The sequence below is a fragment of the Helianthus annuus genome, chromosome 10 (genome assembly GCF_002127325.2).
Source record: "Helianthus annuus cultivar XRQ/B chromosome 10, HanXRQr2.0-SUNRISE, whole genome shotgun sequence".
Classification (NCBI taxonomy): domain Eukaryota; kingdom Viridiplantae; phylum Streptophyta; class Magnoliopsida; order Asterales; family Asteraceae; genus Helianthus; species Helianthus annuus.
The window spans coordinates 7,697,665-7,769,753 of record NC_035442.2 but is presented as its reverse complement, the minus strand read 5'-3'; the positions used below and the strand labels follow the sequence as shown (position 1 = coordinate 7,769,753).

The 72,089-nt window shown below is 37.9% G+C and overlaps 2 protein-coding genes and 2 long non-coding RNA genes across 4 annotated transcripts; all 4 read right to left on the bottom strand.

The window, feature by feature from the left end:
- Nucleotides 1-9,880: 9,880 nt before the first annotated feature.
- LOC110883922 (desumoylating isopeptidase 1) lies at nt 9,881-14,550 on the bottom strand. The gene is made up of 5 exons (XM_022131583.2): nt 14,433-14,550; nt 11,924-12,014; nt 11,698-11,795; nt 11,058-11,374; nt 9,881-10,523 (listed from the first exon to the last, which is right to left on the bottom strand). The coding sequence occupies exons 2-5, from the start codon at nt 11,930-11,932 to the stop codon at nt 10,132-10,134; spliced, it is 816 nt and encodes a 271-aa protein (XP_021987275.1). The 5' UTR covers nt 11,933-12,014; nt 14,433-14,550; the 3' UTR covers nt 9,881-10,131.
- A 5,973-nt stretch (nt 14,551-20,523) lies between these two features.
- LOC118483357 lies at nt 20,524-22,565 on the bottom strand. The gene is made up of 3 exons (XR_004870515.1): nt 22,428-22,565; nt 21,845-21,911; nt 20,524-20,743 (listed from the first exon to the last, which is right to left on the bottom strand). It is a non-coding gene; the product is annotated as an uncharacterized LOC118483357 (long non-coding RNA).
- Nucleotides 22,566-35,930: 13,365 nt separating this feature from the next.
- On the bottom strand, nt 35,931-37,975 carry LOC118483356. Its single transcript, XR_004870514.1, has 3 exons — nt 37,838-37,975; nt 37,256-37,322; nt 35,931-36,150 (listed from the first exon to the last, which is right to left on the bottom strand). It is a non-coding gene; the product is annotated as an uncharacterized LOC118483356 (long non-coding RNA).
- A 23,460-nt stretch (nt 37,976-61,435) lies between these two features.
- LOC110880668 lies at nt 61,436-62,344 on the bottom strand. The gene is made up of 2 exons (XM_022129145.1): nt 61,844-62,344; nt 61,436-61,788 (listed from the first exon to the last, which is right to left on the bottom strand). The coding sequence occupies exons 1-2, from the start codon at nt 61,940-61,942 to the stop codon at nt 61,558-61,560; spliced, it is 330 nt and encodes a 109-aa protein (XP_021984837.1). The 5' UTR covers nt 61,943-62,344; the 3' UTR covers nt 61,436-61,557.
- Nucleotides 62,345-72,089: the final 9,745 nt, after the last annotated feature.

Here is a 72,089-nt window from a genome sequence, read left to right as displayed (position 1 = left end):
GAAAACGCAGAGCCATGTAATCAATCATCATTAACCTTCTTCAAATAGTGCCCCCTGTTGTAGTTCCACACCCCTAGACCCCGCCTTTTACGCTTCCTCATGTTCACCTTCTTGACCATCTTAGTTGCCCCATGCCCACGAGCCTACCCAAACCTCTGCCCCATGCCCCGTCTAACGCCCCTTCATGATGGTGTTCACACCGCACGACCTACCGAGATGGCATGGTTAATACCCTCAACCAAGCCCATGACACATAGCCTAATTTGTGATTTGTCTAATAAATCGTCCCTGATTATCATCACATGATATTTATATATCACAGATGGTGTGTGTTTCATGTGTGACTTCTTGGATACCTTGAATCAACTATTTTATAGTTATTGAACATTATTAACCATGGACTTATTAATTGAAATGTCATGTGTCATGTAATTTGATTCAAGGGATTCTTATTACTCCTTAGGCAAAGTTTTTGGTAGACAATAAAAAGAGCCAACATGTTTAATATGTGGCCTTGATATATATAATTATTATTTTTTGAAAGCCATGATCATCAATAATATTACTTTTGTTTGTTGGAAAAATATCGGCTTTTTGGGGTTATTGATAATCAATAGAGGCTGGGATAAAACTGGATTGTGTTTATTTTGCTTTTCAAAAGTAGTATTTCGACTATTTAGTTGCCTTAAAATACAAGAGATCTACTTTCAGGTTGGCAAGAAAAAAAATACAAAAAGGCGAAATACAAAAAGAAATAAAAGTCGAGGGATTAAACATGTATATCACCAAATTTAAAGTAGAGGGACTAAACATGTATATAAGCAAAGTTAACTAATAGACAAAGTTGCAATGCACGCCCTTTATGTTTACATTAAATTGCACAGCGTGTCCTTCATATTTAAAAGTTTAAGTGCATGTCCTTTACATTTATTTATTTTTTTTTGTTGCAGTGCATGTCCTTTACCACAAACCCAATTTGTTTTTTTAGTTAACTTAATCACATGCTTAGCACATGATAGGCAAAATCGTCAATTTAATCCCCTAACCTGTATACGGACTCTTTCTAACCCCATATGCTACATCGACGATCTATATGAACTTCTATAAGCGTTCTCTCAATTAATGTACGTATGTTGTATGTTGTAAGAAAATGTATACTAAATGGATATATAACAAACTTATGGAATGCATGTTTTGAAAGCATTTTTTTCGTACAGGCTCTATTAGGCATAATCATGTTGGAATTGCAAACAAAAACATTCACTTGGTCTGCAAACAAAAGAAATTGACCTGGTTATAAACCTCTAGATCAAACAAAGCGACCAAATAGATTCACCAAATAAACCTTTAAAATCACCAAATAGACTAACCAAACAAACAACAAATATTTTTCTAGCAATAAATGGACCAAATCAAACCATAGTAAAAACATTCTTATAAATATCAAACCTGTCAATATCCAACCAATCAACCAAGCTTATCACACCATTCTCGTACGTACGACCTGACAATGAGGTAAAATAGCCACCATAATTCAAATTTATGGAAAATAGGGTTGGGTACGTGGTTGCATTAAAAAATCTGATCTGAAGTTAGATGTAATCGTTTACAAAAACATAATGTAACCTGGGTACATCGCCTCGTTAAAAATTCGAATGTAACTTCATTCGATACCATATACGAATTCGATGCATTAAAAATTATCAGTACCGTATAAAATCATCGTTGCATTAAAAATCGATGCTATATACCTAACGATAGCATTTTCTATATAATCGATATCATATACTAAAAACCAGTGCATTAACAAATCAAATCAAACGTAAATTTGCATCATAATCAAAATCTAATTTAATATCATTGAAATCTAATTTGATACCATCTACTAATCGATATCATAAACATCATCATCATTGAACGTAACGTAGGTATGTTGTTGCGTTAAAAATTCAGAGCTGAAATTAGAAAGTTTGAAACGTATCATATACTAATTTGATATCATAATCATCATCTTATGTTCATATGTTGATTTGCTGGAAGTTTTAAGGAGCTTGAGAGGTAAGTTGGTTAGGAAACAATCACACGAGAGAAGAGAAAGAGTCAGTAATACAAAACCGATACAAGCTAGGGGATTAAAATGACTATTGTGTCAATTATGTGCTAGGCAAGTGATTAACTTAAGTAAGAAAACTAACAGGGTTTGTGGTAAAGGACGTACACTGCAACAAAACATAGATGTTAAAGGACGTGAACTGAAACTTTTAAACATAAAGGACGTGCAATGTAATTTAATGTAAAAGTAAAGGACATGTACATCAATTTTGTCTAACTAATAAGAAGAAAAAATATTAAAGTAGATGGACTAAACATGTCAGAGTAAAATGACTAAAAATGTATCTTAACAAATTTAAGGGTGTAAACTAAAAGACCATAAAAAGTAAGTTGCCATATGTCAGCCTATGATTGGCTAGAATGAATAGTAAGTGAGAGAGGGTTGCCATTACTATATATATAGTAACTTTTCAGAAACATGTTACAAACCGACAAAAGTACGTGTAACAACTTTTTGTTTTTTCACTTTTCTACGTGTAACAACTTTTTGCTTTTTCACTTGTGTGTTACACTATTTTTTTTCTATAAAAACATGTAACGTGTTTTTTACATGCTTTACACATTGAAAACTCGTAAATTTAAAGTTCGAAAATACTACACTTCGTAAAACCTACAAGATTTGCCGTTGAAAACCAAAAAAAAGTTTGGCTTGTGATGTTACATCTACGTAAACGGCGAAAAAGGTGTAACATATTAACTTTCTCTCTTTTGACAAAAGTTGTTACATGTTAAAATTCTGAAAAAAGTTGTAACACCTGGCAACATGTGGTCTATCCATTGAGTGTTTTGAACTCAAATGGTTAATACACACACTATAGGTCTTAGAGAAAACTTCAATTAAAACACGAAGATTGTAAGGGGTTGTATGAGAACGTCATTATTGTATTTCTGAGTCTAAATTATTGCATGTTTATATATAATAGTGAAGGTATCATTTCAACTAGGGGTGGGCAAATTAATCGCCATAACCGATAACCAAACCACAACTGACATAACCGAACTGACTTTAACCGATAACCAACATAACCAATGGTTATGGTTATGAAGCCTTGCTTAACCGACCAATCGGTGATGGTTACCATTACAACACTTTGGTTAACCGATATAACTGAAACCGAACTGAACTGTAAATGTTAAGTCTATAATTCTATATAATGAATTTATGTAGAGGTTTTTTGCTAATATAATATATGTTAGTAACAAAATAATATTGATGTATATGCCGTTTACTTTGATGAAGAATTAAGGTATTATCATCGGACGAATCTTATGTATAACATTGTGTACATAATTATTATATTAGAAGGGAACCCACAACGATAGTTTAACCAAAAAGTGGAGTCTTGATTGTCTTATAATAAAAAGGCCCAAGTTATGTCCAGCATAGTTTTAGCTAAGGTTTTTTGGTTAATAACTGAAAGCGAACCATAACCGAAGTTCGGTTATTGTTAACGGTAAAAACTGAACCAAACCGACCCATGCACACCCCGAATTTCAACAATCATTTTCACATTTTCTTAAGAGTTTGTTATTGTCATATTCATGCATTTTGACAGGAAAATTACTTGAGCCATGCATACTCTTTAGCATACTAGTCCTTGTTATTGCCATATTCATGCATTTTGACAGAAAAATTACTTGATGCATATTCAATAGCATGTTGGTTCATGCATACCAGGTCATGGAAACCATTTAAGTGTGGTGCTATAGGATTTTTAACGTCAGCGTGTGAATCAATGTTTAATCGTCAACATGAATGCTTCGTCAAATCGCCAGCAGTGTGTCTTATCACAAGATTGCATTTAACGAAGTGTTTACACCGACTCCATAACATAAAAGGACTTGACGAAAAGAGCCTAAGCTAACACACATGGTTAGCTTATACAGAAATCAACTTACTAAACAAGCTAAGAAAGCCAATGTATGGTCAATTTGTACAAGCTTCATGAGTAATCATGACTACCTCTGAAGCCTCGTCATTCGTTTGTGTCTACGATTTAGATTGGCTTATCATGGTGTGCATTTCACACTGCGTGACATGTATTAAAGCCAAACCTAACTAGAAGATCTATTGATTGATCTTAGTTGCATAGAATAACCATCGACGCTAAAATCATTAAACATACAACCCCTCGAAAACATGTACTTCGTGTTATGATGGGCAGCGATCTATGAACATATTTGATATTCATATTTCATATGATTAGGCATATCTTTTTCCATAAAAACTCATTTTCTAGCACACTTTTGGTGTACAAAAGTCTAGCTTTAGGTGAATAATAAACAACTAATTACTTATACAATGTCATGATTTGTACTCCCAACAAAGTTGGTTTATATCATCATGCAAAGTAATGTTACAAATCTATAATTTTAACTAAAACATTTTTAGCATTTAATTAATCAGTTGGGTGTAATAAAAGATAACTTAAAATCTATAATTTTAACTAAAATAACTTAAAATTTTAAATATTTAACCCGTAAAAGATCACAAATCATAAATAAAAGAAAAATTAGTTTTTGAAGGTTGCATAATTACTTTTTAAATGTTAACATATGTGGCCAATAAACTACAACACATGTATTACCAAAAGAAATGGTCGAATCGCCGGATATAGATCTTAGCTCATCGCCCATGAGCCGCCCACAAGCACTTAATCTATGGCTTATAGCTCATCGCCCACAAGCACTTAATCTGTGTAGCTCTTTTATCTAAACGAGTCATACACGGGTTAAAAAGTTATAGATAGGTTGATTATGTTTTTATTAAAACTGAGACTAATTAGGTAAAACGTCGTAACAGGCATGATATGTTTATTAAATAGGTCAAACCAAATAATAAACGCAATTAAGATTCAAATCGTGTTTGCACCCAATCTAAACATTAGACAGAAACGATATCAAGGATCGACAAAACAATGACTAAGGATGTTCCAACACAACACACATTAAGAGATGAAGTGTGTTAAACAATCACACCAACATCCGTTCTGCAACCTGTGTATGTCGAATAATTTTTTGAATAAATTTATTCATCTTTCATCACATACAAGTTGTCGTTCTTGAATAGGACGGTCCAATGAAAGATATAAAGAAAAAATAGAGCACAAAACCTGTTCAGCTTTGTGCAGCATTAGTTCACACAGTTCACTCTCAACCTAGTGTTCACTCTAGAACCCTACCCATTATATATACATATATATATATATATATATATATATAGAGAGAGAGAGAGAGAGAGAGAAAGTGTATTGTACAATCTACGTTAACGTACGCTGGGAAATATAACATGCGTGATTAGTTGTATAACATGCGTGATTAGTGCGTGATTTCTGATTTTGTTCATGCGTGATTATGGGTTTCAAAATGCGTGATTATGGTTTTCAACATGCGTGATTAGGGTTTTTGAGTTTTATAATGTGCGTAATTTCCCAGCGTACACATTGTACGTCAACCAACCCCTATATATATACACACACATAGAGTAACTTTTACAGACTGACAAAAGTACGTGTAACAACTTTTTGTTTTTTCACTTTTCTACATGTAACAACTTTTTGCTTTTTCACTTGTGTGTTACACTAGTTTTTTTTTCTATAAAAACATGTAACGTGTTTTTTACATGTTTCACACATTGAAAACTCGTAAATTTAAAGTTCGAAAATATTACACTTCGTAAAACCTACAAAATTTGCTGTTAAAAACAAAAAAAAAAGTTTAGCATGTGATGTTACATCTACGTAAACAGCGAAAGAGGTGTAACATATTAACTTTCCCTCTTTTGACAAAAGTTGTTACATGTTAGAATTCTGAAAAAGGTTGTAACACGTGGCAACATGTGGTCCATCCATTGAGTGTTTTGAACTCAAATGGGTTTTTTCTCTATAATCTTCCTATATATACACGCACACACTGTATGTCTTAGGGAAAACTTCAATTAAAACATGAAGATTGTAAGGGATTGTATGAGAACGTCATTATTGTATTTCTGAGTCTAAATTATTGCATGTTATATATAATAGTGAAGGTATTTCAACTATGGGTGGGCAAATTAACCGCCATAACCAATAACCAAATCACAACTGACATAACCGAACTGACTTTAACAGATAACCAACATAACCAATGGTTATGGTTATGAAGCCTTGCTTAACCGACCAATTGGTGATGGTTACGATTACAGCGCTCTGGTTAACCGATATAACTAAAATCGAACTAAAGTGTAAATGTTAAGTCTATAATTCTATATAATGGATTTAAGTTTTACAATAACCATGTAGAGGTTTTTTGCTAATATAAAATATGTTAGTAACAAAATAATATTGATGTATGTGCCCTTTACTTTGATGAAGAATTGAGGTATTATCATCGTATGAATCATATGTATAACATTGTGTACATAAATATTATTTTATTAAGACAGAACCCGCAACGATAGTTTAACCAAAAAGTGTAGTCTTGGTTGTATAATAATAAAAGGCCCAAGTTATCAGTGGCGGAGCCAGAAATTTTTTCTTATGGTGTCTTTTTTTTATGGATACTCCGGTTTATAGTAACACGGAGTCGAACTTTTTAGATCAGTTCGGATCTAGTCGGGTCAAATCACATAATAAAAGCAAATATTACAGTAAAAGTACAATGTCATTGAACAAAACACATAATAAAGTTACAAAATCATTTCAAATATATATAAAAAAAATGCATTTAATAGTTGCTCTATACGCATTTTCATGTTTTGAAAACGATTCATAATGTTTTCAATGGCAACTTGCAAATAAAAACCTCTTTTTCATTATAACAAACAAGTGCATGCATCATTCAAATTATCATCAAACATCATGTTAGGTTAAACAATTGAAACAAAACCAATTAGATATGGGGATATAATGCTTACTGGATTAGAAAAAATAAAAATTAAGCATGGACCTTTAATGATTTAAAGTATACTAATTAAATTCAAGTAACCGGGCTTAATTTTCGAAATATAAATTTGTTTGTTATGTAATTCTTTTAGAAGAAAACAAAACAATGGTGTCGCTCGTAAAAAAACAATGGTGTCGCTCGAATTTTTCCTATTATACGTTGTATTTCCTACACAAAATTCAATGGTGTCGGACAACACCTTTGTTCAAAGTGTGGCTCCGCCACTGCAAGTTATGTCCAACATAGTTTTAGTTAAAGTTTTTGGTTAATAACCGAAATTAACCGAAAGCGAACCATAACCTTATGGTTATGGTTAAGAAATCCATAACCAAAGTTATGGCTATGGTTAATGGTAAAAACCGAACCAAACCGACCCATGCACACTCCGAATTTCAACAATCAGTTTCACGCTTTCGTAAGAGTTTGTTATTGTCATATTCATGCATTTTGACAGGAAAATTACTCGAGCCATGCACACTCTTTAGCATACTGGTCCTTGTTATTGTCATATTCATGCATTTTGACACAAAAAATACTTAAGAGTCACGCATACTCAATAGCATGTTGGTTCATGCATTGGTCATGGAAACCATTTAGTTGGGAGTGTGGTTCTTTTTTTTTTTTCTTTTTTTTTTTCAAAAGGCGATTTATTAGAAACATTACTCAAGCAAGTTGCTCAAATGGTACAGTACAGTAAAGGAAAAAATATGAAAGGTACATGCATAGCTAAGTTAAAAACAATGCAGCCAAACACAAAAAGTGCAGCAATATTTGTCACCATGCCACCTTAAAATTGCACCAGGTCTTCCATTCCAGCTGCAGTTTCTTTGCTCTCGAGTTAATCCAAATGAATGATAGTGCCTTGATCTCTCCTATTAACTTTCGTATTTGTTTGGGCCTGCTGTTAAAAATCAAATCATTGCGCGTCCTCCATAACGACCAACACACGGTTGCTATAATCGTGTAAAGCGCCTTCTTTTTATTATCCAAAAGCTGCAGATTTTGCGCGAATTCAAGAAGTTCCACCACGCTAAGTAGGTACCTAGGTAGGGGTATTTTAGTCCATAATGATATCGCCACCCATATCTGTTGCGCATATTGACACGTCACAAGTAGGTGGTCTGCAGATTCCTGTACCAGATTTTGCATAGAACACATAACACTGTTGGTAATGTAACATTTCGTCTTGCAAGCGCCTCCCTTGTTGGTATTCGGTTTAGAACGACCCGCCACATAAAGCAGTTGACTTTCTTTGGGATCCAACTTAACATTTTAACGCCTTAGTTTCTGGAATCACTTGCATTTTGTCCAACTCGTCTCGCACGTCTCCCACCTGATATAATGCAGCTGCGTCGCCCGTATACCACAGCCATACATCGGAGTTTGTCCCAATATTTTGACTGTCTAGCAGCCGTAAACAGTCACTCCATTCCGAAATTACCCCTGGATCTCCTAAACTGTTTGTGCTGCCCCAGACCCAAGCAATGTTACCGTTTATGAGGTTATATCTTTGTTGCACGCTGGAGTGTTTATCCGACTCCAAAGCAAAGAGATTAGGGAACCGTGCCCGTAGAGTGATATCCCCAATCCACTTATCCAGCCAAAAATAAGTGTTATTACCAATGCCCATCTTCAGTTTCAGCTTGTTTTGAACATCAATTTGTTGATTGCCCGATGCCCGCCCCATGTGTACTATGTTTTTCCATACTCCGCCTATTGAGCTCTTGAGTGGTATAGAAGATACTCCCCGTTTTCATTCGTGTATAGCCTTAATGACTTGTGCCCAAATCGCCATCAACGTGTCTTATCATCAACTTTGGATGGTTAGCGTGGATGATCATTCTTTGTTCGAAAAAGGTAGAGTGTTAAGTTTTGATTCGTCTAAAATGATTAATTGCATAAGACACCTTAGTGAAAACTCCTAAGCCAACCAAAGCCTAAGGTGACCAACATATAGTTGGCTTTCACAAAAGATTGCATTTAACTAAGTGTTTACACCAACTCCATAACATAAAAGGACTTGACGAAAAGAGCATAAGCTAACCAGTGGCGGACCCAGGAATTATTTGTTGGGGTGCATTTCACACATGGTTAGCTTATACAAAGATTGACTTACTAAACAAGCTAAGATAGCCAATGTATGGTTAATATCTACAAGCTTCATGAGTAATCATGACTAACCTCTGAAGCCTCGTCATTCGTTTGTGTCTACGATTTAGATTGGCCTATCATAGAGTGCATTTCGCACTGCGTGACATGTATTAAAGCCTAATCTAAACTAGATGATCTATTGATCTTAGTTACATAGAATAACCATTGACGCTAAAATCATTAAACATACAACCCCTCGAAAACATGTACATCGTGTTATGATGGGCAGCGATCTATGAACATATTTGATATTCATATTTCATATGATTAGGCACATCTTTTTCCATAAAAACTCATTTTCTAGGATACTTGGTGTACAAAAGTTATGCAATTACTTTTAAGATGTTAACATATGTGGCCAATATAAACAACACATGTATTACCAAAAGAAATGGTCGAATCGCCAGATATAGATCCTAGCTCATCGCCCACAAGCACTTAATCTATAGCCTATAGCTCATCGCCCACAAGCACTTGATGTGTGTAGCGCTTTTATCTAAACGAGTCATACATGGGTTAAAAAGTTATAGATAGGTTGATTATGTTTTTATTCAAACTGATACTATTTAATTAAGACGTCGTAACAGGCATGATATGTTTTTATTAAATAGGTCAAACCAAATAACAAACGCGATTAAGACTCAAATCGTGTTTGCACGAAATCTCAAGTCGTGCTAGAATCAACTCCCATAGCTAACAAACTTGAAACATTAAACAGAAACGATATCAAGGATCCACAAAACAATGACTATGGATTTTCCAACACAACACACATTAAGAGATGAAGTGTGTTAAACAATCACACACCAACATCCGTTCTGCAACCTGTGTATGTCGAATAATTTTTTGAATAAATTTATTCATCTTTCATCACATACAAGTAATCGTTCTTAAATAGGACGGTCCAATGAAAGATCTACAGAAAAAATAGAGCACAAAACCTGTTCAGCTTTGTGCAGCATTCATGTGTCCGTATTTCTGCATCACCTTCTTCGTCGCCAGCGCTGCAGCCTCGCTGGCACGAAGGGTACCACTCGCCATAATGGCAGCAAACTCTTTTCCAATCTCTTCTTGCACTTTGTTCCTTGCATCTCCAAGAGGATCAACCACCGGTTTCTCTTGTGATGTTCCAGCTGGCACAACTGCAGGTGGGACCACGTCTTCGGTTTTTGACTTCGCATCACCACTGGTCGCACTAGCATTCGCCTTGCTTCCTGATGACGTGTCAACCTTCTTTGATACTTGAGGAGTTGAAATAACCGAAGATGGCCTAAACTGTGGAGCTTGTGGGACCGCACCTGCCCGTAATGTGGTCTCCAGATTCTGTATCATAGGCACTGCAACACATAGCAAATGGGTCGAACCGTGTTATGTTTTATCTAGGGGCGGCAATTCTTGACATGACCCGAAACCCGACACGAAAAAAAAAAGGGTTTGGGTCAACTAACGCCACCCGTTTAAAAAAACAGGTCAGGTTTGGGTTGACCCGTATTATAAACATGTCGGGTTCGGGTTGACCCGTTAACCCGTTTAACTATTTAGAAAAAAAAAAACTTCTATATTTTTGTTTTGTATTTTCCGTTTCTATTTTACATGGTTAGTCATAATAATGTTAGTTTTGACACATTATATCATTTACTTGTATGACTCATTGACTCGTCTAAAAATACGGGTCAAACAGGTCAGGTTCAGGTTGACCCGAATTTACATGTGTGCGGGTTAGGGTTGAGATCTTTGACCCGGATAATAATATGGGTCGGGTTCGGGTTGAACATTTCAACCCACCAACCCGCCAACCCATTAACCCGACATGATCGACACCCCTAGTTTTATCTGTAATGGGTCAAAACAGGCGCATATAAGAAACTTACTTATAAGGGCACCCATTGGGCTGCTCATGACTTCATTAGGGAGGTTGAGGATGTGATCAGGTATGGAGGCACCCACCAAAAACTGTGCGACCTCGTTGCTAAAATTATTGCAGTTGTGAGACATTAAACTGTAGGTTTCTTGCGTGTAGCGTGGGCTTATCTCCTGTAAATACATCTCAAACATATCTTTTGGGACATGTGTGACACCAAGATCAATCACTCGGAGTGGGGTTCCGTATGGTGCTGTTCCAGCTGGAATTTGTTGGATACCATTCCCGAAATAGTATTCGGTGCCGTATACCACCACACCCGTGTGCCTGTTTTGATTACACACACCAGGAGAAAATTTTAGAAATATTTTATATGTATATTATATCCAAATAAGCTGTTTTATATGTATGCTTAACCAAAAAAAAAAAAAAAAAAAAAAAAAAAAAAAAACCTAAAATCCTGCTATTTTATACCTATAAAATCCAGCTATTTATACTAAAGCAGAAAAAAAAAACTAGAAAAAGCTAAAATTCCGCTATTTGCCAGCTATGGAGGCGCCAAAATCAATAGGACACATGAGTGCTACGTTACGCTATTCGCTATAGCGCTCACTTCGAGCGCTATTAATAACTACGGTCATGAGCGTTACCATATAGCTTCAATAGCCTTCCCCAGGAAGGACATGGAGAGCTGGCGAGCAAGGCCTCCGCTTAAATCATACGCATGCAAGGTCACCTTGTAGCCCTCCTGTTGATAGAATTTTAAAGTGGTTATTTAATATCCTAAATTATAAAACTAGACGCAAACAGACAAAAGTGCGATACAAATGAAAGCTGTGAATTCATAAATATTCTCTTTAAAAGAGTTGTTTGTACCTCAGCCATCGTGCAAATTTAAAAACGGAAGTTGTGGATGCTAAAAGTTTCTTCTGTGCAAGGTCTTCACTAAAATTATTGATAGCGAGCTCTGTTAGACAAAAGAGGAATGCATTAAGAAAACAAAAGACAACGATTAAAAAAATAACTAAAAATTATGGTTCAAGAGCTTGGTTTTAAAATGCGCGCATAAAGCGTGATGCGCCCGATGCACTAATGAGAGCGCATCGCAACAGCTGATGCGATGCGTTTACGTGATGCGAGAATATTGCGCGCATTTCGCATAATACGCTCTGATGCACGCAACATTGTTTCTTATGCTTTTTTTCTAGATTTTATGAACTGTGTTCGGTTTTTTCCATAATTAACATCTTAGTATGCTTGATTTGAAACAAAAAACACAACTCTTATCTTCTAATTACGTCAGTTGTTTTACTTTAAGTATGTTTTTATAAGTTTTTATGTATAAATAATTTTTAACTATTTTTTTTTATAAAGAACACATCACATACGTGATGCGCTCGCATCACGCATCAGATTTTTGGACTAAACGCATCAGAGTGCATCACGCAATTTAAAACCAAGTTCAAGCGATGCGAATCATACAGACATATAAGACTATTCAAGCGTTAACAATTCTATGCGACTAGTTACCCTTATTAAAGCTACAGCTGCTCTAATTATGTCCTGTAAGATACCATTGTAATCCCACAAATTTTTATACGTTGAATACATGGAAACTTTTAAGTTCATGCCTTTTTTTTCTTATATGCAAACCCGGTATGAAACTTTTACTAGCATTATAAAACAATGCACTAAAAACCTTTTCGCACCAAAGGTAAAGGTATCTTCAAAGAAAAAACATGAAAACTCGAACATGTATGAGTTCAATTAAATTCCAGGACGTGCGGGCACACACGAGTTCAATTAAATTCCAGTTCAGAAACTCGTTCAATTAAATTCCTAAACTTTTGCTACTAACTATTAGTTTTTGTTAAATATACATGTAAAATAGCATATATACAAGGGTATTTTGATGTAATATATATATAAAAATTTTCAAAAATCTTTTTCTAGTATAATCGCTATTTATAAAATAGCCGTCGCTATTTGTCGCTATTCGAGTATTCGCTACGTAGCCTATAGGTGCCTTGTCGCTATTTGTCACTATTCATTATCGAAAACTATGATGGTAACTATAGTTTTTTTCTGTTTCAATTTTCAACATGTATGCGACTATACCGAATCATGCAAAATGTAAGTCCATGTTCCAAACGCACCCACTCGTCTTCTTAATGCTAAAACATCTCAAGAGAAGATCTCAAAGTGATGCTAGTCTAAAAAGAAATCACATTCTTAACCGCGTATCACTCCTGGTCTCCGAATTTAACAGAAACTAAAAGAGCATATAAAGCTATAGAAGACTTTGACTACATGCAAATCGATATGAAAGAGACCCAAAAAATATCCACATATCACCAGATTATGTGTCGAATACTTCACAAATCAGTTGCAACAGAATCATAGATCTTAAAAACGGATCAAAATTCCAAGATATGTCAAACAAATGAGTACATGAAACTATTCTACAGAAACAAATATGTTAACAAATCTATCACTTATCTTAAAAGGGGACTCTGAAACTAATTTGATACTTCACAAAAAAAAAAAAAAAAAAAAAAAAAAAAAAAAAAAAAAACTCAAAAACTTGCAAATATTACGCACATCGTTGTCAATAGCTACGCGGACGATAGCAACAACCATGGGCGGACCTAGCCTTTGGCCAGGGTGGGCGGCCGCACCCCTTGAAAAAAAAATTAGTGTATATTTTAGGCAAAAAACCCGACCGCACCCTTTGAAAATATGGTTGAACACCTTATCCGCACCGCAGCAAATAATTTTTGGGTCCGCCACTGGCGACAACCTACCTATACGCTACGTAGCTATACCCTATTTCACATTTAGGGATACACTAGAATAAAATTTTAGAAATATTATATATATATATATATATATATATATATATATATATATTTTACCAAAAAAAAAAAATAAAAGAAAATTGAAAAAAATTACAAAAATTTCGCTATGATTCACACATAGATCAAATAAATCAGGTGACAGTTACAAAAACAGTAAACTCAAAAATCACACGTTACAAAATAACCAACAGACAACTGTAAACCCTAACGAATACTGAAATTACACATAAAATTTATAACATAACAGTTGCAATTGAAACACGAATCAAGATGACTGATCAAATTCCAATAATATAAGTAAAAATTTGACAACAAGCATACAACAATCGAACGTATATCACAAAACTTGAGGGAAAAGTAACTAGAGATCCTAAATAATTTGGAGCATAAGTAGTAAGATCAATTTATAGACTAAACGTACAGATTTGAAGGCGTTACAGAGAAATCGAGATTAAACATACAATAATCGAATGTAAATTATGATAATTAATATAAGAGAGAAAGATATATGGTGGTGTTGTTCATACCAGAGATTCTGGAGTCAAAGAAGAGGAAACCGTTTGAGCGAATTAAAAACCCACCCTGAGGATGACTTTTTATAGTTGGCCGGTGGATCTATCACATTCTAGAATCTACCAAATACACCTTCAAATTTAATATTGAGGGTAAATTAGGGCCGGATCTATTCACACACCCATTTGGTCTATTCACACACTCAAACGCCCTGCTATAGCCAAAGCGGGACGCTTTGGATTAAAGTCAACAGATAAAAGCTGAGCACGTCACTTCCTGTCCGGCGACCTCGTACCGAAACGGCCCGCTTTGGCCAAAGCGAGACGTTTTGGTCTGACATTTTATATTTGGGGGAAAAAGTAGGGTTTAGTGAAAAAAAGGGTTGTTGGTTTTTTGTTTAATTGTATTTGATTGTGTTTTTTTATTGAAAGGGAGTAGAATTTTTTTGTTTTTTTTATAAGATATATTTAATTTAAAGTTGATTTAAAGTTATTTTATTTTTACAAAAACATATATATGTTAGTGTTATTAATTTATCAAGTAATAAGTTACTTTTTTTATTTTATTTTTTGTCAATTTATATCATATCTTTGACTAATTTATATTGTTATGTTCTTTTAGTTTTCATGATGAAACCGGAGCTGTTATCTCGGTTCTTCAGTACTTTCATGATAAATACAATGTTCATATTCGTTATCCAGTGCAGAAAAATGTGGTTTCTGTGTCGGTTATTCAGATCTCAATTCGGTTATCTTTCAAAACTGCAATACTCAAATGTACAGAAAATCCCGAATAAGTTTAATAGATATCATCGGAAGCAAATCCTGTTGAACAACAATGTCCTGTTAATGACATGCTTGGTAACAAAGAGGAACACTTTCTTCTTTTGTTTTTCGATCTTTGTTAGTTGTTAATATTTTATTTTTTTCTACTTTTAGAAAGATCTGAGAGAGAAAGTTGTAGTCAAATTACAGTTAGTCTTAAATGGTACAAAATATAGAAAGTTGTTTTTCGATCCTGTTAATTTGGATACAACTTCAGGTCACGAAGATGACTCTGCAGTAGTTGATCATGACGACTGTAATAAAACGAAAGGGATTTCGAGCAGTTGGTCGATGACAAAGGAAGGCTGGTGAAGGTTAGCTGACACTCGCCATTCTCTTGCACCTTCTGCAGACATGCATCTCTGAGCAGTCACCGAGAGTGAAAAGACGCTCGTGAAGGTTAGCTGACGCTCCATGGGCTATGAGGCAGTCGCGATCCAAATCGATCGTTGTTAAGCCAAAGCCGGTTGAGGATTACGAGTGTTCTAGACTCGTTCAAGGCATGCTTGTTTGTGCAATTTACAGAAATAAGGATGAAGCTCTGTATTTTGATGCCGCGGGGAAACATGAAAGAAGACCACCTCACGAAACGAGGTTTCATAATCATGGGAAACGAAGAAATTTGATATTGGAAGGTATCAAAGATTTGGATATAACTTCAGGTCACGAAGATCACTCTACAGTAATTGATCATGACGACTATAATAAAACGAAAGGGATTTCGAGCAGTTGGTCGATGACAAAATGAATTAAATGAATCAATAGAGTATGATACAACTACCACAAATTAGGAACCACATATTCGTGTGTAAAAGCTCGGAAAGATGACTGAATAGAGATCTGAATATCCCCTTGGTAGTTGTTACAACATGACACATGATAAAAGCGCTTCTTTAGACAATTTGGGACTATGTTCCATTTTGTGGTTCGTGAAGGGGTAGGGATAATGTTTTATGGGTGGTGAGTTGTGGTTGATTTATAGGAGGAGGTTATGAAATGAATATATGTTTATGCGAATTTAAAGGACTTGCAAGGAATGCTACCATCTATGTGGGCTTTCCATCCATATATTCCGTCCAACATATGACACATGATAAAAGCGCTTCTCAAGACAATCTGAGATTATGTTCCATTTTATTACGGTCGTCGTGATCAACTACTGCAGAGTGATCTTCGTGACTTGAAGTTGTACCCAAATCTTTGATATCTTCCATGTAAAAGCTTGGAAAGATGACCGAATAGAGATCTGAATATCCCCTTTGTAGTTGTTACCACATGACACCTGATAAAAGCGCTTATTTAGACAATCTGGGACTATGTTCCGCATCGAAGACTAGTGGGATTGAATGTTTTTTTTTTTTAATATATTTCATCTTGGACTATCTAATCTAATACTTGAAAATGGATATGATCGTGTCAAGATCTTTATCTATCATGTCATCGACCAACTACTTGAACTCCATTCCGTTTCTAGGGTTCGCATTCGACAGAAGACACCAACTTCCAAAAATCAAGGTCGAAACGCCCCGCTGTGGCCAAAGCGGGGCGTTTAGGGTTCAAACATTCCACCGTACAGAATATAACATCGCATCAAGTCGCATCAAGTCTCATCGCCCAGTGTCGGGAAAAAAACCCTAAACGCCCGCTTTGGCCAAAGCGGGGCAGTTCAACTGACATCGTACACCATCACATCACCATTTGTCTAGAAAACAGGCCAAAACGCCCAGCTTTGCCCAAAGCGGGGCGCTTCGAAAAGGGGTGGAAATAAGGTTTGGGTGTGTGAATAGCATGATCCTAAATTAGTTTTTGAATATTTGTGTTTTAGTGGTTTTAATTATTTGACTTCAAAATTAAAAAGTTAACGCTCCGAGTCTCTAACCGCTTATTTTATAACGTTTTGAGTCCCTGTGTTTTAGTGTTTTTAACCACTTTAGTCCAAAATAGTCTTTAACCGCTCATTTTATAACGTTTTGAGTCCCTGTGTTTTAGTGTTTTTAACCACTTGAGTCCAAAATAGTCTTTAACCGCTCGTTTTATAACGTTTTGAGTCCCTGTGTTTTAGTGTTTTTAACCACTTGAGTCCAAAATAAAATTTATAAGTGTTGTAAATTGGACTCAAAACGTTATAAAATGAGTGGTTAGAGACTCATGGCGTTAAACTTTTTTATTTTGGACTCAAGTGGTTAAAACTACTAAAACACAGAGACTTAAAAAATAGAGTAAATTACAAGTTTTGTCCTTTATGTTTACGTCAAATTGCAGGCGCTGTCCTTTTTTTCAAAAGTTTACAGGCGGTGTCCTTAACCTTCCAAAATCTTGCACGTTATGTCCTTTAGGCCAAACTCAGTTAGATTTTTTGGTTAAATCTAGTCATGTGCAAGGCACATGAGGGTACTATTGTAATTTCATCATTCAAGGGGCTATTGTGTAAGTAATATATACATTGGGACTATTTTGTAAAAATAGAAAATATATTAAATTACAAACCATTGACCGCTCTCTCTCTCTCTTAACTTTCTCTCCCCTTTTCTTCTCTCTCTAACAGAATTGCACTCTCTCTCTCTCTCTAAAAAACTACTGCACTCACTTTCTTTCTCTCTCTAAGAATCTATGTACGACGGTGAGTGGTGGATTGTGGTGGGGTGCGATGGTGGGTTTAGCAGTGGTGGGAGGTTACGGTGGTGGGTGCGATGGTGATGATGGGTGGCGGTGGTGGGAGGTGTACGGTGGTGGGTTTTGGATGGTGAAGGTGGATGTGATGGTGGGTTGTGGTATGTGGATGCTGAAGGTGGGTTTTGGATGGTGAAGGTGTGTTTGTGGTGGTGGAGGTGGTTTTAGGGGCGGTTGCAGGTTGTAAGTTATAGTGATGATTCATTTTAATTTTTTGGGGGTTTTGACTTTTGAGGATTATTAGTTCTTTGCTATTGCTTATCACTGCCTAAACGAAAGTCGAAATCAACATCGATGAATCATATAGTCAAAGAACTACAAAGCATGGAATGTCAAGTTGTAAGTTATAATTTAATGAAATTAATTAGGTTGACTGTTTGTATTGATCATATCTTGTTAATTTAATTTCAGCCCACTCACAAAATTTGTACTATTTGATGGTAGGGTTTTTGGGGATCGAGGGCAGGTGGATCTCCATGTTATATGAAGCTTTTGGGGGTTCTGAGGATTATTAGCTTTGAGGTTTTTGGTTTTTTTAGTGGATTTAGAGTTGGTGGTTGTAGATGATGAAGGGTGGTGGTGGTAGTGGTAGTGGTAGTGATAGTGGTGACGGTGACGGTGACGGTGACGGTGAAGGGTGGTGGTGGTGGAGGTGGAGGTGGAGGTGGAGGATGGTGGTTGCTAATTTCATCAGAAATATATATATATATATATGGTTGTAAAAATAATATTTTAAATTATTTTGTTTTGTTTTTACATAATAACCCCTTGATATAATTTATCTTACATAATAGTCCTTGGGAGTAGAAATTACAATAGTACCCTCATGTGCCTTGCACATGACTAGATTTAACCAAAAAATCTAACTGTGTTTGTTCTAAAGGACATAACGTGCAAGATTTTGAAAGGTTAAGGACACCGCCTGTAAACTTTTGAAAAAAAGGACAGCGCCTGTAATTTGATGTAAACATAAAGGACAAAACTTGTAATTTACTCTAAAAAATAATTTACTCAAATCTTTATTTATTTAACTTGATCTATCTATCCTTCTATCCTGGTATGGATTCGATACACATTTTTTTTCTTTTTGGTTAAACTGGTCACCGGTTTGGTTTTACGGTCGGTTTTTGTACTTAACTTTCGGTCGGTTTTTGTACTTAACTTTCAGTCGGTTTCATTAATTTTGAGACGTAGAGAACGGTTTGATTTACGGTCATGGGTGGAGGTTAATGGAGGCCCAGGGTGCCACGGACCCCATCAATTTTTTGTTCGTAGTGTTTTGTTTATTGAAATTTTTTGAGAAAAAATTGTAGTATAAAATATTGAATTTTTAAGAGTCCGGCCCCCACCGATTTGGATTTGAGGATCCGACCCTTATCAAGTTTTCGTTCAAATTCCGTCACTATTTATTCTTCATACGAAAAGACAATCTTGTATAAACAGACCAGGCCATATTAATTTATTGTATTAGTTTTTATATAAATATCTCATACTTTAATATATATTGTTAGACATAATTAAGGTTTAAATTGTTTTAGTTCTAATTAAGTTAGACTACATCAAAAGTGGGCTAAGCCCATTTTCACGTATTAAAATCAGTAAGCTGACCCATTTTATAGTTCAAATATTTTTAATTATTGGGTTGGGAGAGCTTGTTATATATATAATGTACGAAAATAATGAGGATGGGAGGTGGGCTCGGTTTAGGCTTGAGATAACATAAGGACCACATACAACTATTATGTGTGCACATGGTGGCCGGCCCAAGTTTCTAAGTTTTTGCTTGGGCTTTACATAACCCATGCATTAATGCATAAGGGGTATTGGTTTGGGCCGAGTACGCGTCTGCAACAACAAGGGGGGTGCGAGTGTAGAAGGGTGTGCGGCCCCCTATGCATTGTGTGGCTAAGTGTGTGAAGCACCAACGTCCAATAATCCGTAACGTTAATATAAAACCAATCACCTCATTTACTTAAACATTTCACATCCCATACACGTAAGTTACATCAAATCACCCAGCATGCAAGGGAACCAGTACAACAAAGGACTCTCGAAATTACGGTTTGTCACAATATGTGTGTGTGTGGGGGGGGGGTGGTTCTAGAGTGACCCTAGTGTATTTATGAACTGAGTGAACAAATCCTAACCATTGATTTACATCATCAAATCGTGGCCATTGATTTACACTTGTGTATTCATAATCAAGGGCTAGGATTAATTCACTAGTGTTCACAATCAAGGGGGTTATTCACTAATGAACCTAACCCTATATATATATTATATATATATAGGATCCGGATCAAGAGAGAACCAAGACGAGTTGCGAGAACCGTAAGAACCATTTTAGACCAATAAGATGATGCCACATCATTTGATCATGTGTACAATATGCAAGGGTAATATGGTAAATTAACATCCTTTGTTTCTCTCTCTTTTGTCAGACTTTCTATCACCTCAGACTTTTTATTACCTCCTTTCTTCTTTTTTAAAGCTCTCTTTCTCTCACATATACCCAGCACACACAAATTCAAATCCCCTCATCTATCTCTCTCAATACCGTAACACCCATCCAAATTTCTTAAATATAATAACAGTTTAAAAACATTTTAAGTAAAAACATACTTAGATAGCATAGATTCCGTACATGGAATTCATAAGTAGCAAAAGTTTAGACAACTTGGTACTAAGTTAAAACGTTCGAAAACTAATTGTTAATTGTTTACATTCCCAAAATATAATCCATTAAGTGATAAACTGATGCGGAAGCTTGTAGGTAGTGTTCGGTTCCTCAAAAGTTAGCTCGATCATCTCTCGGTTAGTGCCAACATCACCTAAGGTTAAAAACCACAATAAACATTAGTTTTATTGAAGCTACAATGAGTATAACCAAGTTCTAAAGGTCAAACACACAAGAAAAAAAAAAATTCGGACTGAAGGCGTCGCGTGACGCGAAGGGGCTTGGCGTCACGCCAAGCCCTGTTTTTCACAGAATGTTGTTTGTTGCTGGTGCTGTACATTCCCAGCTCCAAGTATTTTCATTCCAAACTTCAATTTGCCATAACTTTTGATCCGTACGTCCGTTTTTAGTGATTCTTTTTCCTACACGTCCGTATTTAAATTACCGACGTGTCTACTATGATCATTGTGTCAAAAATAGAGTGTACGGGCTGGAAGTCTATAAACACCTAATGTATTTATTTGACCCATATAGTTTTTGCACTAATTTAATCACTAACAATTTCTATGACCTCAACGCGCATTTACCCAACATCCGGGGCTTACGATCACCGGAGTTTCATTACCAAATCTATGGTTTCACGCTCTTGTGATTCATTATCACCAATTGCTATTCAAAACACACTTTTACTACATACTAATCAATTATACAACCCGTTTGGCTCATTTATGGAATCCTCCATTTCTAATGACTACCAAACATTCTCAATTCAAGTTTTCGACTCGTTTAGCTATTAGTGATCTACATCACTTTTACTAACGCTATCATTTCTAATAAACACAATTTCAATACCCACAATTATTCAAATAACATAATGTAACGGGGTCACGGTTACATACTTGCATAATTCACCGTCATTGATTTCTAACCATAATTACCCATTCCCGGGCTTGTCCATCTTAGCGTATCACTTCCATTCCATGGTTTACGCTTTTATAATTCACAATCGTCAAATGACATTCAAGTCACTTCTAAACTACCTTTTTAAATCCTTGTTTGACCCGTTTGGTTGTCTAATGGAATTCACCATCTTAGTGACAAACCAAACATACTTTAACAAATCTTTTGACCCGTTTTGATTAACTAGTGAACTTCATCACTTCTACAATAGACTACAATCTTTCATATTGCTAATTTTAAGATATTAACTACAATAAAAATCAAAGTATAATGTAACGAAACCAAGGTTACGTACCTTCAAAGCACACCCTTCAAACACGCGTCACCACCGGCTTGTCCACTTGACGTTCCGGTTTCCTTTCCTATAGAGTTCAACCACAAACCGTTTAGAACTCTCTTTTTTTTTTAACATATAACGCATTAGTTCGCCATAATTTACAATTATGCGTTTTAATTCCAATTTCAGTTTTAAGCCTTCTTTTAGGCATTTTTACAAACACCTTAAGGGCATGATTTCACACAACTCATAAACAAGCTCATAACTTGTCATTTAGCCAAGATTAACATCAATTAAGCAAATTCACATCAATTTTAACATCAATAATTCTGAATTCACTTCATAGAACTCAATTTACACTAGAATAACAATCATAATCCTAGTGTTTAACATGTTTCTACAAAACCCACTTAACACCTTCAATGGTGATTATGAATCTCACATGTAATGAGCAAAATTTCAATATGTAATTTACTAGGGTTTATTCCTAAACTCAACATCATTCCAAATTCATCCAAACAACATTCATGCAACATGAATTTCGAATTTTCTTGTGTTAAATCAGAAATTTAGATGGAAATTTTCTATGAAATTTACATACCTCATGACCCCTTTTCAGAGGAGATCACTATTTTATGCTTGGATTTTGATTTGGATCCGAATTTGGTCTTCAATTTGAGCAATTTAGATGAACTAGGGTTTGATGGGGGTTTCTTGGTCGCCCCCTGTGTTTTGTACGACCAACACACACACTTAAAGTGTGTGTTTGGTATTTTTATTTTGTTTTAATAATTAAAGTTTTACACTTGACAACTTTGGTCCCCCATCTATTATTAAGTTAGATTTTTTCCATGTTTTCAACCAAGTTTCTTGTTTTAACTAGACTTATGTCTAACTAGGTTATTTATTCCTAATTAGTTTATTTTTGTTTATTTTATACTTTATAATTTCAATATAAAGTTTTATATTTTAGGGGTGTTACAAGTCCACCCCCCTTAAAAGGGTTTCGTCCCCAAAACCTTCTTTAAGTAGTCCTTTGATTTGGACCTAACCATCTCAGTTTCGTTCGTTTTTTTTTGGCGTTCTTTCTTTTCCGGCATAAGGTTTTTATTGGACCGTAACCTTTTTATCATTTATTTCCTATCTTTGTCGCCTATTTGACCGGGTTGTCTTTTGGCCATCCGGTCACTGAGTCCATCAGCATACTTACTTCACGCTAGTTTTACATTGACAAACGCTCTACATAAGTCACAACATTATTTTAACTATAACTTGTTTTATCGCCTAAATTGATTGCTCACCATTTTACCTCATACCTCGTTATTCGGGTATACTATATTGCCGTCGTCGGCCCTTTACGTGTTTATAATTTCATATCTAGTAACTTATATTACAACGTGGTTGTATTCTGTATCACTTTTGTGTCCGTGATCACATTACGTCATGTTTAGGTTTACGTCAGCTTTTCATTATTATGAATCTTCTTTCAAATGTATCATCTTACACCTATCGGTGTTAAGACCTATATCCTTTATTATTAACAAATTCTTAATTTCTTTCCTAATATTCATATTTGTTAAACGTTGTTCCTCACTAAAACTGAATTTTAGTTTAACGTTTATCTCTTTAACTCACATCAATTACTCATATCCAGGAATTGAGGACAGGAATTTATTCTTTTTAGCTATTATACTACACATGGAATCGTAACCAGTCCCCATGTTTTACCTCAAGTGACCCGTAGGTTCTTTTGCTTAGTCTCGTAGGTTACTTCTTTAGTCTTTCACCCATTTTGGGTTTATTTCTTTCCACTGCTAATACGAGGTTCATTTAGCCCTTTTTACACTTACTTGTTTATAATCTCAAAGGTTATGATGATCCCGTAGATTATCTTTTGTTTGTGTCATTCCGTATTCTTAAAAATACATTTTTGGTGTCAAGGCACCCTTTTTACGCCTAAAATTCTTTCTTTTTTTTTTTTGAATTTTATCGATTTGTCCGTAGTCTAAGGCTACACCCGTTTTCTTTTAGGATCAGTCTTCCGACTCCATGACTTCCTACGTCATTTACGCGCCGATTTGTTTTCCACTCACCGTTATCCGGTTCACACATTTATTTATTTACAACCCGTCACCTGGGTTCTTTTATCTTAATGTTTTAACGCTCCCGTTGTCTGGTTTGTATTTTCCCCTTTTTATACACTTTCACGACCTATCGCATAAGTTTATTAATATTTTGTGCTCCCATTAAATGTCACACCCCCAAAATCCCACACGCGGAGTACCACCACTTGGGAGCGTGACATGACCAGGATCAAGCCACCAATCATATTGAACATGTAATTAAGTAATAAAAAGCAATACGAAAGGTGTTTATCAAAACCAACATAAGTAAGTGTAGCGGAAGCATTTATGTAAAACCCAACGTAAGTATAATTGTTTGAAACGTAATAAGTGTTTATCAATCCGTTGCCCACAACGACCTGCTCCTCTTTGTGCAAGCTCCCATAAAGTACCTAAGGTCCTGCAAGGCATGCAGCAAATAATCAACAAACTAGTTGAGCGAGTTCACAGAAGGTAAATACGTATTAGTAAGTTCATGAGTATCAAGTGGCTCTACTGGCCAGTATAGTTTTCTATTGGTGGGGGCTTCCCATGTTATTAATCCACTAGACTATGCGTAACCATAAGTGTTCTTCACAACCGAGAACAGTAATACGTACAAGTTTACGCAGGATTTACGTAAGTATCCTTCTCAACCGAGGATAGGGTACGTGGGGGTTTACGTAGGTTTTACGTAAGTGCCTGACACAACCGAGGCAGTAGTGAATATCCGTTCACGCAGGTTTTACGTGAGTATCCTTCACAACCGAGGATAGCGAGTAGCATATGTGTACATAGGTTTTATGTACGTGTCCTGCACAACCGAGGACGATGGTATGGTAGTCTAGTAATGGTGTCCGAATGAATCTATTCAACCTTAATAATCCAACCCAATTCCCAACCCGGGAATCCCATGCCTTGGCTGTGTGAACTCACCTTGGTTTGCTCGGCAGATACACAAAGAGTACAGGTAAGCTAGTAAATGGTCAACCACGTCCTATCATGGTTATAATACAAGTCAGGTTTTGACTTAGATAGTATATGTTGGTTTCATACAAGTTAACATGTTACTGGCACGTATAATTCATGACAACACGTAGCAGACAAGTAATCCATTTAACCTGGATACTAACATCAGCCCAATAATAATCTGGCCCAATAAAAGTCCAATGGCATACATGGCTCAAATAAAACGCATACCAGTCCAATTAGCAGTCAATTGCATAAGTCCAAAAGGTTTGGCCCAGAATGATTGGGCCCGTGACAGTGTAGGCCCAAAACAGTGTATGTGCATAACTGGTCTCGAGTCGCAACCGGCGATCTCGAGTCGCAACAGGGGATTACGAGTCACAGCAGGAGATTACGAGTCGCAACAGGAGATTACGAGTCGCAATGGTGATCTCGGCTTGTCATGGTCTGGTTACGAGTCGCAACGGGACTCGCAACCGTGGTTTCGGTTCATGCTGTTGTGGTCTCGAGTCGGGATCATAAGGTCTCGACTCGCAATCTGTGTCGCAACCAAGTGTGTAACAATTTTCTTGATTTCAAGCAGATCGGTTACAACATTTATGCAAATCAATTATCACTATCAGTTTCCAAATTAACCACCGTCAATTAACAGTTTCTCTTTCAAGCAATTATCGATCAAACAGGATTTCTAGTACTAAATCCGTATGAACAACAACATGAACAACACTTAAACAATTCATCAAGAACCATACAACATTCATACCAATCATCTAGCCATTCTATCAACCGGTTTTTATATAACAAACATCCAAATCCTGTGAACTAGTACCCGATTATCTCATCATCAACAACCATAAAATTAATACATGAAAGCCGATTTACAAACACTATTAACTATAATCACAAGAGATCATGCGAACAAGGATTCTCGGTTGTTAACAACATCACATACAATACCGGTTTCATAATCAATCATGCTAATCACGAACCCTAGATCAAACATGCTAGGCTATATAATACGCATATCAAACATCATCAAACAATAATCATCATACTAACATAATCAACATACTAACCGGTTACAAGTAAAGGGATGTGATCCGAATGGGGAGTTGGTTCTTGTGCCGTCGATCTCCATGCAACGAGAGAGAGAAAGGTTCTTGTGTGTGATGTGTGTTTTGTAAAAAGTGGGGAATAGTTACAACTCCATTAGTGTTATTTGGTTAGGGGAAGTGGGCCGAACCCACTTGGGCTTCCCTAGTGATCCGCAAGCAAGTGTAAAGCCCAAAGGCTTGTGTGGACGAGTGGTGTTGTGCAATCGGGCCATTAGCATACATACACACATAATGCACATTCATAACATAGCATTCATTAAATCCAACATATAATTCAGTTCTCGTAAGCACGTAACGTTACATCAAAGTAAGTCTAAAGTTCGAGTTGTCACATTATCCCCAACTAAAAAGAAATTTCGTCCCGAAATTTGGTATGCACTCACTGAGGAAGCTAGGTAAGTAACATAGTTCACTGGTTTTCCTGGGGTGTCACATCCTCCCCCCGTTGATCTGGAATTTCGTCCCGAAATTCCGAAGTAGTAGCTTCAGTCTCAGTAGTGGTTGCATTGGTTCCGAATAACTGGGGGTACTTTTCTGTCATCCTGTCTTCGCGTTCCCAGGTGTACTCTGGACCACGTTTGGAGTTCCAACGAACTCGAACAAGAGGGATTCTCTTGTTTTTGAGGACCTTTACATCCCGGTCCGTGATTTCAACTGGTTCCTCGACGAACTGCAACCGCTCGTCGATAGTGAGTTCCTTAAAAGGAATGATGAGGGTTTCATCTGATAGGCACTTCTTTAAGTTTGACACATGAAAAACCTTGTGAACTGCCCCGAGTTCAGCTGGTAGGTTCAATCTGTAGGCTACCTTGCCAATCTTTTCTATGATTTCGAATGGTCCGACGTACCGCGGATTTAGTTTGCCCCGTTTGCCAAAACGAACCACACCCTTCCAGGGTGAAACTTTTAATAAGACCCGGTCCCCGACCTGAAATTCCAACGGCTTTCTACGCTTATCCGCGTAGGCTTTCTGACGGTCGCGTGCTGCCGCCATGCGTTGTCGTATCTGTGCGATCTTTTCTGTGGCGTCCACTACAATTTCTGGACCCGTAATCTGACTATCCCCCACCTCTGCCCAACAGAGAGGTGACCGGCATTTACGTCCGTACAATGCCTCGAATGGAGCGGCTTGTATGCTGGTGTGATAACTATTATTATACGAGAACTCCACCAAAGGGAGATGTTTTTCCCAGCCGTTGCCGAAGTCTATAACGCATGCCCTAAGCATGTCTTCAAGTGTTTGAATCGTTCGCTCAGACTGCCCATCCGTCTGAGGGTGATATGCTGTGCTCATGTCTAATCGTGAGCCGAAAGATTTGTGCATCGCTTGCCATAGCTCTGACGTGAATCGTGCATCCCGATCCGAAATGATGGAAGTGGGCACTCCGTGCCTCGAAACAACTTCTTTAAGATAAACGTCTGCGAGAGTGGAGAACTTATCCGTTTCCTTTATAGGTAGGAAGTGTGCAGACTTGGTGAGTCGGTCCACGATCACCCATATGGTATCATTCCCACGCTGGGATCTAGGTAAGCCCGTAACGAAATCCATGGAAATTTCTTCCCATTTCCATTGAGGTATCTTAGGCTGCTGAAGTAGACCAGCTGGTTTCTGATATTCAACCTTAACCCTTGCACAGGTCAGGCATTTTCCAACATACGTAGCGATGTGGGCCTTCATACTAGGCCACCAATAAGTAGTGCTGATGTCATGGTACATTTTGTCCGACCCTGGATGTACCGAGTAGCGAGACTTGTGTGCTTCGTCCATCACAAGTTCGCGTAGACCGCCATAAAGTGGAACCCAAATACGCCCCGTTACATAATAGGCGCCGTCTGCCTTCTGTTCTAATCGTTGTCGTGAGCCGCGTAAGGCTTCAGCCTTGACGTTTTCGGGCTTTAATGCTTCTACCTGAGCATCTCGTATCTGTGCAGGAAGGCTAGACTGAATCGTAAGTTGTAGCGCTCGCACGCGCCGAGGTAAAGTGTCTTTCCGACTGAGGGCGTCAGCCACAACATTGGCCTTGCCTGGATGGTACTTGATAGCGCAATCGTAATCGTTCAGTAGTTCAACCCATCTTCGTTGACGCATGTTCAAATCCTTCTGCTTAAGGATATGCTCGAGACTCCTGTGATCGGTGTATATCATGCATCTGGTACCGTACAGGTAGTGTCGCCATATCTTAAGCGCGAAAACAACGGCTCCCAGCTCTAAATCGTGCGTCGTGTAGTTCCGTTCATGAACCTTGAGTTGACGAGAGGCGTAAGCAATAACCTTGTCGCGCTGCATTAACACACATCCAAGTCCCCGAATGGATGCATCACAATAAACCACGAAGTCATCTGTGCCTTCTGGCAGAGAGAGGATAGGTGCACTGCAAAGCCTATCCTTTAGGTGCTGAAAAGCAGTCTCCTGGGGATCTCCCCAACGGTAGGTGACACCCTTCTGTGTCAGTAGCGTAAGCGGCTGCGCAATCTTCGAGAAATCCTTGATAAACCGTCTGTAATAACCTGCCAAACCCAAGAATTGGCGTATCTCCGTTGGCGTACGTGGTGCAGGCCAGTTCCTGATCGAGTCTACCTTGGATGGATCGACATGGATCCCATCCTTGTTTACTACGTGGCCTAAGAAATGGACTTCACGAAGCCAGAAGTCGCATTTCGAAAACTTAGCGTATAGTTGTTCCTTCCGAAGGAGTTCCAAAATAAGGCGTAGATGCTGCTCGTGTTCCTCCTGACTCTTGGAGTAGATCAGAATGTCGTCGATGAAAACAATGACGAACTTGTCAAGATAGGGTTTGCACACCCTGTTCATAAGATCCATAAATACAGCAGGCGCGTTCGTTAACCCAAACGGCATGACAAGAAACTCGTAGTGGCCGTAACGAGTTCTGAAGGCTGTCTTGGAGACGTCCTCATCCCGGACTCTCAGCTGATGGTATCCTGACCTCAAGTCTATCTTGGAATAGTAACTCGACCCTTGCAACTGGTCGAATAAGTCGTCGATGCGCGGAAGAGGATAACGGTTCTTCACCGTTACCTTGTTGAGTTCACGGTAGTCGATACACATCCTGAACGTACCGTCTTTCTTTTTCACGAAAAGTACTGGAGCTCCCCATGGCGAAGAGCTTGGACGAATGAAGCCCTTTTCCAAGAGCTCCTGCAGCTGTTTTGACAATTCTTCCAATTCTGATGGAGCTAGACGGTATGGTGCGCGAGCTATGGGTGCTGCTCCTGGAGCGAGCTCGATTTGAAATTCGACCTGACGATGAGGCGGTAAGCCAGGTAAGTCTTCAGGAAACACCTGAGGGTAGTCACGTACAATTGGAATATCTTCCAATTTCTTTTCCTTTGCTGATGCGTCTGTAACGAGTGCCAGAATGGCAGTGTGCCCCGTTCGTAAACATTTCTGCGCCTTTAAGAAAGAGATGATGCCAACCACTGCACCACTCTTGTCGCCTTGTACTTCGAGAGGTTCTTGACCCAAACGAGGTATGCGAATAATCTTCTCGCTGCATAGGATCTCTGCCTGATGTTGGGACAACCAGTCCATACCGATGACGATATCGAAACTTCCCAAGACTATGGGAATAAGGTCGATGGAGAAAACTTGACCAGCTAGGATAAGATCACAACCCTGAACTACGTGCGTGGCTTCTAGACTTTTACCGTTAGCTAACTCTACTACATGTTTGGTGGGTAAAAGTGTTGGTGCACGTTTTAGCAGTTGACACATTTTCACAGACATATAGCTTGTATCCGCACCCGAATCAAATAAGACAGTAACATAAATATTGTCGAGGAGAAACTTACCCATAACAACGTTGGGATCGTTCACTGCATCACCTCGACCTAGCACAAAAGCGCGTCCCCTAGCCTCGTTGCCGTTGTTGTTTCCCCCGTTGTTGTTGCCATTGCCCTGATTGTTGTTATTGTTGTTGTTATTGCTCTGGTTCCTGTTTAACTGAGGGCAGTGCCTTTTGAAGTGACCTTCTGCCCCACACTGAAAGCATCCTTTGTTGCCCTGTTGCTGATTCTGCTGTGCTTGTGGCTGCTGCTGGTTCTGGTTCGCAGGACGAGGGCTTCTACAATCCTTAGCCTCATGACCCATCTTGAGGCATCTTTGACAGCGACCCTTGTTACACTGGCCACCGTGATGTCTACCGCAGTTGCTGCACTTTGGGAGGTTCCCTCGATATCCGCTCTGCCTGTGATTACCCGAAGAATGCTGACTGGGACTCTGATAACTGTCAGTCTTCCGCTGCTGGGCCTGAGACTGAACTGAAGCTGATCCCCTACTGGAATCCCCATCCCATTTTCTCTTGCTGTCACTGGGAGTAGTAGGAGTAACTGAAGGAGTGACTGTAGCAGTAGCGTTGACACGCTTAGGCAGTTTATTCTGATCCACTGCCTGGTCGGTGATGCGATGAGCGAGACGCTGAATATCCTGGATGTTGTCGAGATTAGCCGAGGTAACATGGCTCTGGATCTCTGGCGCCAATCCCTTGAGATACATCTCAATGCGCTTGTATGGAGGGTCCACCATGGTTGGACATAGCACGGCCAGCTCATTCGACCGTTTAGTATACGCTTCGATCTCTGACCCAACCATTTTCAAATTATACAGCTCGTCTTCCAACTTGTGAATATCTTCACGTGTGCAATATTCCCTTTTTATAAGTTCCTTAAAATCGTTCCAGGGTGTGGCGTTAGCAGCTGCCAACCCTAAAATCTGAACTTGGGCGTTCCACCAAGTTAGTGCTATCCCTTCCAAGGTACCAGTTGCATACTTGACCTTGCGAGCCTCAGGGCACTCGCACATTTCGAATACTGACTCTAGCTTTTCAAACCAGTGGAGGAGTCCCACTGCCCCCTTTGTGCCGCTGAAGGTACTTGGACGACAGTCCATGAAGTTCTTAAATGTGCAGACAGGCTGCTGCGCGTGTTGACCTATTGTGTACGAATAGGACGAGATTAAGTACGAGAGTTAATGCAGGATTTAAGGATCCTAGTATGAATCTATACTGCAGGGTATACTACCTGCTTGAGCAGCCGCAAGTGCCGCAGCAACTTGAGCTTGAACGAGAGCCTCTAGCTGGGCTTGTGTCATGTTGATTCGTCCAGATATGATCTTCATAGTAAAAGTAACGTAAGTGAGAGTGGTTCGCGAGTAGGGCGATGACAGAAAAGCGTAAGCACATAGGTATTCTCATGCTATAGTATCATATGTATCTAAGCGTAATGCGAGCAAAGTTCTAAGCAATTCTAGCAAACAGGCAATAATCATAAACCTTATTACCTAGGATGTCGAGTCTTGCACGTGGAGCGAAGCGTCGTTGTGGATCGTTGAGAGCACTGTTCTGGTTATAGTCTGGTTTTAATAAAAACGTTTTCCCATATTAAAACCTAGTTCTCTATAACCAATAGCTCTGATACCAATCTGTCACACCCCCAAAATCCCACACGCGGAGTACCACCACTTGGGAGCGTGACATGACCAGGATCAAGCCACCAATCATATTGAACATGTAATTAAGTAATAAAAAGCAATACGAAAGGTGTTTATCAAAACCAACATAAGTAAGTGTAGCGGAAGCATTTATGTAAAACCCAACATAAGTATAATTGTTTGAAACGTAATAAGTGTTTATCAATCCGTTGCCCACAACGACCTGCTCCTCTTTGTGCAAGCTCCCATAAAGTACCTAAGGTCCTGCAAGGCATGCAGCAAATAATCAACAAACTAGTTGAGCGAGTTCACAGAAGGTAAATACGTATTAGTAAGTTCATGAGTATCAAGTGGCTCTACTGGCCAGTATAGTTTTCTATTGGTGGGGGCTTCCCATGTTATTAATCCACTAGACTATGCGTAACCATAAGTGTTCTTCACAACCGAGAACAGTAATACGTACAAGTTTACGCAGGATTTACGTAAGTATCCTTCTCAACCGAGGATAGGGTACGTGGGGGTTTACGTAGGTTTTACGTAAGTGCCTGACACAACCGAGGCAGTAGTGAATATCCGTCCACGCAGGTTTTACGTGAGTATCCTTCACAACCGAGGATAGCGAGTAGCATATGTGTACATAGGTTTTATGTACGTGTCCTGCACAACCGAGGACGATGGTATGGTAGTCTAGTAATGGTGTCCGAATGAATCTATTCAACCTTAATAATCCAACCCAATTCCCAACCCGGGAATCCCATGCCTTGGCTGTGTGAACTCACCTTGGTTTGCTCGGCAGATACACAAAGAGTACAGGTAAGCTAGTAAATGGTCAACCACGTCCTATCATGGTTATAATACAAGTCAGGTTTTGACTTAGATAGTATATGTTGGTTTCATACAAGTTAACATGTTACTGGCACGTATAATTCATGACAACACGTAGCAGACAAGTAATCCATTTAACTTGGATACTAACATCAGCCCAATAATAATCTGGCCCAATAAAAGTCCAATGGCATACATGGCTCAAATAAAATGCATACCAGTCCAATTAGCAGTCAATTGCATAAGTCCAAAAGGTTTGGCCCAGAATGATTGGGCCCGTGACAGTGTAGGCCCAAAACAGTGTATGTGCATAACTGGTCTCGAGTCGCAACCGGCGATCTCGAGTCGCAACAGGGGATTACGAGTCACAGCAGGACGAGTCGCAACAGGAGATTACGAGTCGCAATGGTGATCTCGGCTTGTCATGGTCTGGTTACGAGTCGCAACGGGACTCGCAACCGTGGTTTCGGTTCATGCTGTTGTGGTCTCGAGTCGGGATCATAAGGTCTCGACTCGCAATCTGTGTCGCAACCAAGTGTGTAACAATTTTCCTGATTTCAAGCAGATCGGTTACAACATTTATGCAAATCAATTATCACTATCAGTTTCCAAATTAACCACCGTCAATTAACAGTTTCTCTTTCAAGCAATTATCGATCAAACAGGATTTCTAGTACTAAATCCGTATGAACAACAACATGAACAACACTTAAACAATTCATCAAGAACCATACAACATTCATACCAATCATCTAGCCATTCTATCAACCGGTTTTTATATAACAAACATCCAAATCCTGTGAACTAGTACCCGATTATCTCATCATCAACAACCATAAAATTAATACATGAAAGCCGATTTACAAACACTATTAACTATAATCACAAGAGATCATGCGAACAAGGATTCTCGGTTGTTAACAACATCACATACAATACCGGTTTCATAATCAATCATGCTAATCACGAACCCTAGATCAAACATGCTAGGCTATATAATACGCATATCAAACATCATCAAACAATAATCATCATACTAACATAATCAACATACTAACCGGTTACAAGTAAAGGGATGTGATCCGAATGGGGAGTTGGTTCTTGTGCCGTCGGTCTCCACGCAACGAGAGAGAGAAAGGTTCTTGTGTGTGATGTGTGTTTTGTAAAAAGTGGGGAATAGTTACAACTCCATTAGTGTTATTTGGTTAGGGGAAGTGGGCCGAACCCACTTGGGCTTCCCTAGTGATCCGCAAGCAAGTGTAAAGCCCAAAGGCTTGTGTGGACGAGTGGTGTTGTGCAATCGGGCCATTAGCATACATACACACATAATGCACATTCATAACATAGCATTCATTAAATCCAACATATAATTCAGTTCTCGTAAGCACGTAACGTTACATCAAAGTAAGTCTAAAGTTCGAGTTGTCACATTAAAGGTTTGCGCTTATTTGCACTACCGAGCGTTATACTTTATTCGACCCGTTCAACATTGAAATAGTTGAACCTAACTAACAAAATTTCTGTTTTGCAAAATTTTATCGTCTTCTAGTCATAACTCTTAATCCGAGTCTTTTGACTTTTAATCCGCGTTCTCGTCTATTGGTTACGCATATATCTGAAAACCTACCTATCAATAGGGTATTTTACCGAAATTATTTTCATAGCAACCGTTCCGGCATGCATTAAGACTTCGTTTCTTGATTTTTTTTTGGTCGTATTAGCGAAATCCACCGCTCAACCAAGTCTTTTATTCTTTCATTCATCTCGTTTGACTTGTTCGTGTGAATTCCATCACTTATGACAGTCAACTTTGTCCTTCTGCCTTGACATTCTAAATTGTCTATTTATATATATTTTTTTTGTTTACTTTGATTCGAACACCATATTTCTTTTGTTAGTGACCCCTAGATCCATCTCTTTTATCAATATCTCGAAGGTTTATTTCTTAAGCCTTATTTGATAAAATCACTGCTATTGTTATACGGCTTTTGGGGTTTTACCCGCTTTTGTTCCAACACTTTTAATACGTTTATTTTACTAATCTTCTATACAATTACACCTATTAGTGTGATTATCGTTCTTCCTCATAAGGATTAATAACATGTTACTTGGATAATTACCCATACCCAAGTTCTAATTCCATATTTATTGATATTTCATTATTCATCGCAGCAAATAATATGTATTATCCATTTAGCTTCTTTCTCGAGGATATTTCTGTCTGAGTCTTAGTCTCTCATTTTTGACCTCAATCCATTGTTACAATAACAAAATCAATTCATTTCGTTTTATTATTCCATATCATTGTATGGAATTTATCCACATCGTTTATTGATATAAACGAAGTTTCTACATGTTTTATTTGGTTTGGCCAAGTCTATAACCAGTCCTTGTCATCTGTTACTATTGCAAATTTCTGGGTTCGGGTGTTATTACACTCCTTCCCAATACATTAGCTATTCACTTTATTAAGTTTCCGGGTTCGAGTGTACGCGCACTCCTTCCCATGGCAACATTTATCGTGATTACTTTTGCCTCGGTTTCACATGCTCACCATTGTTTATTTTCTTATGCATATATATTTCTTTTACATAATTCACCCGTTTCACTACTCATGTATGCCCCTATGCAACTATTGTTCACACTAGTATTGAATAAAATTTATGGTGAAATTAAATTTGTAATAAACATACCTGAAACAACATCAGGTTCAGCTTTAGCCTCTGCGGCTGTCATGTGGGAAGACCTTGCCTTCTCTTTCAGGGTATCAGATTTTGCGTCAACTATATCTTTGGTTCCAACCAATTCCGGGCATTCGGACCTTTTATGTCCCGGGTTATAACACTTATAACACACTAACACCTTCCCCGGGCAATTTGCAACCACATGTCCCACTTTTTTTACAAATGGGACATAGTTTATTTCTAAAGTAGCATTTGCCCCAGTGAGTTTTTCCACATATTTCACACTGAGATGATTCCCTTACTGTAACTCCTTTCCTAGAAGCTTTATTAGGCTTCGATTTCTTTACGGGACTTGGGTTCACATCCAACACTCTTCCGTCTTCTTTTTCTTGTGAGAGAGTGTCTTTTAATTCGGTCATCACATCCTCCACCATTAGCAGGATTGTAGTTTGTAGTCTCTCTACAAACTGTGGTAAAACTGGCTTCTACTGGCTTTCCGACTTCCTCGGAAGTTTTAGCTTCCATCTCTTCAGTTAGTTGAGATGCTGATTCGCCCCCGGTTACACCGGATATTTCTTTCATCTGTTCGGTGACAATCATCACCGTATCATCATTGCCTTCATCGGCCCTCTTGAATCTGAAAATGTTTTTGCTAATTATTAAACATTTCATTTTATATCATTTGCATCTTTCGTTTTGGTTTAGCCAAGTTCACAACTTGCTTAGACCATTCTTGTTTGGTGCACTTTCCGGGTTTGAGTGTATTACACACTCTTCCCATGCACATCCAATCGTATTTATTTTCTAATGTTTTAATGAAATCTACTAAAATAACTAATTCTTACCGGATGATTGATCAAGCTTGAACCGAACACACTTTGTTGACAACCTTGAGCTCTGATTACCACTTGTAACACCCATCCAAATTTCTTAAATATAATAACAGTTTAAAAACATTTTAAGTAAAAACATACTTAGATAGCATAGATTCCGTACATGGAATTCATAAGTAGCAAAAGTTTAGACAACTTGGTACTAAGTTAAAACGTTCGAAAACTAATTGTTAATTGTTTACATTCCCAAAATATAATCCATTAAGTGATAAACTGATGCGGAAGCTTGTAGGTAGTGTTCGGTTCCTCAAAAGTTAGCTCGATCATCTCCCGGTTAGTGCCAACATCACCTAAGGTTAAAAACCACAATAAACATTAGTTTTATTGAAGCTACAATGAGTATAACCAAGTTCTAAAGGTCAAACACACAAGAAAAATAAAAAAAAAATCGGACTGAAGGCGTCGCGTGACGCGAAGGGGCTTGGCGTCACGCCAAGCCCTGTTTTTCACAGAATGTTGTTTGTTGCTGGTGCTGTACATTCCCAGCTCCAAGTATTTTCATTCCAAACTTCAATTTGCCATAACTTTTGATCCGTAAGTCCGGTTTTAGTGATTCTTTTCCCTACAAGTCCGTATTTAAATTACCGACGTGTCTACTATGATCATTGTGTCAAAAATAGAGTGTACGGGCTGGAAGTCTATAAACACCTAATGTATTTATTTGACCCATATAGTTTTTGCACTAATTCAATCACTAACAATTTCTATGACCTCAACGCGCATTTACCCAACATCCGAGGCTTACGATCACCGGAGTTTCATTACCAAATCTATGGTTTCACGCTCTTGTGATTCATTATCACCAATTGCTATTCTAAACACACTTTTACTACATACTAATCAATTATTCGACCCGTTTGGCTCATTTATGGAATCCTCCATTTCTAATGACTACCAAACATTCTCAATTCAAGTTTTCGACTCGTTTAGCTATTAGTGATCTACATCACTTTTACTAACGCTATCATTTCTAATAAACACAATTTCAATACCCACAATTATTCAAATAACATAATGTAACGGGGTCACGGTTACATACTTGCATAATTCACCGTCATTGATTTCTAACCATAATTACCCATTCCCGGGCTTGTCCATCTTAGCGTATCACTTCCATTCCATGGTTTACGCTTTTATAATTCACAATTATCAAATGACATTCAAGTCACTTCTAAACTACCTTTTTAAATCCTTGTTTGACCCGTTTGGTTGTCTAATGGAATTCACCATCTTAGTGACAAACCAAACATACTTTAACAAATCTTTTGACACGTTTTGATTAACTAGTGAACTTCATCACTTCTACAATAGACTACAATCTTTCATATTGCTAATTTTAAGATATTAACTACAATAAAAATCAAAGTATAATGTAACGAAACCAAGGTTACGTACCTTCAAAGCACACCCTTCAAACACGCGTCACCACCGGCTTGTCCACTTGACGTTCCGGTTTCCTTTCCTATAGAGTTCAACCACAAACCGTTTAGAACTCTCTTTTTTTTTAACATATAACGCATTAGTTTGCCATAATTTACAATTACGCGTTTTAATTCCAATTTCAGTTTTAAGCCTTCTTTTAGGCATTTTTACAAACACCTTAAGGGCATGATTTCACACAACTCATAAACAAGTTCATAACTTGTCATTTAGCCAAGATTAACATCAATTAAGCAAATTCACATCAATTTTAACATCAATAATTCTGAATTCACTTCATAGAACTCAATTTACACTAGAATAACAATCATAATCCTAGTGTTTAACATGTTTCTACAAAACCCACTTAACACCTTCAATGGTGATTATGAATCTCACATGTAATGAGCAAAATTTCAATATGTAATTTACTAGGGTTTATTTCTAAACTCAACATCATTCCAAATTCATCCAAACAACATTCATGCAACATGAATTTCGAATTTTCTTGTGTTAAATCAGAAATTTAGATGGAAATTTTCTATGAAATTTACATACCTCATGACCCCTTTTCAGAGGAGATCACTATTTTATGCTTGGATTTTGATTTGGATCCGAATTTGGTCTTCAATTTGAGCAATTTAGATGAACTAGGGTTTGATGGGGGTTTCTTGGTCGCCCCCTGTGTTTTGTACGACCAACACACACACTTAAAGTGTGTGTTTGGTATTTTTATTTTGTTTTAATAATTAAAGTTTCACACTTGACAACTTTGGTCCCCCATCTATTATTAAGTTAGATTTTTTCCATGTTTTCAACCAAGTTTCTTGTTTTAACTAGACTTATGTCTAACTAGGTTATTTATTCCTAGTTAGTTTATTTTTGTTTATTTTATACTTTATAATTTCAATATAAAGTTTTATATTTTAGGGGTGTTACAAATACCTAATGGCTTCTCTAAACCCTCACCGCTGATCAGCAAAACTCTTCACAAATGGCCTTTCAATTTCACCGATTGATCGGTTTCAGATCTTCGATTTGAGATGCAGCATAATAGTATCTCACCACCTCCATTTGCTCTCATTCCACTTGCTTTCCATCACGATAATTTAACCCCTGAGGGTTTCGGTACCTCTAGGTTTTTCTTCTTAGGCTCGCTTTTCTTATCTCCCGGCGGACCTACCGGCGACGACTACGACGGTGACGGTGGTATGGATTTCACGTGTCAGCGGCATAAAAAACAATTATATAAAATGTTTTGTAAATTCACGTTTGTAAATTTGTAGTTTTTATTACGTTTGAAAAAATGCTTTTACATTCGTTGCCAAATGTAAAAAAATTGCGCATGGTGTCGAAAGTAAAAAATGTTTTTTTACATGCGGCAGAAAAATGTTTTTTACGCCCCTGAATGCCCGCTCGAGCTCCACTAAACGTCACTTTTGTGGAATGTAAATGCTATATTTTTGGAGTAAATGATATTTAATTTGTTTGTAGAATGATAATTTGTGATTTTTACATGTTTTGTGTGGTGTCCGTGCAGATCTCAGACGATGGAGGGGCAAACTATCATTTATAAGAAACGGAAAACGACAACTTCGCTTTTTTTATTTTAGTTTATTTTTACATTTTCTGGTGATTTTATTTGCAATGTAAGTATTTACCTCAGTTTTTAAATTTTTTTATTAAATAACAATCTTAATAATTAATGGGCAAACATTAATGAGACCAATCATTAATAGCCATAGTAAAAAGACCAATTGGCCCTTATGTCACTAAAAACAAAATTCTCATTAATTAAAGCACAATCATTACTCTGCTTTATTGTCTTTTAATCTCATCCATCAAAACTCATTTGATCAATGGTTAATATTGGTTCCTACGTTTCACACAACTCAAGGTGTTTCTCATTTTACCCAATCCCGTAGAATATATATATAGTGTGAGGTTCATTAGGAACACTAAAAAAGTGGGGAACAATGGGGAACCGACTCAAACGAACTCCAATTGGACTCATTCCAGGGGCGTTGGAACCGGCTCGTCGAACCCTAACTAGGATCTCTTAACCCTAAACCCTAAATCATAACGCCTAAACCCTAAATATATTAGGGTTTGGCTTTTAGGGTTTAGCTTTAGGGTTTAGCCTTTAGGGTTTAGCTTTTAGGGTTTATAGTTTAGATTTTACGGTTTAGCTTAGGTTTTAGCCTTATTTTTTTAGCTTTAGGGTTTAGAGTTTAGGAGTTAGGATTTAGGGTTTTAGGGTTAAGAGATCCAAGTTAGGGTTCGACGAGCCGATTCCAACGCCGCTGGAATGAGTCCAATCAGAGTTCGTTTGAGTCGGTTCCCCGCTGTTCCCCACTTTTTAGTGTTCCCCAATGAACCTTATATACATATATATATATATATATATATATATATAGGAAGTGTAGAATACAAATCCCCTAATCATACACTACGTAAGCGATGCCCACAGCCATACACGTGTCCCTGATTCATTTTTCTTAGAGAAGGGTATATCAGACATTCCGTTCAATCATCAGAGGGAAAATTAGAGAATTCCTTCACCAAGTAAGCAGATCACGAGTTCGTTACACAACCATCTCTCTAATTATGATTCGTATCAGTTTGATATTAGGGTTTGATTGATTGTTGTGTTCATTTGATCCAGCAACAGACGAAACACATATGTCCATTTCGAAAATGTTGAATTCGTCATTTAGCATGTTTAATTGGGTGGTGATGAAAGGGTTACGGTTAAGGAACGTAATTATTCAAATGTAAATGTTGCAATTCATTCTTCTAGCATTTAGTTCTTAATTCTGATGTTTAAAGGTTTTTATTTTTTATACTCCATTTATTTATTTTGGTGTTTGTTAGAATTGATTTGAAGGTTTTTACTGTTATTAGATGGTAACTGAGATTGAATTAAAATGTTTCAACCCATATTTGATGAGTTTAACAAATCGCATGTGTTGAAATTCATAATGCCGGTTTCGCATGTTTATTATATCCATAAATTGCATGTATAAAACATTGGATCAAAAGGTTAATTTCGCATGTTTGAGTTCAACATTTCGCACCTTATAAAAGTCTTAACATGTATGTTTAGACATTTTTACTAGTGTGGTTTCGCATGTTTTATTATATCCATAAATTGCATGTATAAAACATGGGATCAAAGTGTTAATTTCGCATGTTTAACTCCAACATTTCGCACGCTATAAAAGTCATGACACGTAATTTCGCATAGTGTGTTCCATAATTCAGTTCAATAATTCATAACAATAATTTACAGTGTTTTTTTTCATATAGAGTTTCTGTTCATATCACAATCCCAAACCACTTATTTCTTATCTTCTAAAAAAATGGCAAACCTCCCAACATCCTCTTCTGCCTCGTGTTCTGATTCAAGTATCAAACAGGCTTTGAGAAAAAGGATTCAGGAACAAATTCGAGAGGATCGATCATGTCCAGAGATGCTAGAATCCAATATTTCTCGTGTAACAGAAAATATGAAGAGAAGACAAGAAAATGTGAACTTGCTCTCTCAGATGCAAGTGAGTAGTCTTCGAGAAATCGTTGTTATGTTCATGATTGATCTGCGTGAGAGCGATGAGAAGAAGTTGAAAGAGTTGGCGGATGCAATAACTATCTTAAGATGCTCAATGGACATGAAAATGAAATTTCTTTCATCTTTTGAATGACGTTGTTGATTTTGTATCTTTGTACTTTTGCTGTTCTAGTGTTTTATCTAATAAAACATGCAAGTTTTGTTTGTTACATATAATTCGCATGTTATGTTATTGCATGGAATTTAATTTCGCATGTTTTATTTCCATATTTTGCATATTATAAATAATCCAATGTCACCTTTCAAATACCTCAAACATGCGATTTCATACGTCAAACACACGATTTCATACGTCAAACATGCGATTTCATACGTCAAACATACGACTTCATACGTCAAACCTGCGATTTCACAACATAAAAGTAATGTAACAAGTACAATAATCCAACAGCAAACCAACATCAAACAAGTTTATCCTGGCCTTCTAAAGTACGCTTTCAACCTCTCTGGATTTTTTTATCCAAATCTTTCATATACCTGTCACTGTCCGACCTTTTATCGAAAGCATTTGTCTCTTTAATTATTCGTTGATGCTCCACATTGTACTCGGATAGAATGATCTTACTGAGATATCTGTGTCTCAGGAGATGAAATTGTGAATTTTGTCTATTGTTACTTCATCTTCTTTCACAAACCCAGATAACCACGGTGTTTTCCCCTTGTATGTTTCCATATGACGCATTGTAAACACTCCACAATCTACACCGTTAGTAAGTGTTCTCCATTCTATCTCTTTTCTTTCTATCGCCGATTCTTCAAGTTTTTTGATAGCTGGTGTTGGTTTTAAGGCCTTTTGTAGGTATAAAACCAGTACCCTACTCTGTAACATAACAACATTGTGTCAGTAGTTTTACATAAATATAACATGTATATGAAGAAATTTGGTATTACCAGTGTTTCTGGAAGCCCTTTTTTATCTATCCTTAAACTCTTATTCAATTGTTGAATTGTCAGTCAATTCAATTTGGCCGGTTTTCATGTGGAAGCATAAGCAATAGAAGTGGTCACCTTGAAATACCGAAATAAACACAAGGTCAACCAATCCAAGTTTTTTTTACCTCATATTTCTGTAATATGTCTTCAAAATTTGAGGTAAACACGTTTAGCCGTTGGTTGTCGGTGTAATCATCCTTGTACGTGGCATCTGGTTGTATGTTAAGTAATTACAAGCAAGGTTAAGTAATGTTTTACAAGGTGAGTATACACGCGAAATTATTACATGCAAAATGTTTTGATTTATGACAAAACATTGAATATGTTAAAATGTTTTACATGCGAAATGCTTAATTGTGCATGCGAAATGTCTGAAAATGTTTTACATACGAATTGCTTATATTGGTATGCGAAAACATTGATGAAGAAACAGTGATCTAAATGACCGGAATCAATCAGATCAGGGGTTTAGTTCTGCATAAAAAGGTTAGTCCTCTCGCTGATTCGGGGGTACGGCCGAGCTCCTTCTTCGATGATCACTGTAAAACAGAAAGCCGTTAGACTCGCCACGGGGAGAATGGGGGTTCTCTCCGTGACCACCCTCCAGTGTGAGAATAAGTATAGTGATCTCGATGAAGAAGAAGAAGTAATAAAAGTGAAGTGAAAGTAACTTGTGAGATCATACCTGCAATACTCTATTAATAACCGTTTTTGGCGGGAAAATGGTGTGACGGAAAGAGTAAAGGAAAGTATTTTTCGTCGGTGGTTAATTCATTTTCCGTCAATTATTAACGTCACATCCATGCACAATTATTAACGTCACATCCATGCACACGGATCGTGAGTGTGATCGACGGCTGGGGAGATGCCACGTGGAAAGTGGATTTGTTGTAGATCGATCTTCAAAGGAGTACCATCACCATGATCAGATAAGCGTTCTAGAATATGCCACGTCACATTTAGTTATAACTGAATGGTATAGCATGATGAGCATTAGAAAGTCTTCTAGAAGATCTACAACTGTAAACCTTTATGCCCTTGCCACGTGTCTATTCTGTTGTAACAGAAAAGATAGTTTTGTTCAAGTCTTGATTTCAGGCGCGTGGAGATGTTTAGGATCTTTTCTTCAATTCTAACTGTACCTTTGCGCAAGCCCGCGCAAGGGTTTTAGTTGAATGTTTGTTTCACCTTTTCTCCGGCGCATTGTTTATCAAAGACTGTTTTCTTCCACATCTTTATTCAAAACCGCTACGTAGCCGCGCAGGGTCTTTAAAGGTGTTCTTGGAATAACATTATGGTATAGTCTTGTGATCCTGCACGAGGTTTCCCAGACCATATTCCTTTGTCTCTGAACTGTTTCTTCCAAATCCTGTTTAGGACCGCTACGCAGCCACGCATGGTCTTTATTCGGGATGCTTAAGGGATAAAGTTGTGGTATGGTCCTATGCGCCTGCGCGAGATTTTTGGGACCATACCCTCTCAATTGAATATGCGTTTTTTGATTGATTTTACATGTGAAATGTTTACGTGTGCATGCGAAATGTCTGAAAATGTTTTAGATGTGAATTGCTTATATTAGTATGTGAAATCACTGGATATGCATTTTTTGTTTGATATGCTATGCGAAAATGTTTAGATAAACATGCAAATGCTAAATCACATTGTTCTAAAATCAGAAACATACCAGCATGGTACTATACAAGAAGAGTCTGTATGGTGATGATTTTCTATCCCTCTTCTTCTCTTCAAGGTTAAGCACATCCATAAATGCATCAATTCCGTTTTCTCTGCTACATATTGATTTCTGTAGAAGCTTTCGAAGATAGCTTTGTATGTGTAAACCCCAGTTTTGATCGATAAAATATTCTATACCAGGCAAACATTATATAATTAAATGTTTTAAGCATATATATAGATGTTTTTAGTTGATCTTATTGTTTACTTACTCCATTCCCATAAGCATAGCAAATGTGTATCGAATCACACTCAATTCACGATCTAGGAGTGCTTCATGCATATTAACCACTCTGTTGCAGAAAGGAGAACAAAATGCATCTCCAAGGTCTGCATACCTTTTCTCATTTCGAATCTTTGCCATTTCTATTGTCTTATTAAGGAGTTCATTTAACCCCTTTGGTTCCTCCTTTTTTTGTTCTCCACCATCTTTTTACCGGCTTTTTGTTTTGCAGGTGATTGTTTTTCAGTTGGTTTTGAGATCTTTTTCCCCCTAACTGGGTTCCTTCCCTTCTGTACTACCAGACTGGGTGCCAGGCTCAAAAGTGACTCAACCGATTGCAATTCTTTAGCCGTCACCAAAGGGCATACCACTTTTGTCTCCTTTTCACTTTCGATACCCGGATTCTTTTCTTGTGGTTCCTTCTGTGTAGTCTCTGCTAAATTAACTGCTTCCACTTCAGTTTCAGATTTATCCTCATTGTTGGGCCCAGAATCTGCAAATGTGTTTCGAATGGTTTTAGTAAAAAATGTCAAAAGTTTATCCTTTTTTATTTGAGTAGATTTTTTGTACCTATGGAAGTATGTTTTTCTGGAACTTTTTCTGGAAGTTTTTGTGTAGATTCGGCTAAGTTCACTGCTGCTTCCATCGCAGTTTCACCACTTTCTGCAGGCGAGTTTAAGTTAAAAAAATATAAGATGTTGTTCTTTTTTTTATTTTCTAATAAAAGTGTTTACCTTGGACTGGTGGGTTGTAAGCGTATACACCTGGTTCCACAGTTTGAATATTTGCAATAAAGGTGTCTGTTATTCCTCCATCATCTGTCTTTGTTAATCCTTCATCATCTGGTTGTAGTAGCCCTATACACAAGTTATTGAATTTTAATAATTCAGAATCAAAATCGCATGTTCTATATGACATCGCATGCGTATATAAAATCAAACGTATGCATGAAATCGCATGTGTATTTTAGAAATCGCATGTATATATTAAATCCCATGTTTTATATAAAATCGCATGTGTGTATATGAAATCGCATGTTTACCTTCTGATTCCATATGTCTCACACTGTCCATAACATTGGATATACTTGTTGAGCTTCTTCATTCTCTCTACATTCTTCATTTGTGTTATCTGCTTGATGAACATCACAAGGTGCAGTTTCAGGCTCTTGAACCGAATCTGGCGACACACAAACTGGACTATTTCGAAGTGTGTCATCCCACTACTTACAGACTTCCATAATTTTCGGATCCCAAAAACGCTTTGTTTTTGCATCTGAAACTAAGTTGTTAAATCTCTTGAACAATTTGAACCATTTCAATGTATTTATTGATATTGATCCTCATTCTTTTCAACAGATTCTGTAATATTTTTATGTTAAAATATCATCAATGTAAATGTTAAAATAAATGAAATTAATATTTTATGGGCTTACCTTTTTTTGATGTTCGAAGCCTCTCGATTTTGTTGCTGCTCTGAACCGTAGATTACAGTGGGGGAAAGTTGAACAGGAGTGTTGCAATAGTCCATCATTTTTTGTGTTTGTGTTCCAACTCCTATCACAAGGTTCAATTGAGACGTTTCCGGCATGTCAAAGCTGAAATCATGCATAGCATCCGTGTGCTCGCTAGGGTCCTCCTCGTTTTCTATTGCAGGTGCAGTTCTTTCTCTGTAGCTTTTTTTGTTGTCAACGGGTCGTATTATATACTCCTCCGTTGAACGACCCTGTTCTTCATCTGGATGAAAATCATTTTCATTACTCGAAAGAGGTCCGTTATCCGAAATATGTTCTTCAACTTTATCAATTTGCTTAGATGTGATATAACGAATAATCGGTATCTCGACGGCTTTCTTGAATAGCTGATGCCTCTTGTTGTACTCATGTGTGTATAAAAGATGTTTAAATATAAAAAAGAGGTAATTTTACTTAGAATACGTATTTATTTTATTTTCTTCTATATATGTTAAAAATGTAGTAAAGCATACCGTAAGAAAGGCAACATGTCCCACGTACTATATTTTGGTGTTTTTCCAGCCCTTTCTTTCTTGTATGACGTAACGTGCCCAGTAGATATGAGCACCAATCTAGATGTGGTATATCTTCGACAGCCTCTACCCCAAGCAAACATCTATCATTTGCAGTTGTAGCTTTTGTAATCTCTGCAAAAAATGTCATCCAGTACACTAGGAAATTTATTCAAAACAGGCTTCCTCCCTCTCTTTGATTTCTCATTGCTGTTGCAATTAAGCTATGAGTAATTCTCTCGTTGTTTTTCCATTGACCGATGAATTTATCTATAATACTCTCTCCACTTTTGGGTTCTTTACTCCTTTCAAAATTTTCAACCTTTTTAACTTTTCTTTTATCGGCAACTATAACAACTGGCTTAGGTCCTTTTGGTATTCCAAATACCTCATAAACTGTATCGATGTAATTTTGATTTGATGTTTACCTATGTTTAGCTTATCGAACTCCTCGTCAAAGTTTCTCACTAGCCAAAATCCCAAATGTGTCGAAATATGGTTGATATTCATTTCAAGAATAGACCCAAAGCCCACATTTTTCACCTCATCAGCTTGTTCTTTTGAAGAAATTTCGAACAGTTTCAATGTATGGTGTAGGTTGACATCACAATAGTAACGCCTCGTTGTGGTATTCAAAGAAAGGCCTAGGTTCTGTTCTAGGTGGTTCAGGCTGGCTTGCTTTTTTTCCCTTTTCGACTATATTTGAAGGTTTATTGTTTTGTATTTTAGATTTCTTGGCCTGTTTTAGTTTCTCACCCTCTTTTAGTTTCTTCTTTTTTGGTACAGGCTGATCGAAGTCATCATCATCAGAACTTTCTTCTACAACCCTTCTTTTCATGTTGTTGTTCATGTTCCCCAATGTGGATATAGGCATTTCAAAGTCATCATCATCCTCAATTTCTACAAAATCGCATGTTACACAAATAAGACTTCGCATATTATAAGAATCACACTAATTTGTAAACATCTATTTCGCATGTTATAAAAAACCACTCTAATAGGATCACATGTATTTCGCATGTTATAAAACCATCTATTTCGCATGTTATATCTAATGTATTAACAGAATTCGCATAGTAGAATAACCTATAAATAACTCTTACATCTATTTCGCATATAGTGTAAAACCCTGTTTTCAGAACACAATTACATGCAATGTATAACCATTCGCATATTAGAATAATCCAAACATAATTCTTACATCCATTTCGCATATTACAGGAATCATAAGCAAGACATAACCTAGGTTCACATGTATTTCGCACATTGTTTGTCAAACCCTACTCAAAACCTCCTAATCATACCAAAACGCATGTATCACCGTTAACCATTACCAAAACCCCCCCTAATCTTATAAAATCGCATGTATCAGACAAAACACTTAACAAACTAAGCTAATCATACAAAACCCTTATCAAAACCCATTATAAAATCGCATGGTGGAACGAGAAAACGTTCAGACTCCAATTTACTATATCAGCAAAATGCTCACAGGACCAGAAACTCGTTACTCAATGATAGAAAAATTGGTTCTAGCACTAGTGCACGCATCCCGACGCTTGCGCAGGTATTTCTCGGGCCACGTCATCACGGTTCTCACAAATTATCATTTAGGCCAAATCTTGTCAAAACCCGATGTGGCGGGAAGATTGGCTAAATGGGCCATTGAACTGGGAGGATACAATATCTTTTACAAGCCAAGACCAGCAATCAAAGGGCAAGTTCTAGCAGACTTCGCTACTGAAGTGCCTATCGATAAAGTACAAGAATGCGAGGCAATCCAGAACCCTACACCTGTCTTCGATGACAGAGTCTGGACCTTACACGCAGATGGCGCTTCCAATGATGACGGAGCAGGAGTAGGCCTCCGATTAGTCAGTCCGGACAATCACGAGCTCACATATGCCATACGCTTAGACTTCCCAAGTACCAACAATGAAGCAGAATACGAAGCATTTTTAGCAGGCCTTCGTCTAGCGCTCAAAATGGGGGCAAGAAACCTTGAGGCCAACGTTGATTCAAAACTAGTAGCCGAGCAAGTTAACGGTCACTACGATGCAAAAGGAGAAGCTATGGCATTATACCTTGAACAAGCACGGGTGTTAATCAGCCAATTCCAGACATTCAGGGTTAACCATATAAACAGAAGCGAAAATAAGCACGCAGACGCGCTTAGCAAATTAGCCGCTACCAGCTTCAAGCACTTAGCAAAAGAAGTGCGCATAGAGGTATTGTCTAACCCATCGATCCATCTCAAGCAAGTAAACGTTATAGAGGTCGGTAACCCATCCTGGATGTCTCCGATCATCTTATACCTACAACACGGGAAACTCCCGGAAGGAAAAGCAGAAGCCCGAAAACTCTAACACAAAGCGATAAATTACGAAATGGCGGATGGCGTCCTTTACCGAAAGTCATTCATGGGACCATTATTACGCTGTGTCGATAAAACAGATGCTCAATACCTGGTCAGAGAAATCCATGAAGGTTTATGTGGAATACACGCGGGAGCGCGCATGGTCGTGGCAAAAATAATGAACGCTGGATACTACTGGCCAGGGATGCATATGGACGCAGTTGATTTATTAAGGAGATGCGCAGCCTGTCAACGCTATGCACCAAAGACACTCCGACCAAAAAATCCGCTAGTACGTGTCACATCCGCCTGGCCATTCCAACAATGGGGCATCGATCTTGTTGGCCCATTTCCTGACGCGCCAGGCGTAGTAAAGTTCATCATTGTAGCGGTCAATTACTTCACCAAATGGGTGGAAGCTAAAGCCTTGGCTTCAACCACAGCAATGGTAATTCGCAAATTTATATGGGAACATATCATTTGCAGGTTTGGATTACCATTGCGCATTATCTCTGACAACGGCACAAACTTCGCCTCAGAAGATCTTCAAAAGTGGTTCAAAGAAATGAAGATCGAGCATAATTTTGCTTCCGTCGCGCATCCACAAGCGAACGGTCAAGTAGAAAGTATAAACAAACAGATCGTCGACGGCATAAAAGCACGACTAGGAACAGCACGCAGAGGGTGGGTCGACGAACTCCCCAGCATCCTCTGGGCGCATCGAACAATGCCAAAAACTAGCACAGGCGAGACTCCGTTCAGTCTAGTCTATGGGTCTGAAGCCGTCATCCCAGCTGAGATTGGCTTACCATCATCACGCATGATAGCCATGGAAGAACAGAATAATGCGCAAGAACGAAGATTGGATCTAGACCTCCTCGAATAACGGTGCGAGAATGCCGCTATCACAGAGGCCAGGTACAAATCCAAACTCGAAAAATACTACAATGCGCGCGTCCGCGTATGTACATTTGTTCCGGGTGATTTCGTCTTACGCGATAATGAAGCATCAAACGCTGAGAAACCGGGCAAATTAGCGCCAAGATGGGAAGGACCATATGTCATTAACGAGGTCCTAGGCAAGGGGGCGTATACCCTCAAAAGAATTGACGGGACTCTAGTCCCATGCACCTGGAACGCGCAGCAGCTGCGCAGGTGTTACATGTAGGTCAAATCATTCACAGGCAATGTATTTCCTATTTACTCCTGTATTACAAGCCTCGCGCTTTATCAATACAAGAATTATTTTCATACTTGTTTCTGTTTGTTACAAATTGCATGAAATTCTTTGGGCTTACGCGAAAACAAAATGGTAAACATTGTACACCTCATGAACAGTCCAAACCAGGCAAGCTAGCACGCCTTTTAGACAAACGTTCACACATGAGCACAATACCATTTCTCATTCGCCTCACCTATCCAAAAGCAATTGAACACATGCAACATATTATAATCCAAACATAGAAGTAAAATCTTACAGATTAAGTAGTATATCACCATATACATATCATCAAAAAGTTTAGCACAAACACTTAGCAAGATCATGGCAATGATCTTCAAAAAATTGTTCAGATTTACAAAACATTAGACAAAACTAAGCCCTAAGGATAAACACCTAACCAGCACCGGAATCTTCATCAACGACGGACACCTGCTCACACCGGCGAGATTTCCGGCGTTGATACACCAACCGGCATTCTTTCTTCTGAAGCATCGGAAACTGAGCTATCAAACTATCGGCATCCAGCACAATCTTAACATCATCAACAACACCCGTATGCTGAGGAATTTTGCAGACAAAATCAACAACTACCGGCGAAGCAGGTTTGATCAGACCCTTTACCGGAGCAGCAACGCAGGGTGGTGACCTAGAAAGCAACATGAGGCCTTCAGCAGCTTCATAAACCTTAAGAACATCCAGCAGAAGACGAGTATGATAGGAGCGTTTCATCTTCTTCCTCAAAAATTAACAAGACAAAAAGACATCTTGAATGTACCTATATATAGAAGAACTCAACGTCGAGAAATTCAAACCATCATGATTAAGTGTCAGGAAGCATCACATCCTAACGGCGCTACTGGAACAGGGGTCTTATCCCCATTAATGAAGTCTAACAAAGCGCCAGTACGTATCCCAATGTAAGAAAAACAAACTCTCGCAAATATAAATATTGTGATATCATCACACGTCACGATATAAAAAAGGAGAAGAAAAGGTCATAATTTTCAAAATCCTCCTTTTTCTTTTTTCTGACAAAATTAAAATCTTCTTGTAGAAGATTCTTTATATTTCGCGCCCAAAAGCATTTCCCTCTCATAAGTCCAGTGCTCCACTTATTTGCATAAGTACAACACTAGACTGGGGGGACTTGAAGGGGTAAGGTCCCAAAAACCTCATAATAAGTGCTTGGGACCATACCACAACCTTAACTTTCAGCCTGGCACCTTGCGCGGCCGCGCACTGGTCTCACAAAAAGAAAGGCTTAAAAGGCTTACAACAGTCAACACTTGCGCCCAAAGGGAACCATGAAACCTTGGGCCTTTCCCACACAAAACAAAGGATAAGAATCCGGAGTTAGATACTTCCGCTTAATATCCAGACTTGGATATTATTTGCCCAGACTTGGGATTTATTCACCTGTTTCCACACGATAAGGTGTCACACCAGATTACAGCAGTAATCTTCTAGAAATAATACAATCGTGCACCACCAAGACGGTTACAACCGTCTGGACACGTGTCACTATATCAGTTGTCCCTAAATTCACAGCGAGTGCATGCAAATGAAGAGTAATCTCCACTTAAGTCACTTTACACGTGGCCAATCCCTAGCCTTTGATCTAAACCACGATCCGTGTGCTATCACGTCGGATCAAGGAGTATTAACGGAAGGAAACATAACCGCTTACGGAGATTAGCATCTTCCGTCTATTTTTCACTAACGGGTTTTCCCGCCTTTAAACGACTCCCGGCTATAAATATGAAAAAAATCAGGTATGAATACAAGTTACTCACACTTCTCAAATACACCTTCTTCTTCTTCATTACCAATACTTATTCTCACACCGGAGTCGGGTCAAGGAAAGAACCCTCTTCTCCCCTTGGCGAGGCTAATGGTGTTCTTTTTTGCAGAACTATCGGAGAAGAAGGCCTGTCAGACCTGAATCGATCGAGTGGAAACCAACCTTTTTATGCGGATTCAAACCCCCTAGATATCTCGGTTCCGACCATTTATCTAGTGTTTCTTCATTGGCGCCCACCAATTCCTCTGTTTTTTCCAGTATTCATCTCGTTTCGATTTAGTTCTTTTCATCCTCCTTTTTGCACATGGCAGAGGATTCATTATTCCACTCATCAGATCCCCAATCTGATTTTGAAGGGTCTACATCCCAAAACACTCAAAACAACGATCATTCAGATATGGAGAATTTCTCAGATCTAATCATAGAAAGATCTCCAGCACATTGGCTCAACAGATGTCAAGCTGCTTTAAACACAATCGTTATACAAATCGCCAGATCTGAGGTCCCAAACATCAGATCTGGTGAAGAAAGCAACATTACAATATTGGACCCACCAACACCCTGTCGGGGGGACATCCAATCTAATCGTAGTATTGAAATACAATTCAGAAATAGCGGCCATCAGAAAGTTAAGCCAAAACAAATAAACATGATTCAAGGAGGTCCGTCGCGAAGGACAAACAAACGAAGTTATGACCAACATTGGAGGGAACAGCAAGTCGTATTTCCCGTCGTTCCAGGAGGCCCTCAGGAAGAGCGACCAGTAATTATTACTGGCATCTTCGGTCATTACCGGACAGACTATATGTTTATAGATCCGGGAAGCTCGATGGATATCATATACGAGCAGTGTTTTAAACAACTTGACCCAGATGATAAAGCACGTCTAAAACCGGTCGATTTTCCCCTCATCGGATTCTGCAATGAAGCTGTATTCCCATTAGGGCAAATAGCTTTCCCTGTGACTTTATCGGATGGCGAACATTCACGAACAGTTACAGTCAATTTCATGGTCATGCCGGCAACATCACGTCATGATATTCTGTTCGGAAGAAGATCACAAAGAGAGTTCAGTATGATTACATCTATCCCACACGCTGCATGTGGGTTCCCAACGGAAACCGGAGTTGCAATTCTATACTCAAGCAAAGAAGTCATGTACGTGGATGACGAGCCACCAGCGAAGGTAGTCAAACCTTCAGCATCAAACGAACCGGAGAAATGGGTCCTGAACGAAGAATACCCAGAGCAGACCATCTTACCAGGACATGCCATTTCACCAGCAACACGAATACAACTGAAAGCATTGTTGTCCAACAACAAAGATATATTCGCTTGGTGCCCAGCAGACATGAACGGGGTTCCACGCGACATAGCGCAACATTGCCTGAATATTAAACCATCAGCGGAACCTGTTGCCCAGGCGAGGCGCAGCTTTAGCGAAGAAAAAGCGAAAGCCATGGACGAACAAGTGGTAGAGCTACTCAATGCGGGAATCTTGCGCCAAGTAAAATACCATACATGGGTTGCCAATCCAGTAATGGTACAGAAACATAGTGGCGGATGGAGAATGTGCGTCGACTTCAAAGACCTGAATAAAGCATGCCCAAGAGATTGTTACGCGCTTCCGGAGATAGACAAAAAAGTCGACTCTCTAGCATCATTCAGATGGAAGTGTTTTCTCGACTGTTACAAAGGTTATCATCAGGTCCAGATGAAGGAAGAAGACGAAGACAAAACTGCATTCCGCACAGATAAAGGCATTTTCTGCTACACTAAAATGCCCTTTGGCCTGCGCAATGCTGGCGCAACTTATCAACGATTAATGGACACAGTTTTCAAAAGCGACATCGGCAAGACAATTGAAGTATACATGGATGACCTCGTCATCATGAGCCATGAGGAAGACTCAATGCTCAACAATATTCAGCGTACATTCGACTCTCTGCGCAGCGTAAACTTAAAACTCAATCCAACTAAATGCTCCTTCGGCATGGAAGAAGGAAAATTTCTGGGCTTCATAGTCACAAGAGAGGGCTTCAAAGTAAACCCAAAAAAAGTACAGGCTATCCAGCAAATGCCCTCACCCGCAACAATAAAAGAAATGCAAAGACTCGCATGACGCTTAGCAGCCTTGAACAGATTCTTGGCTAATCATGCGGCTAAATCTTATCCATTTATCAGTACGCTGCGAAACTGCGGGAAGAAAACCCCCTTTCAATGGACACCTGAAGCAGAAGCAGCATTCAAACAAATGAAAGAATGTTTAATTCAGCTACCAACGCTGACTGCGCCAAAAGAAAAAGAGCCATTAATCTTATACCTATCAGCCGCGGAAGCAGCGGTAGGAGCAGTATTAATGGTGGAACGAGAAAACGTTCAGACTCCAATTTACTATATCAGCAAAATGCTCACAGGACCAGAAACTCGTTACTCAATGATAGAAAAATTGGTTCTAGCACTAGTGCACGCATCCCGACGCTTGCGCAGGTATTTCTCGGGCCACATCATCATGGTTCTCACAAATTATCATTTAGGCCAAATCTTGTCAAAACCCGATGTGGCGGGAAGCTTGGCTAAATGGGCCATTGAACTGGGAGGATACAATATCTTTTACAAGCCAAGACCAGCAATCAAAGGGCAAGTTCTAGCAGACTTCGCTACTGAAGTGCCTATCGATAAAGTACAAGAATGCGAGGCAATCCAGAACCCTACACCTGTCTTCGATGACAGAGTCTGGACCTTACACACAGATGGCGCTTCCAATGATGACGGAGCAGGAGCAGGCCTCCGATTGGTCAGTCCGGACAATCACGAGCTCACATATGCCATACGCTTAGACTTCCCAAGTACCAACAATGAAGCAGAATACGAAGCATTTTAGCAGGCCTTCGTCTAGCGCTCAAAATGGAGGCAAGAAACCTTGAGGCCAACGTTGATTCAAAACTAGTAGCCGAGCAAGTTAACGGTCACTACGATGCAAAAGGAGAAGCTATGGCATCATACCTTGAACAAGCACGGGTGTTAATCAGCCAATTCCAGACATTCAGGGTTAACCATATAAACAGAAGCGAAAATAAGCACGCAGACGCGCTTAGCAAATTAGCCGCTACCAGCTTTAAGCACTTAGCAAAAGAAGTGCGCATAGAGGTATTGTCTAACCCATCGATCCATCTCAAGCAAGTAAACGTTATAGAGGTCGGTAACCCATCCGGGATGTCTCCGATCATCTTATACCTACAACACGGGAAACTCCCGGAAGGAAAAGCAGAAGCCCGAAAACTCTAACACAAAGCGATAAATTACGAAATGGCGGATGGCGTCCTTTACCGAAAGTCATTCATGGGACCATTATTACGCCGTGTCGATAAAACAGATGCTCAATACCTGGTCAGAGAAATCCATGAAGGTTTATGTGGAATACACACGGGACCGCGCATGGTCGTGGCAAAAATAATGAACGCTGGATACTACTGGCCAGGGATGCATATGGACGCAGTTGATTTATTAAGGAGATGCGCAGCCTGTCAACGCCATGCACCAAAGACACTCCGACCAAAAAATCCGCTAGTACCTGTCACATCCGCCTGGCCATTCCAACAATGGGGCATCGATCTTGTTGGCCCATTTCCTGACGCGCCAGACGTAGTAAAGTTCATCATTGTAGCGGTCGATTACTTCACCAAATGGGTGGAAGCTAAAGCCTTGGCTTCAACCACAACAATGGTAATTCGCAAATTTATATGGGAACATATCATTTGCAGGTTTGGATTACCACTGCGCATTATCTCTGACAACGACACAAACTTCGCCTCAGAAGATCTTCAAAACTGGTTCAAAGAAATGAAGATCGAGCATAATTTTGCTTCCGTCACGCATCCACAAGCGAACGGTCAAGTAGAAAGTATAAACAAACAGATCGTCGACGGCATAAAAGCACGACTAGGAACAGCACGCAGAGGGTGGGTCGACGAACTCCCCAGCATCCTCTAGGCGCATCGAACAATGCCAAAAACTAGCACAGGCGAGACTTCGTTCAGTCTAGTCTATGGGTCTAAAGCTGTCATCCCAGCTGAGATTGGCTTACCATCATCACGCATGATAGCCATGGAAAAACAGAATAATGCGCAAGAACGAAGATTGGATCTAGACCTCCTCGAAGAACGGTGCGAGAATGCCGCTATCACAGAGGCCAGGTACAAATCCAAACTCGAAAAATACTACAATGCGCGCGTCCGCGTATGTACATTTGTTCCGGGTGATTTCGTCTTACGCGATAATGAAGCATCAAACGCTGAGAAACCGGGCAAATTAGCGCCAAGATGGGAAGGACCATATGTCATTAACGAGGTCCTAGGCAAGGGGGCGTATACCCTCAAAAGAATTGACGGGACTCTAGTCCCACGCACCTGGAACGCGCAGCAGCTGCGCAGGTGTTACATGTAGGTCAAATCATTCACAGGCAATGTATTTCCTATTTACTCCTGTATTACAAGCCTCACGCTTTATCAATACAAGAATTATTTTCATACTTGTTTCTGTTTGTTACAAATTGCGTGAAATTCTTTGGGCTTACGCGAAAACAAAATGGTAAACATTGTACACCTCATGAACAGTCCAAACCAGGCAAGCTATCACGCCTTTTAGACAAACGTTCACACATGAGCACAATACCATTTCTCATTCGCCTCACCTATCCAAAAGCAATTGAACACATGCAACATATTGTAATCCAAACATAGAAGTAAAATCTTACAGATTAAGTAGTATATCACCATATACATATCATCAAAAAGTTTAGCACAAACACTTAGCAAGATCATGGTAATGATCTTCAAAAAATTGTTCAGATTTACAAAACATTAGACAAAACTAAGCCCTAAGGATAAACACCTAACCAGCACCGGAATCTTCATCAACGACGGACACCTGCTCACACCGGCGAGATTTCCGGCGTTGATACACCAACCAGCATTCTTTCTTCTAAAGCATCGGAAACTGAGCTATCAAACTATCGGCATCCAGCACAATCTTAACATCATCAACAACACCCGTATGCTGAGGAATTTTGCAGACAGAATCAACAACTACCGGCGAAGCAGGTTTGATCAGACCCTTTACCGGAGCAGCAACGCAGGGTGGTGACCTAGAAAGCAACACGAGGCCTTCAGCAGCTTCATAAACCTTAAGAACATCCAGCAGAAGACGAGTATGATAGGAGCGTTTCATCTTCTTCCTCAAAAATTAACAAGACAAAAAGACATCTTGAATGTACCTATATATAGAAGAACTCAACGTCGAGAAATTCAAACCATCATGATTAAGTGTCAGGAAGCATCACATCCTAACGGCGCTACTGGAACAGGGGTCTTATCCCCATTAATGAAGTCTGACAAAGCGCCAGTACGTATCCCAATGTAAGAAAAACAAACTCTCGCAAATATAAATATTGTGATATCATCACACGTCACGATATAAAAAAAAGGAGAAGAAAAGGTCATAATTTTCAAAATCCTCCTTTTTCTTTTTTCTGACAAAATTAAATCTTCTTGTAGAAGATTCTTTATGTTTCGCGCCCAAAAGCATTTCCCTCTCACAAGTCCAGTGCTCCACTTATTTGCATAAGTACAACACTAGACTGGGGGGACTTGAAGGGGTAATGGCCCAAAAACCTCATAATAAGTGCTTGGGACCATACCACAACCTTAACTTTTAGCCTGGCACCTTGCGCGGCCGCACACTGGTCTCACAAAAAGAAAGGCTTAAAAGGCTTTCAACAGTCAACACTTGCACACAAAGGGAACCATAAAACCTTACGCCTTTCCCACACAAAACAAAGGATAAGAATCCGGAGTTAGATACTTCCGCTTAATATCCAGACTTGGATATTATTTGCCCAGACTTGGGATTTATTCACCTGTTTCCACACGATAAGGTGTCACACCAGATTACAGCAGTAATCTTCTAGAAATAATACAATCGTGCACCACCAAGACGGTTACAACCGTCTGGACACGTGTCACTATATCAGTCGTCCCTAAATTCACAGCGAGTGCATACAAATGAAGAGTAATCTCCACTTAAGTCACTTTACACGTGGCCAATCCCTAGCCTTTGATCTAAACCACGATCCGTGTGCTATCACGTCGGATCAAGGAGTATTAACGGAAGGAAACATAACCGCTTACGGAGATTAGCATCTTCCGTCTTCTTTTCACTAACGGGTTTTCCCGCCTTTAAACGACTCCCGGCTATAAATATGAAAAAAAATCAGGTATGAATACAAGTTACTCACACTTCTCAATTACACCTTCTTCTTCATTACCAATACTTATTCTCACACCGGAGTCGGGTCAAGGAGAGAACCCTCTTCTCCCCTTGGCGAGGCTAACGGTGTTCTTTTTTGCAGAACTATCGGAGAAGAAGGCCTGTCAGACCTGAATCGATCGAGTGGAAACCAACCTTTTTATGCGGATTCAAACCCCTAGATATGTCGGTTCTGACCATTTATCTAGTGTTTCTTCAAAATTATAATATAATTTCTCATCCAAATCTTCAGTGTCATCAGCCTCTTCTACTTTAACCTTTTTGGCGTTTTGAACCTGTTTTTTGAATACCTTATGTAGATCCTTATTTTCCTACATAACAGCCGTCTTTAGAAGATACTTATTTTTGTGGCATCCTTTATGGTGGGTGGATATATACTTGTTTGATGACATGTTGAAGACCAACGCCTGCTCTAATGTATTGATCCCTTCATGCCATCAATATATTCATCAAGAACAAAGTGACATAATGTCATATCAGTGTCATCAGTCTCTTTATCTTGAATATTTGTCCATCTCATTCACCAAAAGATTATAGAGATACCCAACTCAGAGAAGAATCCATTCAATGAAACTTCATTCAGATCAATACTCAATATAGAAGAATCGAGGTTCTGCATCTGTGGCTTTTTTAACTATTATTTTTGGCGTTTTTAAAGTGAATGGTTTCTAGGAAATATGGCGTTTGTTTCTGGTTTTGTGATCAGTTGATTGTGCAGAGACGTCTCTCTTACAGGATGTTTTTGGCGCATAGTTTAGGGGGGATTTTATTTATAATAAATGATATTAATAAAGTAGTCGTCTTTTCAGTTACTATGTATTTTTACTGTTTTTTTGTTCAGCTTTTTATGAGTTTTTAGGGTCGTAGACTTTCCATCTCCCAAGTTTGACGTTTTTGAATGGCTTTAAGTAGTTTTTGGCGTTTTTTTTTTTTTTCATTTTTAGCTTTTATTAATTAATACTTCTGCAAACTACTTTCATTATAGTTTGGGAGTTTGGCGTTTTTACTGCATTTATGGCGTCTTACATGCATTATGATTGTTTGGCGTTTTATTAATATAATGTATTTTTTTTATTCTAAGTTAAAAAATACATAACAAACAATAGAAAAAGAAAATTAAAAAAATAAAAATAAAAACAATTCATCTTCCAAATCTTCACTATCATCAGTCTCTTTCTTCTTTGAATCATGTTCACTGGTGGTTTGGCTTAGCCATGCTTGTGTTTTTGTGGCCGTTTGGAAAGACAAAATGACATAAGTTTTTTGTTTGAATATATATCTTCAAACAACTCATCAGTGTCATTCGTCTTTTCATGCTATTATAATATTCATCAAGAACAAAACACAGAAAATGACATAAGTCTGACACCAGCATGTTTTTGTTTATGATTTGTCCATATCATGCAGCAAAATCTTATTTGAGTCACCGCACATCAGGGAAGAATGCATTATCCGAAACTTTGGCATAGAACAATATTTGAATATACAAGAAACGATATTTGGCATTTTTGGCGTTTTACTGAGGAAATAGTGTATCTGAAAGAACCGTCGATTGTTTTGGAATCTTTGATGTTTGAGTGTTTTGGCGTTTTCTAAGATGAATGGTATATAGTAGAAAATATGGCGTTTTTTGAGTAGTTGTGTTTGATGTTTTTGGGATTTTGGCGTTTGTAAGATGAATGGTATATAGTAGAAAATATGGCGTTTCAGGTTCTGGGTGTGTGTTTTTATGTCTGGGATGTTTTTGTTTATATAGGGATGTGTTTTGGTCCGTAATGGCGTTTTATTCATCAGTATGGCATTTTGGTATAGAAGTGTAAAGACCTTTTTACCCTTAGTGAGGCGCGTCCACGTAATAAAATTGATGTTATTTACGAAAACGCCACCGCGCCATTCTAGTCCATAGATTGTTTTAATCGGACGATCCATAAGCGTTCTCACCGTTCTCACACTTTCTAACGTTTTTTTCTAAAACCCGACCCTATATATATATATATATATATATAACACAGACTACTTTGATCTTGATGAGTATAAAGATTGAAAAGAAAAATTCAAAACGGGTCGGATTTTGAATGTCTGTTTTGACGGACGTTACAAGTATAACGTTACCATTTATGTTAAAAAAACCTTTATGCCCCTTAAGGACCGAAAGTACAACTCGAAAAAGAGGCTCTTGTTTTATACCCTCCAGGGACCAAAAGTGTAAGTACGAAAATTATTCTCCTTTATAACTCTATGCATATCACAACCAGATTCATCACCATCGATTAATTTCCCCAAATCTCATTACTGTATTCTTCCTACAAACTGAGCTTTTCTGTTGTTGTTTGATTCCATTTACAACTTTTCGCCTTTCGTAATCAATGAAATGGAACAGCTCGGCACATTATACATATTAATTAAGACTCCTCATGAATAGTAATTTATGTTTTTTATATTTTATTTATTACTTGGTTTGTTTTTTAGTAATAACTTGCATTTGTTAATATTTTAAATTTGTAAAATCACATCTATGTTTTATCATTTTTAACATTTCAAGTTATTTGCATGTGTATCATGATGGTACGTTATCGCGGGCATTGAATCGGTATCGATTCGGTTCATTACAGCGTGAACTCAATATAGGAATCAATATATGTTTTACATCGACTAAAAACGATAAAAACAAATATCTATGCCGGAACTGTATCTATCGATTCATATTCCCCAGTACTGTACCCATGTTGTTAGGTACAATATGGTAGTAATATTGTGTTAGTCTATAAAAAACAATTAAGAATACTGGTAGCAAAACCGATGTTCTTTTTTAGGTTTCGGTTCGGTTCAGTACGGCAGCGAAACGGTATCCTTTATAAAAGATGTAAACGATCAGACAAAAATTGTACTGATGTTCGTTTTGGTTGGGTACGGTATGGTGACGATACAATGTTAGTTTATCAGAAACAAAAACATTAAAAATATATACCGGTACAGATGTTGTTAGTCAGTTTCAGTTCGGTTTGGTACGCTAGCGGCATGTTATTCGTTTTCAGTAACTTTATATCACAATGTTAATAAAAATAAACATAGAACGCACATGAACCTAACCGATATCAACTAAATAACATCGGTACCAATATCGATATTTATTCTTATGGTTTCGATCTATGTAAGGTTTTATATTTCGATTACTATAGCGAGTGCCAGTACCATAATAAACCGAACCGATACTGACCGAATTCCCGCCGCGAAGCGTGGGGAAAATCTCACTAGTTCATTTGAAAATTATAAGCCACAGGTACCCCTACTTTCCCCATAAGGGTTGTGAGAATGAACCTGAGGTTGAGCCTATTCATGTGGAAAATATGTTTTCTAGTGGGGATATTTATAATACTGAAATAGAGAACAAAACAAAACTATAATTAATTAAGAGAAATTCATGAATATGAGGAACAAAAAGTATCGAATCGAACAAAAACCGACGGTTCGATTTTGGGGTAACCATTTTCAATAATCGAAAAAACCAAACCGATAAGTTGCAATAGTAGGCCTAGTCCATATATTTTTATGTTTAAGTTTAGGTTGTTTAACCCATACTAGTAGAAATTATCAATTTTATTTTTGAATGATGAGTATTTAATAAAAACGTTAACAAGTTTATTTAGAATTGAAATAATTTATTTATTGCCTACAATAGATAACAAAAGTTAATATAAAGATTAAATAATCTTCAAAGTATTATAACTTATAAGAGAAAAAAGTCTTAATAAAAATGTGTGTTTGCTTGCTGTTGCTACTTTTTAAACTTTTGGTATTTTGGCATCTGTTGACTTTTGGTAATGAACCATTGCACTTAGTTAAACCATTACATTCCATTAAACAGATTTAAACCAATACATTGAACCATTACACAAACAACTAGGTATTGAAGCGTTGCACAAACAACTTGGTATTGAACCATTACAATTCGTTAAACCATTACATTACTTGGTATTGAACCATTACTACAACTACCTACTCGTTAAACCACTAATACAGCAATGACCATTACCCTAACAACCTAGCCATGACAATTACAATAACAGCAAAGACAATAACAGTCAAATACATCCTCAATTTCATATTTTCAGCTTCAGTTTCTTTCAGTTTTTCCTCAAGCAAATGGTTGGAAGTTAGCAGTTGTTCATTAGAAGATTCAAGGAAGTTTATGGCCCTCAACAATGCTGGCATTGTATCTAACGGTTCATCAGTTGCCCACTGAATGAATCCTCGACAACCCTGCGAAAAGAAAAAATAATTATCTGCAGTTAATCGACAACCAAAAATCACATACCTTTTGAGGGCAACCATAAAAGCGACGTCCAGGATTGCGATCTGTCCTAGATATCATAATTGTAGCTTCTCTCCCACAAGAACAATACACAACTGACATTGAATTGGAGATATCAGTTCGTTAGGGTTCCATTTTTTTGTTGAAGGGAAAATACGTATGGGGTTAGGGTTACAGATGAAAGGGATGAAGGGAAATGGTGATGGTTTTTGGAAACTAGGGTTTTAAAGGGGAAGAATGAAGGGAATGGACGGATATACCCCTCACGTGGGAGGCACGTGGGGGATTTAATGGTAAAAGTTAACACCGTTAGCCATAAAGGACTTGCAATGCAACAAAATTAAAGGTAAAGGATTTGCAGTGCAACTTTTAAACGTTAAGGACGTGCATTGTACTTTTAGGTAAACCTAAAGGACGTGCACTGTCATTTTGTCTAATAAAAACTTTAGAGAAACATAAAAATAGATTAGAATGTTAGATTTATGTGAACAATATCAATTTAGAAAGTTAAATATAACTTAAATGTAAACATATAAGAAAGAATATTAAATTTTAAATTAATTTTTTTATTTTTTGAATCTTACGTAATTTTGTTTCAAAAACCGAAAAATCAAACCGATGTAAAAACCGAAACCGAATTTGAAAACCAAAAATCAACATTTCGATTTCGGTTTTGGTTTTTCCCAAAAACCAAACCGAACCAAGCCGTACACACCTTTAGGTTACGCATGCAAGCATAAGAGGAGAAATTAGACCTTGTTGAGTTGGAAAAGTCAAAGTTATGATGGTTGGACAATTGGCTAACTAGTTTTCTTAGTCCTCATACAGCCTTTATGACCTATTTTTCACCATGTAATACGACCCTTAGCGCTTTTTCCTCCCGTATTGCCCGTTCAGCATAAGTCAATACCCTGTCTAGATAACATGTCAGTGGTATTAGTTTATCAAGATTTTTAAGATGAAGTTTTTTAACTCACTAGTTAAATCTACCATGTGATACGACCCGTATCGCTATTTCCTTCCGTATTGCCCTTTCGGCACAGGTCAATTCCCTGTCTAGATAACATGTCAGTGGTATTAGTTTATCAAGATTTTTAAGATGAAGTTTTTAAACTCACTAGTTAAATCTACCATGTAATACAGGGCGTATCGCTAATTCTACTGTTGAATAATTTCTATTACTCCATAAGGTCAAAAACAATTTCCAACAACTTTTGCTCTGATACACAACTCAAACCCTAGTTATAATCTAAAACAAACCTCTGCAAAATCAGGCTGAAATCCTGGATAGTGCTGAGATTCAGATCCGATCTCGATATTTGTGTACTCGTCAACAACTTTTTTGTATAGTATCATCAACAAACTGGTCATACGAAACAATTTGGTAACGAACAAACCCTGATTCTTCGAAATATGAACTGATAACTGGCCAAACATCCTTTTCGATTATCTGTTCTTCATCCTCATCGTTGTATTGTTGATCGTAATCGTCTTCCATGTTCATGAGTGACCTAATCTCCGATAAAACCCTAAAATCCAATGTGTGGAGTGGATACTTGTTTGTTGATGAAGAAACGATCCGACATCGTTAGAAGAAAATTGTAAGACTTGAGGCTAAAAAAATTGTAAGGTGGCGGATCGGATGTTGAAAGTTGGAGGCGAAAGCATGTTTGCGTGGAGATGGAGAAACGATCCGACATCGTTAGAAGAAACTATGGAATTGACGGATTGTTACAATATGCTTATGACAATGAAGCTTTCTGAAAAGGAAGATTCATGGTCGTGGCACTGTACAGGTTCTGAATTTTCAGTGGCGAATGTTAAAGCTTGGATTACAACTTCGGATAGCACAGTCCCGGCGGCGCTTTTTGATTGGTGTAAATGGTTGCCTCTGAAATGTAATGTGTTCATGTGGAGGGCGTTGCTAGAAAGGCTTCCAACAAAAGTAGCTTTGATCAAGAGGAACATTCAAGTGGAGAATAACAAGTGCGCTTTATGTGATGTCGAAGACGAGACTGCAGAGCACATTCTAACAGGTTGTATATTCTCGAGTGCAGTTTGGCAGGCGATATCTTCATGGTGTAGGTTACCGATCATCTTCGCGTTTGGTGTTAAAGATCTCACAGAAATTTACAAGCAAATGCGGCTTAACTCGGTGAAAAAAGATATGGTTTAAGGTTTGATGATAATAGGGTGTTAGAGAATATGGAAGGCTCGAAATGATTGCATCTTTAATGATAGGAAAAAAAATACATTGGAGGTTATTGCGGATGTGAAGACTTATGGTTATTTCTGGTATAAACATAGACATAAAAATAGAATGTGTACTTGGGAAGAATGATGTAAATGTGATATGATGTAATGGTTTTGTTGGACTGCTTGATCTCCGTCTTGGGGATCGAGTGTGTCTCTTTTTTTAATGAAGTTAAAGTTTCCAAAAGAAAACTAGTTTTCTAAAAGTTTCCAAACTTTATACTAAAATGCTTTCTAAGCTAAAGAGATGAATGAATTTTTAATTACTGTTAAACGTCATAAGTCAACGTCAACGAGTTGTAAAGTAATAAGGGTCTGTTTGGTATGGGGTAATGGAATGAATGAAGGAATGGAATGGAATTGACGAGGTAATGGAATGGACGACGGAATGCAATGGATCATTACCATTCCATGCCTTGTTTGGTTACCATGTGTGAATGGAATGAATTATTAGTGTGTATTGTTCGGTAGTCAAGAAAAACGGAGTAATAAAATCAGCGATGAGTGGTGGTGGTGGTAGTGATTGTGGGTGGTTATAGGTGGCGGTGGTGGGTGTCAGCGGCGGCGATGGGTGGTGGCGGCGAGTGGTGGTGCGGCGGTGACGACGAGTGGTGGTGGCTGTTGGTGGTGGGTGGCCGCAGAGGTGGCGGTTGGTGGCGGCAGTGGCGGTTGGTGGTGGCGTCGACGATGGTGGTGGGCGGCGGCAGCGAGTGGCGTTGGCGGTTGGTCGCAGCTGTGGGTGATAATGGTGGCGAGTGGGTGGCGGCGGCTGTCGGGGTGAGGTGGTGGCGGGTGGCGGCGATGGCGTCGGTGGTGGTGGTGGTGGGTTGTGGCGAAGGTGGTGGGTTATGGTGTTGTTGATGAATGGTGCAAGAGGGGATGGAATGGAAAAATAACATGGGGGGTGGAAGGAATGATTTTGAGGGAATGGGATGCCTTTTGGAATAAGTGATTTCATTTTATTGACCAACCAAACACCCTTTTCTTCATTCCATTCATTTCATTCCACCTCTCATTTCTAAATACCAAACACTACCTAAAAGTGTGATTTTTAATTTGGAACACATATAAGGCATGTATGTAAGTGTAAGGATATTGTGACCAAAAAACAATATGCATGAAACCATGAACTCTACTATTTACTTTATTGTTTGCACATTTTTCATAAGTAAATACGGTGACTGAATTAACTTTCTTTGTATATATTTGGTTTTGTTAGATAAAAGTTGATCCTACTTGAAGTAGAGATTTAATGTGTTAACTTTGTCCTAAAAAATCAATTTAAATTTTAGTGGCACGACCTTGTAAGTTTATTCACGTACCCGTGTCCTATCTTTTCATTAAGAACAATTAAAGTATGCATGTCTACATGGGTTGCCGTTACATACTTGTGTGCTATCATTTTCGATAAAATTTATGTATATTTATAGGGATGAGACTTCGAATATCAATACCGTACCGATATTGGTAGCAACCAAACAAATATGGTATGGTATTCAGTTTTGTTTTAGCTTAATCTCGGTAACAATACCATGTGATACGGTACCAGTTTCAGACTTTTAACAATACAATATCATACTAGTACCAACAAAAATATACTCGGTAACAACACCATGTGGTACGGTACCAGTTTGAGACTTTTAAAACTACAATATCATACTAGTACCAACAAAAAATATACACTACCGTATTTGATTTTAATTTTAGCAAACCTTTTGTATTGGTACTATACGGTACGTTACCGGTTCAGTACGATACTAGTACCAATACCATTCTCATCCATATTTATTCACATAATGTTAAACAACCATGCAGTTGGTTTCACCTAGAGGTGTATTTCCTACTTTTTAGTATACGTCTATACTATATTATAATGCATTTGGGAAGGATATATTAAGATACGAAAAGTTAAGGGCTTTTTTTTAATATTTAAGGTGTAACTTTAAAATGAGGGTAAATTAGTGTATCAAGCATTAATTACACTTCAATACTTCATTTTAATTACACTTCAATTCCCTCTTTTTAATTTATAGGTAATTAATTAGTAATTACATTTTTGCTCTCTTATTTTAAATCAACTACACCACGATTGTTTAAATAATCATAACATTTTCCTACGTCAATATTTAAAAAACTATAAAATGAGCATTTTATTCTCTTTAATTCAATTTGATTTAATACTGTTATAGTTTTTTTAATTAAAAAACTTGATATGTTATATGATTGACAGTGTTTAGCGGTGAGCAATAACCGAACCGTTAACTGAAACTGAACCGAAATTAACCAATAATCGAATTAACAGAAAACCAAATTAACAAAAAAAAAATGTTTATCGGGTTTTTTTATACCCTTGAAAAATCGAAATTAACTGAACTGAACTGAACCATTCGCATTTTCATTTATAGTCTTCATTTCATGTATTTCTACATCCTTTTGATGTATTTCTAAGAAAAAAATTTAACCCAAATTTTGTTTGATTATTAACCGAACCGAAAACCAACAATCTAAATGAATAAACCAAACCAGTTAACCAATAATCAACGGGTGTATCTATTGGCACACCCAAATGCCTATATGCACACCAAAAGGGTTTTTTGTCCTATATGCACACCCTGCAGTGTCGAGCTGTGGCCAAAGCGCGGCGTTTTGTTCCGGTCAACCAGACAAAAGACTAACGGGTGTCTGACGGGTCTGTTGACCGAGCCAAAACGCCGAGCTTTGGCCGCGTTTTGGTCCTGTCAACCAGACAAAAGACTGACCAGGTGTCTGGTTGACAGGACCAAAACGCGGCCAAAGCTCGGCGTTTTGATCCGGTCAACAGACCCGTCAGACACCCGTCAGTCTTTGTCTAGTTGACCGGACCAAAACGTCGCGCTTTGGCCACAGCTCGACACTGCATGGTGTGCATATAGGACAAAAAAACCCTTTTTGTGATGACTATCTATACACCAAGTGTGCAAATAGTCTCCCCCTAATCAATTGCTTAATAAAATAGCCGAATCGATCCATGTACATTTTTGACAATGTCGTTTTTCCCTACCTGCATCGCACAGACATCCTTTTAGTTTTTCAAATGATTTATTATGTAAACTGATAATGCCTGAAACGGAAACTGAAACCCTAGCCACCACCTGGTGCGACTGTTGACCACTGCTGCGATGACGGAAAACCTCGGTACCACAGTCGTTTCCGCTTCACTCACCCTCTTATCTTTCTCTCTCACATTTTCGGTTCATTCTAATTCCCTGGTGTTTTTCTCTGTGATGAGGTTTGATGAGGACGAATCAACTATGTACGGTGGCAGGGGAAAAAGACAGACACGTGTTCTCGTGTTGTGAAATTCCTACCATACCCTTTATCACTGTTCATTCACTTTTATTATTAACATATAGAGATTGAAGGAATGCTAAATTCAAGAATAACGTCATGAAGGCGAAGTCACGTATTTAAATATTAATTATGTATTGTAAGTTATGAGTAACATACGTACAAAGCCTTAATGGAACAATATAAGAAATGCATAGATAGTAAAAATACTGATAAACAGATTCTATTCTATTCTATTTTATTTAATAAAAATGAATGTGAACAGTAATATATTATTGAGTTAATTGCCCGGATGGTTCTTGTTGTTTCATGTTTTTTCACGTTTAGTCCCCACCTTTAGGAAATAGCAGGTATGCTCCCTATGGTTTGTCATTTTGTTACTCGGATACAGGGGACTATCCGAGTAACAAAATGACAAACCATAGGGAGCATACCTGCTATTTCCTAAAGGTGGGGACTAAACGTGAAAAAACATGAAACAACAAGAACCATCCGGGCAATTAACTCAATAATATATTACTGTTCACATTCATTTTTATTGAATAAAGTCAGGGGACTATCCGAGTAACAAAATGACAAACCATAGGGAGCATATCTGCTATTTACAAACTAACTGACATCTACTCGGGGACTATCCGAGTAACAAACTAACAAACCATAGAGAGCATACCTGCTATTTTCAAAAGATAAGGACTAAACGTGAAAAAAACGTGAAACCACAGAGACCATCCGGGCAATTAACTCTATATTATTTGTTTATTTTATTCTGCTTTATAATAGTTTAATGATTAACAAGTATAAGGCTATAATAATATTGTTTTTTTTTATAATTAATTTATATTTATAACCCTAAACTTTAATAGATTTATCATATGACCCTTGAACTCTAATAGTTTTTTTATAAACCACTGACGTATACTTTTAAACTTTAATAGATGAGTAAATCGCACAAAACGTCCTTTAAGTTTCACCAATCTTACTGGTTTCAGCCTTAATCTTTAAAAGTTGTCAAAACCAGCCTTTAAGATTAATTTTGTTGCCGGTTTCATCCTTTATCACTAACCCAATTACTAATACATGTTAAATGGCCTCACATGCATAGCATGTGAGGGTAAAACCGTCTTTTCATGATTGTATGTTATTAAAATCCCAATAAATTCCCAGGCCCACTCCTTCTTTTGGTTTGTTATTGAACATTAATGGTTGTATACCTTGCAAGCATGCAGTAGCAGCAAATTGGAATATGGTCAGCCATGGTCAACAGGTTATCTTAATTTATATAACATACATTTTGGTTTGTTATTGAACATTAATGGTTGTATACAGGTTGATGTACCACAAAAGTGGGTGAATCCACTGTACAAGTTGGAATCATGGAAGCATGTTTACAGTTTCAAGATATTTCCTATCAATGGCAGGACCTTATGGCCCAAATCCCATGTACCAACTACTATAACACCACCAAGTTACCACAAGCAAGTTGGAAGGCCAAAAAAAGAAAAGGAAAATGTCTGCAACTAAGATAGAAGATATGTCCAAAGGTGGAAAATTGTCAAAGAAGAATGCTTCTGTCAAATGTGGAAAGTGCAAGGGTCTTGGTCATAATAGCAGGACATGCCAGAAGGGTGCATGCTCTAGTGGTGTTAAGAAGGGTGCAGGCTTTGGTGGTGTCAAGAAGAGTACAGGCTCCGGTGGTGCCAAAATGGGTGCAAGCTCTAGTGGTGTCAAGAAGGGTGGATTCTCTGGTGGTGTAAATGGTGGAGGGGCAAAGGCAAAATCTAAGAAAAAGTCCAAATGATTATTTATGTCTGCATGGTTGTTCTTTTGGTTTAAAACACCTATGTAAACTTGGGTCATGTTTTATTGTCTTTGAAAACTATGTAGATTTGGTGACTTTTGTTATGTTATGTATTTAGGGGTAGGGGTGTGCAAAAAAAACCGAATTAACCGACAAAACCGAACCGAAGAAACCAAACCAAATAAAAAATCGGTAGGTCGGTTAATGGTCTTTTTGAAAACCGAAAGTAGCGGGTTGTTTATGGTTATCATTTTTTCCATACCTACCATAACCGAACCGAACCGAACCGACATGTAATAAATCTTTGTAGGATTTTGGACTTTTCACCGTATTTTTAATATTTGATGTTTTTTACTGAATATTTTTAGTACTTATGGGTTTTTCATATCATTTTGTGGTTTTGGTTGAATGTTTATTTGAATTTATGGAATGTATCATATCACTTTATTTGAATATTCGATAATAATTGGTATTAATATTATAGATTATATGTATTTTTAATACTATGTAATATAATAATATATACAAATATGCAATAACAATTTATTCCATGTTAAAAAAATTAAGCTACTTTAGCTAAGCTAAATACACGGTTAACCACCCATAACCGACCCGCTATAACCATCAAAACCGAATAACCATAACCACCATAACCGATCCGTTATGGTTATGGTTATCCAATAACCGACATCGCGGTTATAGTTATGGTTTTTGGTCAAAACCGACCCAAACTGGCCCATGCACACCCCTATTTAGGGGCATGTAAACTTATGTTTATGATATGCCATGTTATGACGTTGCTTAATGATTTGAGGTTACAGTTAATGCAGGGTGTTAGGGGCAGGTCATAGTTTCTGCAGTTTTTTAGGTTTAGGTTGCAGTTTCTGCAGGTTTCTAGGTGTTAAGGTTGCAGATTGTTATGGGGTTGCAGGTTGTTAGGGAATGCAGATTGTTAGGCGTTGCAAATTGTTAGGAAGCGCAGGTTGTTTAGGGGCTGTTATGATGATAAGTGTCTATTGGCAACTTTTATGTCCGCGGACACTTAAGCTTTCACTTTGTTATGTCCGCGAACACTTATGCTTTTTCACTTCGTTATGTACGCGGACACCTGTGCAATTAAATTTGTAGTCGCGACTATACAAACTTGACATAAACAACAACTGCAACAACATCAACATCAATATAATATCCAAAATACATTCACTGCCATAACATAATTCACAACTACAAAACAAAATACATCAACATCTTACTAGATTTCTTTCCACTACATAACCATTTTAACAAATACAACAGTGAAAAGCATCATCCAACTAAGAATCATGTACTTTTGCCATTTTTTGATTCAGTTCTGTTGTCTTTCAAATGTGCTTCAAGTTTCTTGTTTCTAGCATGAAGCTCCTGATTTGAATCCATGAGTTCATTGTTAGTCCTTAGTAAACCTAGAATAGTATATTGTGATTCTTCATCAGCCTTTGGTTCAGCCCATCCAATGAATGTCTTATAAATTGGTTATGCCTGTAAACAAAACATAAACTAAACATTGATTTTCAAATTATCGTGAATTTTGGGAAAACTTACTTTGAATGGACACGAGTGATACAGTCGTCCTGGGTTTCTATCTGACCGAGAAGTTCGTAATATTGCTTCCCTCGCACACAAACAATAAACATACGACATTGAAGATTAGGATTAGAATATAGGGTTTCGAAGATTAGGGTGAAGAACAAACTGAAGAAGAAGGAGGAGTGGATCTGGGAATTTATTGGGTTTTTAATAACATACAATCATGAAAAGACGGTTTTACCCTCACATGCTATGCAGGGTGAGGCCATTTAACATGTATTAGTAACTGGGTTAGTGATAAATGATGAAACCGGCAACAAAATTAATCTTAATTCTTGTTTTGGCAACTTTTAAAGATTAAGCTGAAACCAGCAAGATTGGTGAAACTTAAAGGATGTTTTGTGCAATTACTCTTAATAGATTTATCACACATAAGTTTAATAATAATTCTTTTTTCGATAAACAATTTACGTTTTGACCCCTGAATTTTAAGATAGCTATCATACGGCGCCTGAAGTTTAATAAAACTCATTATAATTAAAATTAACATTTAAGTCTAGATATATTTACTTTATCATGTTGATTGCTTATTTTTACCGCCGTTTAGATTAAAGCTTACATGGTCTATGTTAACCCTTTAATCACAAGGTAACAAATAAAATAATTTTTTACTTACCTTATTATAGTTAAAGCTAACTTTTAACTCTAGACATGTTCAATTAACCGTGTTGATTACTTATTTTAACCATCGTTTAGATTAAAGTCTGCATCATCTATGATAATTCATCGATATATCATAAACAAGTACATCCTCACCAGCAACCTCCAACGATCCTGCCACGAAGCGCGGACGCCAATTCTAGTTATTAAACAATAGAGAAGTGTTTATGATATAAGATCCTTAGAAAACCAAATTGGTCAACTGATACAAAACATTAATTATAAAGGAAAAATGTTTTTAAGATTTTTAATCACATAAGATGAGACAAAATGTTTTTATGAAGAAGATTACTATGCCCAAAGGGAAAACTGATTTATCAATGCAAACGACATCTAATACAACACCATTACTAAATACCAACAATGATTTGTTTAACTTATCACAATAGAAAAAAGATAAACTTTTTGCCAATCATCCAAAAGCCTAATTTGCTTTATTTTTTCTGTCAAATATTTGGATGAAAATGGTAAAAAATCCCAAATTTCAGGGACAATTTTGGAAAAAAAATATAGACGTTTGGATGAAAATTGCAAAAAAAAAAAAAAAAAAAAATCTCAAAAGTGAAGAGCAATATGGTACAAAAA

Bases quoted from the DNA above. Each gene is read 5' to 3' on its own strand.
- LOC110880668 (XM_022129145.1), bottom strand. From the start codon at position 61,942: ATGTCAGTTGTGTATTGTTCTTGTGGGAGAGAAGCTACAATTATGATA. The intron at 61,789-61,843 runs GTATGTGATTTT...TTCTTTTCGCAG, and splicing joins TTTATGGTTGCCCTCAAAAG to GGTTGTCGAGGATTCATTCA.
- LOC110883922 (XM_022131583.2), bottom strand. The intron at 11,375-11,697 runs GTAACGCTCATG...TAATCAAAACAG, and splicing joins AAGGCTATTGAAGCTATATG to GCACACGGGTGTGGTGGTAT. The intron at 10,524-11,057 runs GTAAGTTTCTTA...TATGTGTTGCAG, and splicing joins CCCAATGGGTGCCCTTATAA to TGCCTATGATACAGAATCTG.